The 72,089-nt window shown below is 40.5% G+C and overlaps 1 long non-coding RNA gene across 3 annotated transcripts; it reads right to left on the minus strand.

Moving 5' to 3' along the window:
• Positions 1-7,856: 7,856 nt before the first annotated feature.
• On the minus strand, positions 7,857-28,019 carry LOC123820768. 3 transcript variants are annotated; one of them, XR_006786017.1, is made up of 5 exons: positions 27,728-28,019; positions 15,374-15,429; positions 14,929-15,083; positions 14,336-14,481; positions 7,857-9,517 (listed from the first exon to the last, which is right to left on the minus strand). It is a non-coding gene; the product is annotated as an uncharacterized LOC123820768 (long non-coding RNA). The 3 variants fall into 3 exon arrangements; XR_006786018.1 differs by lacking the exon at positions 7,857-9,517 and adding an exon at positions 13,674-13,941 and having other exon boundaries at positions 14,929-15,063; XR_006786016.1 differs by lacking the exon at positions 7,857-9,517 and adding an exon at positions 13,674-13,941.
• Between the last annotated feature and the right edge of the window lie 44,070 nt (positions 28,020-72,089).

Raw genomic sequence — 72,089 nt, forward strand, 5'->3', positions numbered from 1 at the left:
CTGAGTTCTCAGCGTCTGGAAGAAAATCTCCTTATCTCTCGGTTGCCTTAGTTCCCTTGCTCCACCTAAGCCTGAAACAATGACAGGGTGGTACAGCTCCGTCCTGAGAAGTGCGGATTTCCCGGGGTGATCAGGCCTAAGAAAGAACATGTAAATTACTGTGAAACCTTCTTTGTTTAGAATGCTCTCAGTTGAATGAGAAGGGTCTTAGGAGGAAGTTATTTTGTTCCTCAGTCTTACAGCTCTTTGACCCCCAACTCAATAGACCGGCAGAGTTCTTTGTTTTCTATGATTCCTTACTTCCCCTAATGAGTACTATACTTTACCTGAATTATTATGCAGCATGAGCCCAATAAAAGCAGGTATGGACTGTAAATCGGCACGCTCCTCACTAGAAGGGGTGGCCATTTCGTCCCTACTTCTCCACAGAAACTAGTTTGTCTCTGTGCATGTTTTTTCTCGCGTGTTTATCGTCGAGCCATCCACAGCGTTCCGTGGTCACTGCTGGCCGGTGACCCACGCGCAACAAAAACACAGGAGAAGAAAGTTTGATTTATGTTCATCTTTATTCATGTTTTATTAAACTACTTAATTGAGGTATGATGTGTAAAAAGCTATACATATTAAATACATATGACCCAGTGGGTTTGGAAAGAAGTATACACCTGTAAAACCATCACCACCCCACAAGGACATAAACATGTCATTTCCTCCCCGAGTTCCCTCCCAAGGCCCTCACTATTTGTGTCTACAAACACTATTAGTATTTGGGTTAAGAACACTTAACCCAAGAGCAGACATTAGGTATACAACATGTATTATTAACAACAGGCACTAATCTATATAGCAGGTCTCTAGAATTTCTTCAAACTGTTGAGATTTGCTACTTCTGTGTCTAATGTTTTGAGAGTTTTATTATGAAATGATGTTGAATTTTGTCAAGGGCTTTTTTTGCATATTTTGAGATAATTGTGATTTTTATCTTTTATTATACTAATGTGCTGTATCACATTCATTGATTTGCAGATGTTGGTCCAACCTTGCACCCTGAAAACAATCCCAGTTTGTTGTGGTGTGTGATCCTTTTAATACATTGTAGAGTTTGGTTTGCTAGTATTTTATTGAGGACTTTTACATCTAAATTCATCAGCAATATCAGTCTGTAATTTTCTTTTTTGTTGTGTCCTTGTCTGGCTGGGGTATCAGGGTGATTGATGCTGGCTTCCTATGACTTTGGGAAGGTTCTGTTCTTTTCAGTTTTGGGGGGAGAGTTTGAGAAGGATTGGTGTTAGTTCTTGTTTGGTAGAAAGCCCTGGCTGGGTAGCTCAGTTGGTTAGAGCATCATTCCAATATGCCAAGGTTGCAGATATGATCCTTGGTCAGGACACATACAAGAGTCAATTAATGAATGCATAAATAAATGGAACACTAATTGATGTTTCTCTCTCTCTAAAAATCAATCAATAAAAAATTTAATGTTTGGTAGAATACACCAGTGAAATCATCTGCTTCTTAATTTTTTCTTTGTTGGGAGATTTTTGATTACTGACTCAATCTCTTCGGTTATTTAGATTTTCTGTTTCCTCACTACTCAGTCCTGGTAGGTTGTATATGTCTAGTAATCTATTTCTTTTAGATTATTGAGTTTGTTGGCATATAGCTGTTGCTAGTGGTCTCTTATAACCCTTTGTATTTTTGTGGTATCAGTTGTAATGCATCCTTTTTCATTTGTAATTTTGAGTCTTCCCTTTTTCTTGGTTAGTGAGCTAAAGGTTTGTCAGCTTTATTTCCATTTTCAGAAAACCAACTTTAGTTTCATTATTATTTTGTTATTTTTCTGGTTTCTATTTTATTTATTTCTGTTCTAATCTTTAATATTTCTTTCATTCTGCTAATGTTGGGCTCAGTTTGTTCTTTTTCTAGTTCTTTGAGTTGTAAAGTCAAGTTGTTTATGTGAGATCTTTCTTTCTACTTATGCAGGCATTTGATACTCACCTTTGAATTCTCTGTACCAATTCTCTTGTAACAGAGTTGATGTTGTTACTACATGAATAAATAGACTTAATTCCAAAATGATCTGTATCTGATATAAAACTGTAAGAAAGTTTAAGAGTATGCAGTTAAATAATGGAATGACAATAATTAGACATCCTTACAGCTGGTAGGTGTGCAGGGCAGAGGGTGTGTGATCTGTCACATGGGAGCATGGCCAAGTAGTGTTAAAGCTATTCCTTCAGCAGATGTGTATTGGACTTCAGGTGCTATGCTAAGTACTAAGTACAAAGTACTAGGAGCCTTCTCCCTGGAGGACTCACAATTTAGTGTGCTTGTTTAAAATAGTGGAGGAGGATGTCAGTAAGGGCATTTACTCCCGGCATCAGGACCTGAGTCTGGGAACCCCATAGCCTCCCACAACCCCTGGCAGGGGAAGCAGGAGAAGAGAGCCTGAGGTCTCTGCCTCTTGTTCCACCTCCTCTATCCTCGGTAGCATAGGTGACTCTCGCAGCATCTAGAAGGTTCTAGGGTTGACCTTGGAGGCTAGGCCTGGGTAATTAAGACAAGCTTAGCTGCTGTGTAGGAACCTGATGGACATCGGTACAGCCTAAAGTGAGCACAGACCCCATCTCAAGGGAGACAGTGGAGACTTAGAGCAGTCGGAGCCACTCAGCTCTGTGGCTTGGCACACTCTGTCTTCATGACAGTCAGGCATCCTGCTATGGAGATATGTCCATGCAACCTTCATGCCTCCTTGCTTAAAACCATTAATGTGTGCTCCTTTTGAAATATTCAACATGTTGGTTTTGATTAAACAGAAGAAAGATTAAGGTGAGCTACTATTTAAAGCTCCAGCCTGTATTCTTATTAAGGGAAGGGACTGAAAGTGCTTAAAAATCACATGGGGCCAAGAATATGTTGTAGTTCAAAATACGATGTATTGTTGCAATTCAGGTGGAATCCACCATAGGTTCTGTGAGGCAGGCATCTGTTGGGATCTGGACAGGAGCCTGGCCACTTAAATCACTGCCAAGAGATAGTGATGCACCCTGAATGTCCTGGAAGCAAGCTGTGGTGGGGACAGCTGAGCCAGCCACCCTTCTCTCAAGCTCTTTGAAACTGTCCTTCAGACTGTTCCCAGCCAGTGGCCAAAGTAGCTGATGATTAGCCTTCAAAGTGGAGATGTTCCATTTGACACCCTTTTTCCATCTGGCAACATCCTTATCTTTAAACCTCCCTTCTTGTGCATAAGACACATTCCAGGTCAGAAAGGCACAGTCCTCACTGTGGTCCTCTGCGGGACAGAAGCGTTCCAGAGCCCACACCACACGAGGCACAGGCATGAAGGAGATAGAAAACTGAATAGAAAGAGAAGTGGGTTTTTGGGTCAGATTCTCCATGTCCTTGTTGTGTGACTCCCCTGAGCAACTATTTTCCTTGGCATCAGAGGATGAAATTTGCTCTGCCTACCTTGCAGGGTCATGGTGGGAGTTTAGTTCAACACCACTGTTTCGAGAGCTGGGGTCCGAGTCACACCTCTGCTTGGGCTTTATATCTGCCACCTACTCTAAGTGTCCCTGTAAGAAAATGACTCACCTTCAGAAGTGCCTTAGTTTCTTCATTTATAAAGTAGGCATAATAGTATCTACTTATATAATGGTGTTATCAAGCTTAATTTTGTAATTTATGAGAAGAGAACAGTGTCCAGCCTAAGGCAGAACCTCGAGAAATGGTAACTGTTTGACAAGTTATTTCCAGGATAGTACATTTGACCCTTGAATGGCACCGGGGCTGGGGATGCTTACCTCCCTCAAAATCAAAAATCTTTATGTGATTTTTGACTCCCCCCAAACTTAGGTTGTCCCTTGGTATCTGGTTCCAGGGCATTGGTTTCAGGATCCCCTTCAGATACCAAAATCCATGAATGCCTAAGTTCCCTATCTATACAAAGCATAGAGCAATGCAGACTGTCCACCTTCCATATCTGCAGACTCCCAAAGGCAATAAAAAATAGAACAGTTATTTATTGAAAAAAATTCATAAGTTCAAACCCACATTCTTCAAGAGTCAGCTGTGTTACCATTACTTGGATGACTGCCTTCATTACCATGTCAAGGCCGTGGTGGGGAACACCCTTTGGAGCCTGCGGAGCCCCTGTGGTGTGGGGTTGTTACCAAGTAATGTCCAGGTTATTCTAACGAAGGCTGGTAATTACCCAGGGCTTTCTGTGGAACAACCACCTGGAACTCTTTGTGTTGCAAATCATAGGGACAACTATTTTCTTTCTATGAAGTGGCATGCGAGTGCAGAAGTAGAATCCATTTTGAGGTAAACTGATGAGGGCTCTCTCCTGGTTTCTGCTGTGATGGGTCAGTGTTGATTTGTATTTGAAGCTGCACACACTGGCTTAGGCTCCTGAAGGCCCACTGCAGGTGCATTTAGACACGGCTTTCTGGGCCTTTAATGGCCTAGTAAAAAATCTCTGGCTCCTTCCACAAGGGACACCTCCCCACCTTTCCCTTCTGGTTTCAGCTTTCCCCACCATTGGCTTAGCTTTATTCTCCTTGACCAAGGTGGTGACGAGTTAGCACAGCCATTCCCTCACCTCAGCCACTGTTCCCTAAGTGCCTGCAGCCCCGGCCATGCCAGCCTCCCATCCTATGTCTGGTGCCCATCTGGGAGGAGCTGCCTTAGGGCCAGGGACAGTGAGTGGGGTGCAAGTCACAGCCTGCTCTCATGGAGGCATGGTGGGAGTCACCAGTGCTAGCTGCTGTGTTTGGCTTGGGGCATGTGTACAGAAAAATGTGACGTAGTTTCCATCCTTAGGGAACCCACAGCCTAGTGACAGGAATTCTCTCCTTCACCAGAATCTATGCAGGCTCCCCTCCACTTTCCAACAAGGCCTCCTCTTTGGGGTTTCTGTGTTCATCTCTACATTGTCAAGTTTTAGCAAGAATCCTGCTGTGTTGGTTTAGCTGGACTGCCCTATTCTCCACATGTGACCAACCTCCATATTTAATTGAGTTCCTTACCCCCAACATCCCCAGGTGATGTCTGACTCCCCAGCCTGCCTTCAGCAGCATCCTACTGGCCCACTTTACCCCAATTTCCCTCAATCCCGATGTTTCTTTAGTGATTTTCCATCCACCGACCCCACTTGCTCCTCCCTGTAAGTTCCCACTTGCCCACGTTGTGCTCGGAAGTGGGGCTTGGTTCTCTCCTGATGTCTCTTTTCTCCACTTTTACTCCTGAGTAAACTCTGTTTTTATCACTTTACTGTCTGGCTCCAGTTTTTCTTAGACACTAGATGATACAGACACTGGTGAACAGCTGGTTCAATCCAACATAGAATTCAAATAGGTGCGAAATATGAAGGTTTTCAAAAGAGAATAAAGTTGATTGGCAAAGAAGCAAATGGTGACATTTGGAGGAAGTCTGGAGCCAGAAACAGGAAAAGCAAATATTGGGGCAGGAAATAGGGGGTTCTGCTCAGAGGTATCTCAAGATGCAGCCAGAGAGGTGTAGAAAACTGATTGGGTCTCCATCATCAAGGCACAAGAGGGTTTCTGTGTGCATGCCAAGCACAGGAGAATAGGTTAGAGGGACATTTTTACCTGTTCAGACAGCAAGGGATAAAGAGGACCAGCCAGGGGGCTGTTGTACTACTTACAGGAAATCGTCCAGTCTGTGTGGATTGGTGGGGTTGCAGGAAATCAGAGAGGGACAGAGCAGAAGAGGAAAGGGTGGATGTGGGAGATGGAAAGACATCAGAGACTTGACCCATCACAGCAACCCAAGAAGACACTCACCCCAACTACTTTCGTCATAATAAAAATGCATCAGAATTCAATCTTCCTTAGTTAGAATTTCACCCTAGCACCTCTTGCTCCCATCTGCAGAAACATTGATAATTGACATTAGTTATCATGGCCAAGACTCAGAAAAAGCAAATAAGTTTCAATAAAATTTTAGTTTTATGTGTGTTCATCTGCTTTCTAATTTATTGAAATCTGGAGATCATGCAGGGTAGTCGAGTGAATGCTCTAAAGATTTCTAGTAGCTGAGCATGCATTCCATAGCCATTTCAGCAGGCAAAGGGTTTGCTAACTCACTTTTAAAATTATAACCACAAAATCATCACCCTACATAATGTAAATTGTTTTGGCATATAAATCAAATTCTTCCTTCGGACAATTCTTTGTCCTCTCTTCTATAAGTAAGACAGAATTCTAGTTTATTTATCTTTCCTTCTTTGGATAAACTAATTTTTTTCTTGTTACAAAAGAAAGAATTCTAGCCCTGGCTGGGACAGCTCAGTTGGTTGGAGCACTGTCCTGTAACTGAAAGACTGCGGCAGTGATTCTTGGTCAGGGTGCACATGGGAGGCAACCAATCAATGCTTTTCTTCCACATTGAAGTTTCTCTCTTTCTCTTTCTCCCTGCCATCCTCTCCAAAAGCAATGAAAAAGTGTCCTCACATGAGGATTAAAAAAAAAATTCTAAATCACTACCTTGGAACCGAAGAATAGACCTGAATCCACAGAGCAGAGTGAAGATTACAGAGTGAAGTTCAGCTGACCTCACACCACAAATTAAGCTGCAGTCTGCTTAACTCCCAGCAACAACAAATTAAGTGACTGTGCTTAAAGGGTGTTGGGATGGCACTGGGCAGGATGCAGACTCTATTAATGAAAAATGCTCAGTCCGTCGCTCCTGCCGCTGTCCAGTTCAAGGCAGCTGCCTCCTGCTGTCCCTACAATTCATCATGTTCCAGCTCCCACTGTAGTATCATCAGAGAGGTGCCCCAAGGTTGTGACAGTTTATATTTCTCTGGTCATTTGATAGTGGGTAGGATTAATGGTGATAAAGTCAAAGAAATTGCTATTAAGAAGTAACATTAAAATGTTCTCAAGTGAGACCTGTGTGTAGTCAGAGGTGAGCTGACTTTAAAGACACATCAAGTCAGGGTACATATTAATTTTCTTTTACTTTGAGGTCATTTTGGCTGGCATTTCCTATCCCCTAGGCCAGTAATGGTTTTACTCATGAAGTGACCCAATGCATAAGGAATAGGGAACTCGCAGAGGGGGAGCAGAGGTGAGCAAACCTCAGGAGTTGAAGGCTTCCATGAGCTGGTTACATATGCCATACTCTATAAATGCCTCATACACAGTGGAATCTGGCAGAAAGTTCTGGTCTCTCCCCCAGCAAATTCTTACTGGGAATAAGGGCAGAGAAGGGACCATACAGGTGCATAGGCATTAGTTCCTACCCGAGTGTGACTCAGTGCTAAACCATCCCACATGCCATGGAAAGGGAGGTATCACGCCTCCCTTGGACTCATAGAGCCATTCCTTGAGGAAGCCTGTTACCCATACCCGTTGCCTCCCCACAATGATGACAGGAACAGAATCTCCCCTTGAGTCGTCAGAATGTTGGATGAGCTCAGTGAAGCCCACATGACTGAAAAGTAGGGTGCCACACGTGGATAGTATCACAGGGGCATGGATTTGGTCCCAGTATCTCCACATTTACCATGTGAACCAGGATTGGTGGGACATCAGCAGGCACTGGCTGACTGCACTTGACCCACCTAGCTAATGGCACCAGCCCCACAGAACTGAGCCTGGTCTTCCACGGAGAAGGTGGTGCTAAGGTCCAGCTGAGCTGTGTCCTTTCTGGAACTTTATGTGAATTAGCATCTCCCTTCCCCAGCCATGCTGAGGGCTGAGAGCTGTCCTTCACTAGCTTATGTTTACCTTTCAGACAAGAAATTTGGTCTTTAACATAGGATCATAAGAAAGAAAATGAAAATGCAAAAGAAAAATAGATTTATTTGCACAAATAAATTTGTTCTCAAAACTAGAATCCAGGGTTTGCGGGTTTGTAGGCTGGGGCTCTGGAGCTTTGGCTTTCTTCTGCTTGACCTCTGTGCCCATTCAAATTCAATTGTTTTCTCCCTCAAACTTCAGGTGAAGCTAGCGATGTGTTGCCCTTAGTGGATGGGGTTTCATGGTCTGTCTTCCTACCACTTAATGGCAGAGGTTGATGGACCACTGTTTAAGTCTGTGGGAACATTATGATCAGACCACAGTTCTGGCTCAGTCTGTGCTGGCCTCTGGGGTGTGTTCTGTGCGGGCCCAGCTCCTGTCTCCTCCTGCACCAGGTCTGTCAGCTAGAAGCTCTGGTTTCTCTCAGAATCTTAGATTCCTCTCCCCTCCACTGTACTACAGCTTCCATAACTGGGTGGCTTTCAAAACAAAGTGGCAAGAGAAAAAGAGAGGGGAAAAATAAGCAGGATTTTTCCAAATTCTTTGGAGTACAAGAACCTGTTTTCCCAGGTTCTTGCCAGAGACAGGTTTTTCATCAGCATTTTAGGAGATTACACCCCAGTATGGCTGCAGCTTCAGGGTAGGAGCAGAACCAGGAAAGGAGAAGAGAAAAGGGTCCCTGGCACCCTGGCAGTCCCCCACTCTGGCTCCAACAAGCCCTTTGTCCAGTCCTCTGAGTCGTTCCCGTCCCACCCATGGAGCAGTACTGAGACTCACTGCCTTTAAGAAAAAGCTGGTATTAAGGAGGGAAAACCAGTCAGGTCACCACTGTGCTGGTCTCCTCGCTGATGCTTCCTTGCCAGAATCCACAGTTACCAGCCTTTTCTATTCTGTCCCGGGTTCATGGTTGTCATCAATGTGGGGATGGCTGGCCGTGGACCTGCCCCATCTAGGTGGCTCCAGAATGATGTGTTGTTTTTTTGTAGAAGGAGAACAGGAAGGAAGAAAGTTGGTCTGGACAGTAAGTAAACTTACTTTAGAAATAAGTGGACAGTGTTTTCTTTTCTCATAATCCTTTGAAGGGCTATGTTGGTTGTCATGACATACTTTCATTCTTTTCTCTGGATATTCTTCCTGAAGGTGGATGGAGTTGGCTGCACAGATACAGGGGCAAAAGGATGGGTGTGCTCTCCTGACTTCTGAGATGCATGGTGTTTGGACTGTCCTGCATTTCCGAGTCTCTCTTGCTTTGCAGTTCAGGTCTGGCCAGAGGTGGGAACAGTCATGAGTGGCTCCTCCCAGGCCTTCCTGATACCACCCACCCATCCATCCATCCTGCATGCTGTTGCTCTGTGCTTATTGCCAACTGAATGCAGAGGGTCAGCAGGCCTCCAGGACACTTGATGGGGCCACACGTTGGAGAAGCCCTGAGTCCCTGAGTATCTGTGTGGAAAGAACAAGTAGTGTGGCTCCCTGGCCAACATTGTGGGACACAAGGAGCAAGTACACTTCACTGGGTTCCGATGCCGAAATGTTCATAATGACAACTCAACATAAATACCCTAAAGGGCAGAGTCTTCAGTGAGCAATTAGAATCTCCCAGGCTTGACCACTGAGTGTCAGACTTTTGATGAGTCACTTTCTGTCTCTCATCTTTGTTTAACCCCCTAAAAATGGGGCATGTTGATTTCACCTACCAGCATTAAATTTTCCTCCTCACAGCCCTGCTGAAAGACAAACTGAAGCCATCTCTGGAAAGAGAGAGCATATGAAGACAAGGTATTATTATTACCATAATTTTGAGTACCACTCTGCCAAGTGCATAGAGAACAATTAGTAATCATCCCTTAACTTTGACAGAGTATCTGAGTATCACTTCTGAAGTTGTGATTTGCAAATAATTAGGAAGGACACATTCCCCCTGATTAAACTGCCTTTCCTCTGATCATTGCACGTCCTTGAGTAGGATCATTCATGGGCACTGAGCCTGCAACAGCCACCAGGTGCCAGCCAAGGTGCCAAGAAGTGAATCTGCTCCCAACAGGACCTTGACGCAGCCTTCTGCGAATGGCATACCAGTCCCATCTGCGTCACTTGTTAGATGTGGTTGGATGCAGCGAGAGGGTCACTGTGCCAGACTGCCTTCTGGTCACTTCTGAGATGGTTAAAATGTTTGGAGACTCCTTTAAGAAACCAGGTGATAAGGTGAAGAAGCCATTCACCTTAGTGATTACATTAGAAGTGACCCAGACACATCAGCTTTATTAAAGGCACTGGAACCTCCTGTGATTGGAGGAAGAGCCAAAAGCTGTGGAGGTTGGTGCTCTGGGTGGTGGCCCTCGGACCCACTGACCACCAGGTTCCCCAGGCAGTTCCTTACGCCCAGCCCAACCCTAGCCACCCCTCCTGGGACAGAATCTCTGGGACAAGGCAAAAAAAATCTGGGTCCTCTGCTCCTTTTTTTTTTTTTACATTTTTGAATATACTTATAGATTCACATTGTTTGTATGAAATAATACAGAAAGGGTTATACTCTCTTAGTTTCTCTTAGTTTCCCTCAATAATAACATAAAAATCTCACAACCAGGATATCAACATTGTCATGAACCAATGATGTTAGGCAGATTTCCTGGTTCTCTTGTTGCTCGTTTGTGCATGAATATTTAGTTCTGTGCACTTTCATCATGTGCATTCACTGTGCAGTCTGGATAGAGAGCAGCTTCACTGATTCTCCAGCACCCAGGACAGTGCCAGGCACATGTAAGAACTCCAGAAGTCTGTTGAGTCAACTGTTCAATTCCCCCTGAAGAGGCCTATAGTACTTTGGTGCAAATGAGACAAGTGATAGAGAAACACTTGTCAAAATATCTGAGACACTGCAAACATTAAATCAGGCCCAGAGCTTTGAAAGTGAGATGCAGTAAGCAGGGTAGAATATGGTTATTCTCCCCTGAGAGTGTCTGCACGTGGACTGTGAAACACATACAGGTGTGCCTGAATATCTTTTTAAAGATACTCAGATCATTTTAGGTGTTCACCCACCCACAGCTCTAAGTGGCCTTCTGTTGTTGAGTAGCTCTGAAGCATAGGGACAGTTGCTAGAAGTGTTCTCACAGTACAGGGACATGATAGACACTCTATAGGATTTAGTCTCTGGTTGCCGCCTTCTGGGCTACCTGTGAGAGGCACTTGCAATCACACTGGCTTCATGTTGCTTTGTGCAAAGGATGAAACATCAGGATCCAAGGTTCCAGAGGTCCGATGCCATGGAGCCGGGGCACATCTGGGTGGCTGGTGTGTAGCCAGTTACACAGAAGCACACTACTCGTGGGCCTAGGAGAGATGTTCCTGGGGGGTTGTGCCCATAGACTTGGTAATAAAATCTAAGAGGGTGGGAAATGGGGGCCACAAAAGGTGGAGAATGAAGGAAGAAGACCACTAGCCGCTCCAAAGCGAGACAAGCAGTTATGGTCCAGCTATGGGGCTGCTAGTCTAACCAGAGGCAGAATGAGAGCACACCTACCACGGAGGAAACAGAGTGAGTCTGAGCACGGTCTGAGCATGTGACGAGAGTTGGAATTTCTGCTCTTGCAACAGGGAAAGGCAATTAGAAACCCTAAGGAAACACTCCATAATAAATGCACGGCCCAATCTGGTTCGGGAAAAACAAGGGTTGGTTTGAATACTTGGTAAAGTGTAAGAAAGAAACACTCCTGAGTTTGGAACTAGGACCTCTCCTGTGAGTAGAAAAAGTCCAACCCAGAAGCAGGTCAGGCACTCGGTCCCCTGATACAGGGGTATGGGTGTCATGAGCTTCAGGAGGTTGGCCAGCCAGGGGACTTCCCACCTGGGGGGTCATGTGACCAGGTGCCACAACCCATGCCGGGACCTTGCAGGGGTCCTCCAGGCAGTGGCTCAAATGGGATGACTGAGGATGGCTGTGGAACTCACAGGGCCAGGGAGGCAGAGCCTTGTATCTGGGGTCCTGTGTGGCTGCTCACAAACCTGCTTACCTTCACAAGCAGGTACACGGGAAACAAATGATTGTTTGTGCCACTCTTCATTTTGAGAAGTGTCTGTTACAGTGATTAGCTATGCTAATTCAGGTTAATTGGTTTTCAACTTTCTGAACTCTATATGCAAAGCACCAGAGAGTGTAAGGACTATCAACCCTAACAAGGTGAATTGTCTGTCATCGGCAGTGGAGAGGTTGGGGAGAGGAGGGTGACCGTGTGGCCACCTTCACATGCATGGTGGGGCATCAAGGGAACCTCCCTCATTTGGGGAAAGTGCTACAAATCGATGGTTGTTGTAGATATACCTGCAAATATGCTAGACTCTGATGTGACTGTACTGGGAGCTGGGGTGATCCACCTCCCTACCTGTCAGCAGGAAAAGCACTGAAGCTGGTCAAAGTGTGTTAGGTTAATCAAAAGGTATGGAGGTGACCCCTGGAGATATGACCTCAGAGCCAACTGAAGGGGTTCCTCTGAGAAGCAGGACTAGAGGTGGGGAGGTGGGCGAGTGGGCTCCTCACCTCCTCTCTTCTTGCTCCCTTCTCCTTGCCTCCCCTCCTTCATCCCTTTTTCCCATCATCCACCTCTCTCCTTCTTTCCATCTCTCTCCCTGTCTAATCAGCCCTCTGCACTATTTTGTATGTTAAACATGTGCATTTATTACTTTCCCCAGGGGAAAAGGTCAGGCTCCACTCTCCACTTTTGACCTTTCTAGAGAGAGATATTTAACCCTCAATTTCTGCATCTGTCCATTGGGATAATAACTAATTACAACCTAGACTATTTGAGGTTTAAATGAAGTCAATTCATGGATAGTCCATACCATGACACTGGACACATGGTAAATGTTAGCAAGTATCCTGTCTTTCTTGCTACTGTCACTAATGTGTCAGCCTGCCTTTGCTACAGTGATGCTGCCCATGCCTTGTGCTGTGTTGGAAATGTGGTCCTACATCTGAGTCTACAGCACTGACCTGTCCTAGTAAATTTGCATGAAAGGAGATAGACAGGGAGTCTGCTAGGGCTGCCTCAACACTCATGGGCACGTCCCCAAGGAGGGAACCAGGCTGCATCCCCTCCCATCAGCCAGTGGCAGGATTGGGGCTGTTTTCTCTCTTCTCATCTAAGATGCATTTCACATGACAGAAAGGAAAAAAAAGAAAATTATCCATAAAGGAGAGGTTGGGACATGAAGATTCTACAGAGCTCAGCATTTCCTTAAGAGCTCTTAATGATCCTATGAAATGTGGGTTTGATGACTTTCTGTCCCTTTCTCCTTTTTTATTTTGCAACTGTCATGCTGCTCATCATCTGACACAGTGGCCTGCCAGTCTGGGGGAGGGGCAACTGGTGTGCTGTGGTTGAGCTGGAGTGGCTATGCCAGGAAGAAGTTTAAGGAAACCCAAGCAAACTGTTGATAATGTTTCAGAAGCAGGAGATCTTGACATTGGCTAAATCTGGGGAGTGAGAAGGACACATTCCCTGGGACCACTAACAGGTGCAGGGATGCCAGGTACGGCAGTGATGGGCGTTGAGCCCAGCCCCTCACAACAAATGGGTGTGTAAATGGATGTGACTGTGAATGTGTGAATGTCGGTGTGTATAAATGATTGTTAATGAATGTGTATGAATGTGAGTGTGTTTGTCTATGTGCATGCCCTGGGGAGGGACTTTTTTCATTGTAACCTCAAGACCTTAAATTTAGACCTTTGGCCCTACCTTCAGATGAAGTTAAAGACACTGACAGCCTTGAGCAACAATGCCATCTGCTTCTAATGTGTGTCCTACAGTGGACACACACCAACACAGCACTAGGAGTTATTACTTTAGAAGGTAAATTCTACAATTTTCTTTTGATAGAAAAATTATATGGAATTAGTTGTTTGGGGTTAAAATGTTTATTAATGTAAACGTTGAAAATAAACCACCATTTTGAGTGCTGTTTGGCCCTTTTTTCATGGGCAACGCTGGCACCGCTGGCAGGTGGGGTCACCATGCAGGGTCCCCATCTGTCAGCTGCAGGTGGCTGTGCATCAGGTGGGCCTGCTCAGCTGTCCTCAGATGTGTGAGAAGGTAGCAGCGGGCCTGATATGCAACTCTCTGCACCTGCACACAATGGTGACTCCCCACACTGGCATCATTTGGTTTTCTTAATGTACCTGTAAGGTAGAAAGAAGAGAACCCAGGCTTGTCTAGGACTGCTCTACAGGCCTCAGTTCCCAGGCTCTTCTCATTGCTGCGTGTCCAGAGGCCTCATGAAAGTAGGAGTTCAGGTAGCGTGAGCACAACTCACCCCAGTTCTGTTTGTAAGGCCCGGCCTGCTTTTTCTTTTTCTTTTATGGATATTTTTATCACAGTAAAATACTTGCAATGAAGCTTGCCATTTTAACTATTTTTCAATGCACAGTTCAGCAGTGTTAAGCACATTTATGTTGTTGTGTGGCCGACACCACCATGATCTCCATCACTGCTTCCATATTCTCCAGCTGACACTTTATCCCCACTAAACAACTCCTTGTGCCCCTGCCCCATCCCTCGTGATTTCCCTCTTACCTGTCTCTATGACACTGAAGACTCTAGGGACCTCCTATGAGTGGAATCACACAGTATTTGTCTTTTTGTGATGGGCTCATTTCACTGAGCATAGTGTCTTCAAGGCCCATCAAGGTGGTAGCGTGTATCACAATGTCCTTCCTTTTCTAAAAAAAGTGGAATTTATTGGGGTGACATTGGTTAATATAATTTATTGGGGTGACATTGGTTAATATAATTATACAGGTTTCAGGTGTACAATTCTGTAATACATCCTCTGTATACTGTATTGTGTGTCCATCACCCCAAGTCATGTCTCCTTCCATCACCATTTATCTCCCCTTTACCCTCTTCTACCTTCCCCCAACCTCTTTCCCCTGGTAATCACCATGCTGTAGTCTGCATCTGTGAGAGTTTTTTCTTTGCTTAATTCCTTCACTGTTCACTTAGCCCCCCAACCGCTCTCCCTTCTGACATCTGTCAGTCTGTTTTCTGTATCTATAAGTGTATATCTATATCATTTATAGTTTTGTTCTTTAGATTCCACATAAAAGTGAAATCATATGGTTACTTGTCTTCCTCTGCCTGGCTTATTTTACTTATACAATACTCACCAGGTTCATCCATGCTGCCACAAAGGGTAAGATTTCCTTCTCTTTATGGCTGAGTAGTATTCCACTGTGTAAATGTATCACTGCTGTTTCATCGCTCATCTAATAATGGGCACTTGGGCTGCTTCCAAATCTTGGCTATTGTACAATAAATAATGCTGCAGTGAACATAGGGGAGCATATATCCTTTCAAATGAGTGTTTTATACCTTATTAGCATCTTTATTTGTAAGAGTTGTTTTTTGACTCCCTCAGACAAATGTATACACAGAAAAATCAAGCCCTCGTTCGTTAGTGCGGGTTTGATCCAGTAGGATCAGCATGTTTGCCATTCTCTATAAAATTTTTCTTAGTTACTATCACATTTTTATTATTTGATTTAGAAACTGTCCCCCTTCTACCTCTACCCTGAGCTACTGCAAAGATACAGAATGGAAAGCAAGACATACCCAGAAGGAAGTGGGAACACAGACGAGGTTCAGGTCCTCTTGTTTCACTCTTCCGGCTGTGGAGACAAAAGCCATGTTGCTGGATTTTCACTGTCCTCACTGTATTCTTCCTGTCATGTACACATTTGCTCAACTCCAACAGAAAATGAACACACTACCCCAATTGACGGCTGTCTTTAATTCTGTGTCCCCACTCTTGGTGAAAAAGTAGGTGAACTTAACATCTCACATCACAAGAATGGGACATTACAAAGCCTAAGGAAGTGAGTACTAATTACAGAAAGAACAATGCCAGTACTTGCTATTATTATGTGCCTGGGAACATTTAAAGAACTGTGTACAAATGAACTCTTTATATCCTAAAGATAAGTTACAACTATTTTATCCATTTTACAGGTGAGCAAACTGAGGCACAGAGAGGTAAAGTACAGTGATGGGATAGTCACACAGCTAACAAGTGGCAGAACTAGAATATGACCCCAGGTGGTCTAGCTTCCCAGCCTTAACTACTTCTCTATACTGCCTTGTGATACTGCCTTTTACAGGGAAAAGCTAGAATTCAACTTTTATGTTTAGTAAAAATATATAATCATTTGTAGACCCCAGAGGGTTGTTAGAGTGGGTTTATTTGTTTATCTGGGGGACTGTACCTCTCAGGAAAACATGATTTTTTAAAAAGTCTTAAGAAAAACACTGTCTTATTAAAATTTAAGTCTTAATCACTGGGTATGATGCATCTTGTGAGGTTTTGATATCAGTACTATGAAATCCACAGTTAATTCCTGTGCTTAAAATCCTCCACGAGCTTGGTGCTAAGGTAGCAGAGTGTATGAAGACCATATCAGGCCAATGAGAAGGCTTTCTGGAGCCAAAACACTGGCACCACAACCACTCCTGAAAGACAAAGTGTGGTTGGCCTTTGTCTCCTGAGCACCATCCCCCTCCCCCGCCGCCCCCCCTCATTGTCCCCCCCACCACACCCTCCCCCCCAATCTAGAAGAGGTCAGCATTCAGGCAAGCCTCTCCTCTGGGCTTTGTTCTTACAAACAAGAGCAGGGCAGTAAAACCTGTTGAGCAGCCACAGGGGCTGACAACTCCTGAGCCTTCCCTAAGCACAGAGACACCCTAATCTGAGTCAAGTCAGCACCTGCGGGAACCAGCTGCTAACTGCAGGCACCTTTATATTCTCTCTAGGGTCAAGCCTGCAATGATCTGGATTTGTTAACCTGAGATTGCCTGAAAAACCCACAGACTTCAGAGCTTGCCTAAGGGTCCCTGAGACTAAACACACACACACACACACACACACACACACACACACACACACACACACACATACGATGATTAAAATTCTGTTGAGATCTCACCCTGTGTTTCCTCCTCCTAGCTGAGCAGAGTAAACAAAGCAAGGGCAACTCCCAAAGGTGACTGAAGAAGCCCAAGAACCCCTGTCTAAGGAAAGTGCAGGAACATTCAGCTGACCTCAGACCAGCCCCCACTTCCTCCCAGCCCCGTATTGTATCCCCTACTGCTTCTACCTCCCCACATCCATCACACCACACAAAACATCCAGAAGACATCTCAAGAACATACCCATTCACCTCACAGCATGGAACAAAACTTATTAATACCATCTTTTATTCCTCTTGAGCCCACTTCTGAGAGCTATAAAATTATTATGAACATTAATTTGCCATCCTGGGTGCAAGGTAGGTACTGTGCCGATTTTACAGAAACATAGCCACTGAATTTCAAAGCTGTGTTTTATTATAGTACCCAATGGCAATTTATCAGCAGAGCCCTCCTCCTTTCATCTCTGACACTGACTTCACCAATTCCTGCTGTTGAAAGATAAACTAAGCAATATTTAAAATGTTAAGTGTTTATTTAAGCAAAAACTGGTTTGAATTGGGCAGCATCTGATCTAGCCGACAGAAAGAAGCTCCAAGGAACTGCCCCAAATCAAAGACTTTTATAAACTTTTTAAGAGATGGAGGGGTATATCAGCAGATTACTGACCTAGTAGGTGATTCTTGATTGACTGGCTTAAGATTCCATTTCTGGGAGAGCCAAACTGTAATTAAGACTTAGTTTGGTGAGCTGGGCTTAGCATAAATGACTCCATTTTGGGCCTTTTGTCTAATATTTAACACTCCCTACATCATATCAGACAAAAAGCTTGGTTTGCTTACAATGTACAGCAACTTAAGTCAGTCTTCCAAAACTGGCCAGCAGGTGCGCACTGGGTGATCAGAAAGGAAAGACCATAGCGGGGTGGAAATAGAGCCTAGGTGCACCCAAATAACAGAAAACCGAGGTCTCTGGCTTCAGTGACTTTTCAGTGCCTACTCAGTGCCTTTTCTTTTCCTTTTTAAATTTTATTTCTTGATTTTAAAGGGAGAGAAAAGGGGAGTGAGAGAAACACTGGTTTGTTGCACCACTCATTCACACATTCACTGGTTGATTCCTGTACGTGCCCTGACTGGGGATCAAACCTGAAACCTTGGTGCATTGGGACGATGCTCCAACCAACTGGGCTACTTGGCCAGGACTTCAGAGCATTTTCACAAAACCTTAACATCTAGAAGTCAGGGGGCTGACCACAAATACCTTCATGGTGGTGGCTTTACAGGGAACATGAGGGACATATCCAGCCCACCATCTACCACCTCCTCCCCCAGAGTTAACAGAAGAGGGGAGAGTCTGAAATAACCTCAAAATAGCAAATCACACTAGCATCTGTCCAACTGATGCCAAGGAATCCACATTTTACATAGGCCTGTTTGAAAGAATATGGAAAGGGTGCAAAAACTTAGAAACATGAGAAAGTCTTCATCTGCAATAGGAAGGACTTACAAAGATGTACAACACTTCCTGAGTGCAACAGACAAGAAACAGGCATCACTACTGAGCTTGTCTTCTTAAAAAAGGTGGGAGGGGCCTATGAGTAGACTAGGGGCAGAGCAGGGACCAAGCTGAGGTTAGTCAGAACACAAACAACACAAATTGGTCAGGTTACAGACAGTCAGGAACTAATGTGGAGCTCAGTTCCCAAGCAGCTTCCTGGAAACAGTCCCCTGCCAGTCCAAGGCAAAACAGTTAAAAACCAGAGCAGCAGCTACCATTTATTATGCACTGTCAAGAATATTTATAAATGTTATTAAAGGCATATCTCATAACAGACCCTTGATCTCAAAACCCATTATCCATACTTAGAGATGAAGTCAATGCTTTAAGAAAAAACTTCATACTTGAAAATGGACAGGAGAGATTACTGGATGTCCATTCAATGAAGCCTGTAGGTACTGTTTTATCTGACTCTATGGGGGTGTGCGCTTTTGCCTTTGAGACAGCATAGAGACCTCTGCCCAGGACCCCAAGGGCACTAGATGGCTAAAAGGAATGCGGGATCCCCAAATATCACTATCCCTTCACTCCCTACTCAAAAACACATAAGTAGCTGATTTTATTTTCCTTCTGCCTGCTTCAACTGCTGACCGGTATGCACAGTAGACGAAGGTTTGTCGGCCATCTTGCTCCTACAACTCAGGAGCCAATGACCAAACAACAGAGCTGGAAGAGGACATCACCCAAGCTTGAAATGGAAAATTCTGCAAGCCTGCCTTTTCCAAAATACCCTCCTTTTCAGGCAAGCCCAGTTTGTCCCCAGCTTATAAAAACAGCCAAGCAGAGCCAGACCCTGAGCCATTTCAGAGGACTGTCCTTTTCTCTGTGCTTGAGCATAAGCTTAATAAAATCTGCCTAGAAACTTCTATGGGGTTTCCTCTCAATTTCTATCTTGGGGAACCAAAGAACCCCAATGCCACTAACACCTTGACTAAGTCATTTTACAACTCCAGAAATAGACTTGAACTTGAAAAAAAATATTAACAATGCAAACAATTCTTTGCCAAATTCATTTATTAGTAGATTTTTTCATGGAGTCTTCAGGGTTTTCTATGTACAGTATCATGTCATATGCAAAAAATGACAATTTTACTTCCTCTTTTCCAATTTGCATGCCTTTTGCTTCTTATCTAATTGCTGTGACTAGGACTTCTAGTACTATGTTGAATAAGAGTGGTGAAAGCAAACAACCCTGTCTTGTTTCTGATCTCAAGGCAAATGCTTTTAGTTTTTGCCCATTGAGTATGATGTTGGCTATAGGTTTTTCATATATGGTCTTTGTTATATTGAGGTATGATCTCTCTGTTCCCACTTTGCTGAGAGTTGTTATCATAAATGGGTGCTAGATTTGATCTAATGCTTTTTCTGCACCTACTGATATGACCATGTAATTTTTATCTTTCATTTTGTTTATGTGATGTATCACATTTATTCATTTGCAGATATTGTATCAACCTTCAATCCCTGGAATACATTGTACTTGGTTAAGATGTATGATATTTTTAATATATTGCTGGATCTGGTCTGCTAACATTTTGTTGAAGATTTTAGCATCTATGTTATCAGGGATATTGGTCTATAATTTTCTTTCTTTGTAGTGTCTTTATCTGGTTTTGGGAAAAGGATAATGCTGACTTTGTAAAAAGAGCTTGAAAGTCTTTCCTTCATTTGAATTTTATGGAATAGTTTGAAGAGGATAGATGTTCTTCTTTGAAAGTCTGGGAATATTTGCCTGTGAAGCCATCTGGTATAGGACTTTTGTTTGCTGGGAGTTTTTTATTACTGCTTCAATTTCATTATTTGTTATTGCTCAAGTTTTCCGATTATTCCTGACTCAGTGTTGGTCTGTTATATGTTTCGAGAAATTTGTCTGTTTTTCCCAGGTTTTCCAATTTATTGGTATCTAATTGTTCATAGTATCTTTTTTACAATCTTTTATATTTCTGTAATGCTGCCAAAGTAGCAGGATATGAAATTAATATCCAGAAATCTGTGGTACTTTTATACATAGACAATGAACTCTCAGAAAGAGAAATTAAGAAAACAATCTCATTTACTATTGCAACAACAAAAAATAAGGTACCTAGGAATAAGCTTAACCAAGGAGGCATGAGACCTGTACTTGGAAAACTATAGGACATTGAATAAAAAAAGAGAGGGAGACGCAAACAAGTGGAAGTATATACTGTGTTCTTGAACTGGAAGAATTAACATCATGAAAATGTCCATACTACCCAAAGCAATCTATAGATTCAATGCAATTCCTATCAAAATTCCAATGACATATTTCACAGATCTAGAACAAATATTCTAAAAATTTATATGGAACCAAAAAGACCTCAAATAGCCTCAGCACTCTTGAGAAAGAAGAACAAAGTTGGAGGAATCACAATACCAGATACCAATCTATACTACAAAACTATTGTAATCAAAACAGCCTGGTACTGACACAAGAATGAGCATATAGATCAATGTAACAGAACAGACAGCTCAAAAATAAGCCCATGCCTTTTTGGTCAATTAATATTTGACGAAGGTGAGCATATAATGGAGTAAAAACAGTCTCTTCAATAAATGGTGTTAGGGAAATTGGACAAGTACATTAATAAAACTGCAACTAGACCACCAACTTATACCATACAAAGAATTAAACTCAAAATGGATAGAAGATGTAAATGTTAAGTCATGAAACCATAAAAATCTAGAAGAAAACATAGGCAGTAAAATCTCAGACATATTGCATAGCAATATTTTTGCTGATATGTCTCCTAGGGCACAGGAAACACAGGAAAAATAAACAAATGGGACTACATCAAGCTAGAAGCTTCTGCACAGCAAAAGAAACCATAAACAAAATAAAAAGGAAACTCACCATATGGGAAAACATACTTGCCAATGATACCTCTGATATGGGGTTAATCTCCAAAATGTAAAAGAAGTTATACAACTCAACACCAGGAAGACAAACAATCCAATAAAAAATGGGGAAAGGACCTGAATAGACACTTCTCCAAAGAGGACATACAGATGGCCAATAGCCATACGAAAAAATGCTCAACATCACTACTCATCAGAGAGATTAAAATTAAAACTACAATGGGTTATCACCTCACACCTGCCAGAATGGCTACCATCAGTAAATCAACAAATGATAGTGCTGGCGGGAATGTGCAGAAAAGAGAACCCCAGTACATTGTTGGTGGGAATGCAGATTGGTGTGACCACTGTGGAAAACAGTATGGAGTTTCCTCAAAATATTAAAAATGGCACTGTCTTTTAACCCAGGGATCCACTTCTGGATATATTTCCTAAGAATCCCGAAACACCAACCAGAAAGAATCTATATACCCCTATGTTCATAGCAGTGTTACTTACAATAGCCAAGATCTGAAAACAGCTCGAATGCTTATCAGTAAATGAGTGGATAAAAAAGCTGTGATACATTTACACAATGGAGCACTGTGCAGCTGTGAAAAAGAAGGAACTCTTACTCTTTGCAATAGCATGGATGGACCTGGAGATTACTATGCTAAGTGAAATAAGCCAGAGAAAGACAAGCACCATGTGATTTCACTTATATATGGAATCTAATGAACAAAATAAACTAATATACAAAATAGAACCAGAGAGTTAGATACATGGAACAGGCTAAGAAATGTCAGTGGGGAGAGGATGGGGGAAATAGATAAAAGAAGATGAAGGGATTAGCTAAAGAACACAAAGCACTGTCCAGAAAGTAGCCAGCCATGTTAATATGAAAAATAGACATTTATTGAAAATCCAAGATACAAGAAACATTGTACATAGGACAATGACACCTCAGTCCCCTTCAAACCTCAGTCCCCTTCAAAGTAAGACTTTGGAACCTCACACAGTTCTCCCAGTGTCTCTTTCACTGTTCAAAACACTCTGCAAAATCCTTTGTCAGAATGGCCATCAGCTGCCCCATCATATTTTCCAGTATCTCATCAACAGTCTGAAATCTTTCCTTTCAAAGGTGATTTTAATTTTGGGAAAAGCCAGAAGTTGCAGGGCACCAAATCTGGGCTGCTGGGGGCCTGAGTTACTTGAGTGATTTGATGTTTGCCAAAAAAACTCTGCATGAGATATGACACATGATTGGGCATGTTGCTGTGATGAGGCTGTCAATCACCAGTTGTTCATGGCTGCAGCCATTTTCATTGTATTGCATCTCTCAACTTATGTAGAACATCGAAGTAGTACTCCTTATTAGTTATTTGGCTTGGAGGTGCGTACTCATGATGGTCAATACCATCACAACCAAAAAAACAAAGTTAACGTGGTCTTGATCTTGCTGTGATTTTTCCATGCCTTCTTCAGGCATGGAGAATGAGGCAACTTCCGTTGGAACGACTGGGCCTTCACTTCCAGATCATAGCCATAGACCCATAATTCATCTTTGGTTATGACCTTCTTGAGGAAATCTGGCTCATTGATAGTGGTGTGAATCAAGTCATTAGCAACTCTAGCACATTGTTCCTTTTGCTCTGATGGCAGAAGCTGTGGAACGAATTTTGCCATGACATGTTTCAGGCAAAGACCCTCCGTGAAAATCTCAGACCAAGTTTTTGAATCCCCAGATCAGCTTCTAGTTCTTGTACTGTCAGTTGCCAATCTTGGTTGACTGCAGCCTGTACACATGCAACATTCTCAGGTGTTCTGCTTGTTGCAGGCCTTCCAGACTGTAGATCACTTTCAACAGATTCTCGACTATCTTTGAAGTGTTTGTGCCACACTTTTATTTGTACTGCATTCATTGCATTGTCCCCGGAGGCCTTCTGAATCATCCAAATACTTTCTGTGGAAGAATGTTCAAGCTTAACACAAAATTTAATGCAGATTCGTTGCTCTAGTTGCCCAGTCATTTTGAATGCCATGGTCACACAGTACACTTGCTCACTCAGTAGCATCTACCATCCCCACTGACTAGTACAATGAAGTCATCATTGTTCATGCATGCACATCCCAGTCCACTCTCCCTGGCTGCCAGGTTATGTGATGTTGCCCAAACCATTCTCAACAATGGATGGACCTTTTCTGGACAGACCCCATATATATATAGGCCATGGACACAGATAATAGTGTGGTGAAGGCCAGGGAAATAGGAGGTGTGAGGTTGGGTAGATGTGGGCAAAGGGCAAGAAAATGGGGGATATCTCTAATGGTATCAATAAAAAACTAAAAAAAATACAAATAATTCTTGTCCATAGCAATGCAAATTAATTGTGTTTTGTGAGATCTTGTTGGGAACTGCCCTGACTGGTATCAGAAGCTGAAACCCCCACCTAGGCTAAGGCTAAGGGAATGCCCTTGGAACTGTAAGCCAGCAAGGAGACAAAAGCTTATCTTCCTGGCAGGAATGCTGCTTCTGCTGCTTTATTCATGACTGAACCCCAAAAAGCTTGGTCGGTTAGCCAAAGATGGGTAAGATTCCCCACAGGGGGAACGACCTAAGCCAGGCATGATCACTTTGGGAGGCCCCCCAAAAGAAGGACTTGAGGGGCTGCAGCAAAAGGGGGCGATGGACCCTCGCTCCTCGGCTTTGACATAGCCTGAGTTCTCAGCATCTGGGAAAAAACCTCCTTGTCTCCCAGTTGCCTTAGTTCTCTTGCTCCACCTAAGCCTGAAACAATGACAGGGTGGTGCAGCTCGGTACTGAGAAGTGCGGATTCCCCGGGGTGATCAGGCCTAAGAAAGAACATGTAAATTACTGTGAAACCTTCTTTGTTTAGAATGCTCTCAGTTGAATGAGAAGGGTCTTAGGAGGAAGTTATTTTGTTCCTCAGTCTTACAGCTCTTTGACCCCCAACTCAATAGACCGGCAGAGTTCTTTGTTTTCTATGGTTCCTTACTTCCCCCTAAAGAGTACTGTACTTTACCTGAATTATTATGCAAAATGAGCCCAATAAAAGCAGGTATGGACGGTAAATCAGCGTGCTCCCCAATAGGGGGGGTGGCCATTTCGTCCCTACTTGCCCACAGAAACTAGTCTGTCTCTGTGCATGTGTGTTTTTTCTCGCGTGTTTATCGTCGAGCCATCCACAGTGTTCCGTGGTCACTGCTGGCCGGTGACCCACGCGCAACAAGATCTATTTAATTACTACCCTAGAGACAGATCTTGTAGATGTTACCATTTTTGACTGCATTTCCTGTGAACTGGTATAGTATCTTTTCCAGTTCCCTCATTGATTTAATGAGTTAAATAAAGTCTTTGTTATATGTGTAAATATATATATGTATAAAATAATGATTCTACCTTTCTGAAAAACCATCTCTTAACAATATTAATAACTCCCCTATGAATAACTTTGAATAAGCAACTTCAGAGAGTTCCATTTGCTGAATATCATTTCACTTCAAATGTCTTAGATTCCAGCAGCTAATTAACAATGAATTCATTTGGCAAAGGAAGCCCATAGTGAAACTTGCTTTGTAGAAGATAATGCACCACTTGGAGGTCAATAGAGGGTGTAACTGGGTGCAGGCAGAGAAGCCCCAAGTCCCACCCCACAAAATCCTAGCTTTGGGGCTGGGAAAAGCAGCAGCACAGGGATTGAGAGTTATTTTGCATATCAATAACAGCAAGCTAGCTTCAAAGCCTGTGAGAAGCTAGGGAGAGGGGCAGGACTTTGACAGCCGATGTGTGATGTAGCTGGGAGGCAAGGTCCCCTGGGTTACAGCGTCTGTGTGAGAGCTTGGAGATGGCTGGCTCCAAGCTACGGGCCAAGCCTGCCTGGTGTAACCTTGGCAGCAAAGAAAGGCAGAGAATACAGGAATGCCAGCAGGTGTAGCCAACAGTAGAAGGAGTCGGAAATGGGGTCATGGAAGAGGTTCCAGGCTGGGATTTAAACAAAAAGGCAGCCTGTCATGTGGTTTTGAACTAAGAACTGGAGATCTGAGGGACACAGCTGATGGTGATGGGAGCTGTGGGAGACTTGCTTAGCTGAGCATGGACTACTGGAAGGAACTGGGAGAAGTGAGCTGTGAAATTCTGTTTTTTCCTTCTGGAGGGCGGTACTTCTGACTGGCTTGCTCTGAGACTGGCCTGACAGGGAAAAGGGGTTGGGCGGGAGGGCAAGACTGTGTGCTTGTGGGTGTATCTTCGTTTCTAAAGGGAGTGAGATTTAACAGTAGAATTCCACCATTTTTCTAAACCTGTATAACTTTTAATTAAATAGTTCCTTTCCTTTTTACCAAACTCTGGCATTGAGAGCCACAATTCCTACCAATGGTGGGCACAGAAGAACCAGAGTACAAAAAGACTTCAGAGTGGGATGCGTTTCTGTTACAAGGGGGCAAGATAAGGGCAACTGCTATCATTTGGTCTTGTGGAGAGCCCAAACTGGCCAGCTGGTAAGTCAAAGTGAAGGGTCAGCTCTAAGAACATTCCAAAGATGGCATCAACAGCATCTTACAATAATCTTACACAAGTGAGTAAAACAAATCCAAGTCACAAGGTGCTACAGGAAAAATAGACTTCAATGGAGCAAAGGATACCCCCTGTAAAGAGCAACTAAGTACGCAACAATTTAGTACAGGAATATGCTCAACAAGTGTGTGGACCTGAATTAGTTATCCCACAGGAAAACTACCCAGGGCCAGAATCTTCTCCTTCCTTTAGTCACATTTCTGGTGACCATATACCAACTACCTGACACTGCTGGGCACTCAAAACAAAAAAACCTGGTAAGTAAATGAAATGAATACATCTGTATTAAAAAGCAGAAAATACAAAATTCAAGTAGTGTTGGCATCTCAGGAAAGAATGTTGGTAGGGAAAGTGGGTGCCACTGAGATTGGGTGAGGTGCCCCCTAAAGGCCAAAGGAGATCTCCCAGGATCACATAGCTACTTCATGGAATAATGTGGCTGGAATCCAGTGTTTTGGAGGCTCTAGCCTGAGGTGGGGGCTTGCAGATTTTTATTTAAACTAATCATAATTATGAAACAAAGGTCAGGGAGATGTGCACAACCAAATATTAATGTAAATAAGTTAATAGAAAACCCAAGATATGGGGGGCTTTTTTAATTGTATTGATTTCATTTACCATCCATTAGCCATTCACTTGATTCAGACATTTTGAAATCTTGGCTTATTGTCCCAATTTTGCAGCTGAAACACTGAATCCCAAAAGTAGAGCCAGATTACACATTTTACATTAACTCTGAATTCTCATAGAAAATCCTATTGCTAACCAGGCTTGGAACAAGTTACACCAGGACAGCGCAGCCATGGTACTGGCGGAAGTGAGGCAGGAGAAAGCATAGGAAGAACTCTGAGACTGCAATACTGTCACTGGCCAGCATTTAACACCCTGGTTGCCAGGAAACACCTTTTACCAATTAGGCAGAATAAATAGTAAACGGAGGCAGGAAGGAGGAAGGAGAGCCTTGAGGCTGTTTTTCATCCCAAGGCCTGAATGTGGGAGAGGGTCCCCAGTGCTTACAGAAAGAGCCCATAAATAACCTTGGAAAGTGTCACAATTTTAATTAACTGCCTCCTGTCACGTATTTGTTTTACAACAGGATGACCAAGTGGAGTCTGGAGCAAGATAAGGATTCGGGCTGACAGATCCCCACACATCCCTAAGCTTGGGTAGTCACATTCCCCCAGGAAAGCTGGTGCCACATTTACCCGTTAATCAATATGTGACTTTTTCCCCTCCTATCCCACCAACTACCTAAGTCCTGGGAAGAAAGGACTCTCTCTCTCTCTCTCTCTGGGGCTCAGGGTGCTCTTGGCTCTCGGGCCACAGAGCCTCTGGCCACCAGGCTTCAGGCTTGCCACCCTGGTCTTCAGCCGCTCTTGCTTTTCTCACCCTGCTTTGCCCTGAAACTGTGTCTTTCACCCCCTACTCTACCCAGTCCTGTTCTCTTCCATGGGAACAGGCCACTAATAAACTGATTACATACTACTAGATTTGCTGATATGTAATTCTTTACATGCGTCAGCAAGAAGAACCAGGTCTCTTCCGTCAACAGAAGGATGCCTGAAGAGGAGTCACTCAGTTTTAGTCCTGGAAGATCCTTGACCATTCCTTCTACAGAACATGCTGAGCCAGTTTGCCTCACAGTGGTCCTTCCCACTTAACCAGGGTGTTTGGGGGGATCAAACATCATCTATGCAAAATAACTTTGTAAATTAATGCATTATCAATAAAAGGAACTATCATTAGAAAACGATACCATTTTCTAAGCAGAAAAGAAATGCAAAAAAGCCAATAAAGCCAAAGAAACTCCACCTAAGGAAAGAGATACTTCACTTGGGATCCAAAGGTTCCCCTTGGACTTTGTCTTTCCTTCCTTCTTGGCGGGTGCGCGCCAAACGAAAACCTTCTTGGAGTGAAATTTCAAGGCAATTTACAAACCAACTTTCCATCGGCTTTCTACGAATGTGAGAATACCTTCTAGGCAACTCAGAACTCACCAGTTTCCATGTGTTAAGGAAACCCGAGGCAAGCCCCTTCCAGTCCCACTCAATGTCAGAGACCAACAAGCTTCACTTTGCAAACCTGTTGTGCGAGACAGTAGTCTTTAGAAAGCGCGCTCCCAGTAGATCCCACAGCACAACGGCCTTTAAGGAGCAGGGAAGTAAATCCGGAGAAAATGCACGCCTTCTCCCTCTCACGCAGCTCAAGCCCTTCTAGATAGTAGGGCGCCCTGGCAGAGCCCAACACGAGCCTATCACACAGCCCAGAGCTGCCCACCACGAGGCTGCAAGCTTCAGGTCCGTTCCGCCGACCTTCCAGCAGCAGCACGTACATGGTTCCGCGCCGGCGTCCCGCGTGGTTTTTCGCAGGTTTTCACAAACGCGCCCAGTTTCTGTGAGTCTGCGCTTGACGTTAGTGTTAGTATTTGAAAGTCTACAACTTATGAACAGAAGAATGATGAGGCAAAGACATGAAAGCGCTTGATCTGAAAGTCTTTAGACAATAGATCTGCAATTTTTCCGTAATTTCCAGCTGAACAAAGAAATAGCCTGTCGCGACTGCAAACCAATGATGAATGAGCTCTTCCTGCAGTTTATGAGAGCCCTCTAAACAGAATTCCTTACATTGTTGATTTCACAGGAAACACTTCTAAATCAACTGTAATGTTCTGCACGCCATGGTTGAAAGAGCTTGAGTTTCTTCATCTTCTGCGCCAAAGATGAAAAGAAATGAACGCGTTTCACACATGCCACCTTCGCTGGTATTAAATCGAAGATAACAGCACAAGAAGAGCTTCATCGCACAACTTATGAATGCCTTCGAATTATATCCGTGGAGGCCTTCTGAAATGAAATGAGCGATTCAAACAGCAGTGTCCACTACGAGTAAAATGCCATTCTGAATTCAACTTGATGATTCATACAGCATGGCAATGAGGCAGCCCTATATAAATTTATATCCATGGTGAAATGAATAAGTCTTCTAACAGAAACAGCTCTTTTCCTTCCATACACAGCAACACTTGCTCCTTGAAACGTGTTCCTTCCTTCCATCCAGCCAGTCACACTGCCCATGCCCTGCAAACTTCACCAACAAAGATGAGACTGATGTCTGCTGAGTGCTGCCCTGGTTACCAGGAACACAACGGCAGGCCACACAGGCAAACACCTGTCGTTTTGAAGCTCGCGTGGAAGTCCAGGTTTCTGTCTCCGTTGCCAAGGCCAGGGCATCTTCCAGTGGAAATGATTCTATTCCTTCAGTACCTCAAAGGTGGACGATGCAGTTAAAAGATTATTCTCCACAAAAGGTAAAGTTTGACTCTCTCACAGGTTAAAAGTAAACATGCTAATTATTTCATTCAATTCGTTAATGAGGAAGTTGGTGCGGTGTTACAACCAGTTTAAAAGAGAAGTCAGAATAGTCAAAAGAAATGTTGAAACGAATGTGCCAATGGAGACGAAGCAAACTTGTTCTATGGTGGAAGAGGGAAGTGAGTTGAATCTCTGCCAGTATTGCTGTGGGTTAGCTATGATTTACAGACCTGCAAAATAACTTATAAAGTGACACTCAAAACCTGAAAGGGATCCTCTACAGAAGACAGTGCACAGTTTTCCACTGAAGCACAAATTTTTCCCTACACTGCCAACATCAAGGCTTCTGTTTCTCTCTCTCCAAAGCTACAGGGAGCTGTCACAAAGTTTCTCAGACTCAGCACTTTTGAGCCAAGTAATTCTTTACTGTAGGGACTGCAGCATCCCTGGCCTTTACCCACTAGATGCCAGTAGGAACTTCAAATCCTGCACTGGTGATGACCAATGGTATCTTCAGACATTGCCTAATGTCCCCTAGGAGGCAAAGCCATCCCAGGTTGAGAACCGCTGTGTTAGCGGTAGAGGTTCACATAAATACCATACCAACCCCAACCCCATAAACTGTAGAATACACAAGCAATCCTAGAACAATTATTTTCTGTTCTCCGTCTGCAAAATTTTCTATTTAAACACCAATTTTTATGAGAAATTTTTATTTTTGTATTGTTGTTTAAGCACAGTTGTCTCCATTTTCACCCCACCATGCCTCCCTGCCCCACTCATCCCCACCTCCCATCCTTCAGCCTACTTTCTTCTGCTTTGTCCTCTTGTCTTTTTATAGGTTCTTCGATGGGCCTTCCCCTATTTTCCCCCATTATCCTCCCCCCCCTCTGGTTACTGTCAGTTTGTTCTTTATTTCAATGTTTCTGCTTATATTTTGTTTGCACGTTTGTTTTGTTGATTAGGATCCACTTACAGGTGAGGTCATGTGGTATTTGTCTTTCGCCACCTGGCTTATTTCACTTAGCTTAACGTTCTCCAGTTCCATCCATGATATTGTGAAGGGTGGGAGCACCTTCTTTCTTTCTGCTGTGTAGTATTCCATTGTGTAAATGTACCAGTTTTTTATCCACTCACTTACTGGTGGGCATTTAGGTTGCTTCCAGCACTTGGCTATTGTAGATTGTGCTGCTATGAACATTGGGGTGCATAGGTTCTTTTGAATTTAAATACCAATTCTTTTATACAGTTGTACTTCTCTAGCAACAGTTAGGGTTATAGTATCCAATATTTGTACTAGAAATCTGAATCCTTTGTATGTCCTTCTTGGAGAAGTATCTGTTCAAGTCCTTTACCCAGTTTTTAATTGGATGGTTTGTCTAGAGTGGATTCATATGAGTTCTTTATGTATTTCAGAGATTGAACCCTTGTTCAAGGTATCATTGGAAAATTTGTTTTCCCATATAGTTGGTTCTCTTTTTATTTTAATGCTCTTTTCTTCAGCCATGCAGAAGCTTTTTAATTTGATGAGATCCCATTTGTTTATTCTTTCCTTTATGTCCCTTGCTCTAGGGGGATATATCAGTGAAAATATTGCTTAGTGGAATATCTGAGATTTTCCTGCCTATGTTCTCTTGAAGGACTTTCATGGCATCACAACTTATATTTAAGTCTTTTATCCACCTTGAATTTATTTTTGTATGTGGTGTAAGTTGGTGGGCAAATTTCATTTTTTGCATATAGCCATCCAGGTTTCCCAACACCATTTGTTGAAGAGGCTTTTTTAACTCCATTTTATGCCCATGCCCCCTTTGTCAAATACTAATTGACCATAAAAACTTGGGTTCATTTCTGGGCTCTCTATTCTGTTCCATTGATCTCTGTGTCTGTTCTTATGCCAGTACCAGGCTGTTTTGAGTACAGTGGCCTTGTAATACAGTTTGATGTCAGGTATTGAGATCCCTCCTACTTTGCTCTTCTTTCTCAAAATTGCTGCAGCTATTTGGGGTCATTCATGGTTCCATGTAAATTTTTTATGTGTTTGTTCTATGTCTGTGAGATATGCCATTGGTACTTTAATAGGTATTGCATTGAATCTATAACTTGCTTTGGGTGGTATGGACATTTTGATGATGTTAATTCTTCTAATCCATAAACACTGTATATGTTTCCATTTGTTTGTGCCTTCCTTGATTTCTTTCTTCAGTGTTGTGTAGTTTTCTGAGTACAGGCCTTTTACTTCCTTGGTTAGGTTTATTCCTAGGTATTTTATTTTTCTTGTTGCTATATCAAATGGAATTTTCCCCCTGATTTCTGCTTCTGCTGTTTCATTGTCGGTATACAAAAATGCCTTTGATTTTAGAATATTGACTTTGTAGCCCACTGTTTTGCCAAAACCATTTATCAGGTTAAGTAGTTTTTTTTGTGGAGTATTTAGGATTTTCTATGTACACTATCATGTCATCTGCAAACAGTGACAATTTTGCTTCCTCCTTTCCAATTTGGATGCCTTTTATTTCTTTTCCTTGTCTGATTGCTGTGACTAGGACTTCCAGTACTATGTTGAATAGAAGTGGTGAAAGTGGACAACCTTGTCTTGTTCCTGATCTTAGTGGAAAAGCTTTTAGTTTTTGCCCATTGAGTATGATGTTGGCTGTAGGTCTCTCGTATATGGCCTTTATTAGGTTGAGGAATGCTCCCTCTATTCCCACTTTGCTGAATGTTTTAGTCAAAAATGGGTGCTGTACATTATTAAATGGTTTTTCCACATCTATTGATGTGATCATGTGATTTTTGTCTTTGTTTTTATTTATGTGATATATTATGTTTATTGATTTGCAAATATTGTACTATCCTTGCATCCCTGGAATGAATCTCACATGATCATGGTGTATGATCTTCTTAATGTATTGTTGGATGCAGTTTGTCAATATTTTTTTGAGGATTTAGCATCTATGTTCATCAGTGATATTGGCCTAAAGTTTTATTTCTTTGTTGTGTCTTTATCTGGTTTTGGGATTAGGATGATGTTGGCTTCATAAAAAGAGTTTGGCAGTCTTCCATCTTCTTGGATTTTTTGGAGTAGTCTGTGAAGGATAGGGGTTAGCTCTGCCTTAAATGCTTTGTAGAATTCTCCTGTGAAAACTGGTGGTCCAGGGCTTTTGTGTATTGGGAGTTTTTTGATTACTGCTTCAATTTCATCTGCTGCTATTGGTCTGTTCAGGCTTTCTGCTTCTTCTTCATTGAGTTTTGGAAGACTATATTTTTCTAGAAATTTGTCCTTTTCACCTAGGTTCCATGTTTACATATTTGAGGAACTTCCATACTCTATTTCATAGTGACTGCACCAATTTACAATCCCACCTATAGTGCATGGGGTTTCCCTTTTCTCTACATCCTTGCCAACACTTATTATTTCTTAAGTTATTAATAATAGCCAATCTGACAAATGTGAGGTGATGTTTCATGGCGGTTTTAATTTGCATTTCTCTATGACTTGTGACATTGAGCATCTTTTCGTTGTCTATTGGCCATCTGATTTCCTCTTTGGAGAAGTCTCTATTCAGGTCCTCTGCCCATATTTTAATTAGGTTTTTTGTTTTTATCAGTATTGAGTTACATGAGTTCTTTATAAATTTTGGGTATTACTAACTCCTTATTGGATGCATCATTGGCAAATATCATCCTCCATTCATTAGGTTGTCTTTTCCTTTTGTTTATTTTTTCTTTTGCTGGACACAGGCTTTTTAGGTGGATGTAAACCCATTTGTTTATTTTTTTCTTTTGTTTCCCTTGCCTGGGGGGATATATCAGAAAAATATTACTAAGAGAAGTGTCAGAGAGGTTATTGCCTATGTTTTATTCTAGTTTTATGGTTTAGGGTGTTATATTTAAGCCTTTATTGCATTTTGAGTTCATTCGTTTATATGGCATAAGATGGTCTAGTTTAATTTTTTTGCCTGTACCTATCCAATTTTCCTATCATTATTTACTGAATAAAATGTCTTTACCCATTGTATGTTCTTGCTTCCTTTGTTATGATTGATCTGGGCTCTCTATTCTGTTCCATTGATCTATGTATCTGTTTTTATGCCAGTACCATTCTGTTTTTGATTACTTTAGCCTTGTAGTATAGATATCAGATAGTGTGATACCTCCATCTTTGTTCCTTCTTTTGTTTAAATATATTTTATTGATTATGTTACTACAGTTGTTCCATTTTCCCTCCTTCATTTCCCTCCACCCTGCACCCCCCTCCCACCCACATTCCCCCATTTTAGTTCATGTCCATGTGTCATACTTATTAGTTCTTTAGCTTCTACATTTCCCATACTATTCTTACCCTCCCCCTGTCTATTTTCTACCTACCATCTATGCTACTTATTCTCTGTACCTTTTCCCCCTCTCTCCTCCTCCCACTCCCCTGTTGCTCACCCTCCATGTGATCTCCATTTCTGTGGTTCTGTTCCTGTTCTAGTTGTTTGCTTAGTTTGTTTTTATTTTTGTTTTAGGTGTGGTTGTTAATAATTGCTAGTTTGCTGTCATTTTACTGTACATGTTTTTTATCTTCTTTTTCTTAGATAAGTCCCTTTAACATTTTATATAATAAGGGCTTCATAATGAGGAACCCCTTTAACTTTACCTTATCTGAGAAGCACTTTATCTGCCCTTCCATTCTAAATGAAGCTTTGCTGGATAGAGCAGTCTTGGATGTATGTCCTTGCCTTTCATGACTTGGAATATTTCTTTCCAGCCCCTTCTTGCCTGTAAGGTCTCTTTTGAGAAATCAGCTGACAGTCTTATGGGCACTCTGGTAGGTAACTGTCTCCTTTTCTTTTGCTGCTTTTAAGATTCTCTCCTTATCTTTCATCTTGGCTAATGTAATTATGATGTGCATTGGTGTGTTCCTCCTTGGGTCTGACTTCTTTGGGACTCTCTGAGTTTCCTGGACTTCCTGTAAGTCTGTTTCCTTTGCCAGAATAGGGAAGTTCTCCTTTATTGTTGTTCAAATAACTTTTCCACTTGTTGCTCTTTCTCTTCTCTTTCTGGTATCCCTATAATTTGGATGTTGGAACGTTGAAATATTCCTCTTAAATATTTTGAAATAGTTTGAGAAAGATAGGTGTTAGTTCTTCTTTAAATGTTTGATAAAATTTACTTTTGAAGCCACCAGGTTCAAGGCTTTTGTTTCTTGGGAGTTTTTTGATTACTGCTTTGATTTCACTGGTTTTAATAAGTCTGTTTAGATTTTCTACTACTTTGTGATTCAGTCTTGGATGATTATATTTTTCTAAGAATTTATTCATTTCTTCCAGATTGTCTAATTTGTTGGCAAATAGTGGTTTACAATATTGTTTTATAATCCTTTGTATTTCTGTGGCATCAGTTGTTATTTCTCCCTTTTTCATTTCTGAATTTATTTATTTGGGTCCTCTGGTTTTCTTGATGAGGCTGGTTAAAGGTTTGTCACCCTTGTCTATCTTTTCAAAGAACCAGCTCCTGGTTTCATTGATTTTTTTCCATTGATTTTTTGTGCACTTTTTTTTTTTGTTTATTTCTGCTCTGATCTTTATTATTACCTTCTTCCTGCTCATGTTGGATTTGTTTGTTATTCCTTTTCTTGCTTTTTTAGTTGTAGGGTTGGATTTTTTTATTGAGATTTTTCTTGTTTCCTGTAGAAGGCCTGTCTGTATTGTTGTGGATTTCCCTCTTAAGACTATTTTTCCTGAGTGCCATGGGTTTTGGATTGTTGTGTTTTATTTTCATTTGTTTCAAGGTACCTTTTGATTTCTTCCTTTTCTCATTGTTAACCCATTCATTGATTAGTAACATATGTATTTAAACTCCATGTGTTTGTGTGATTTTGCTGCTTTGGGATAAAATGCTCTAAAGCATTCAATTAAATCTATCTAGTCAAATGTGCCATTTAAGGCCACTGTTACCTTGTTGATTTTCTCTTTGGAAGATTTATCCACTGATGTCAATGAAGTGTTAAATGCCCTTACTATGTCTTTATTACTGTTGATCTCTCCCTTTATGTCCATTGAGAATTGCTCTATATATTTAGGTACTCCTGTGTTGGCAGCATAAATATTTACAAAGGTTATAGCTTCTTGTTAAATTGATCTGTTTATCATTATGGAGTATCCTTGTTTGTTCCTTTGTTACAGTCTTTTTAAAAATACTATTTTCTCTGACATAAAGATTACTACCTCAGGTTTTTGGGGTTTTTTTTTTCATTCTCATCTGCATGAACTGTCTTTTCAGTCTGCATGGATCTTTTGATTTGAAGTGGTTTTTTTGTAGTCAGTATATATTTGGGTCTTGTTTTCTTATCCATTTAGCTACCCTATGCATTTTGATTGTAGCATTTACATTTAAAGTGCTTATTGATAGGCACATAGTTATTGCCCTTTTATTATTCATATTTATGTTCCTCTTTCGTCTTCTTAAAGAATTTCCTTTAACATTTCTTGTAATATTGGTATAGTGGTGATAACCTTTCTTAGCTTTTCTTGTCTGGAAAGCTCTTTATTTTTCCTTCAATTACAAATGATAGCTTTGGTGGGTAGAGTAGTCTTGCTTGTTTATCCTTGCTTTTCATCACTTTGAATATTTTGTGCCAACCCCTCCTGGCATGAAAAGTTTCTGTTGAGAAATCAGCTGATGGTCTTATGGAGCTCCCTTGTAGTTCTCTTACTACTTTTCTCTTAAGTGCTTTTAAGATTCTCTCTTTGTCTTTAACCTTTGTCAGTTTAATTGTGATGTGTCTTGGTGTGGGCCTCTTTGGGTTCATCTATTTGGCACTCTCTGTCCTTCCTGAATTTGTGGGTCTATTTTGTTCAGCAGGTCAGGGACGTTTTCAGGCATACTTCTCCAAATAAGTTCTCAATGTTTTGCTGTTTTTCATCTCCTTCTGGTATCTCTTTGATGCGGATGATGTTATGCTTGATATTCTGCCTGGGATCTTAAACAATCTTCATTGTTAATTTTTTTTCTGCTCTGATTTGGTGTTTTCTGCTACCTTGTCTTCCAAATTCCTGATTCAAACCTCTGCTTCATTTAATCTACTGTAGATTCCTTCTAACATATTCTTCATTTCAATTATTGCATTTTTCATTCTGACTGGTTCTGTTATATGGTTTATTATGTCCTTTTTCATGCTGTTAAAGTTGTCACTAAGTTCCTTGAGCACCATTATAACCATTGTTTTGAACATTGTATCTGGTAGTTTGCTTGCCTCCGTTTTAATTCTTTTTCTGGAGATTTCTCCTGCTCTTTAATTTTGGATATGTTTCATTGTCTCCTCACTTTGGCTGCCTCTGTGTATTTTTGTCTATGTAGTAGGTAGATCTGCTGTGACTCCCAGGCTTGGTAAGGTGGCTTAACGCATTTTTTGTCCTGTGGGGTCTACTGGCTTAGTCTTCCTGATCCCTGAGCCAGGTGCTATAGAAGTGTTCTTTTTCTTTTTAGGAGTGTTTTTTGTGCCCTTCTGTTGTAGCTGAGACTTGATTGCTATTGGCCCATCTGTGTGTGGGCATGACCCTCAGGCAGGCTGTCAGCTGTCAGGATAGGCCATGACCACAGATTATGAGCTGCTCTTTGGGGGCTGATCTCATGAAGCCAAATTTGCCCCAGCAGTGTCTGGTGCCTGTTGAGATCTCCCTTAGGGTGTCCCACTTGTGGAACTAATCAGGTCATGCTTCGACATGCCAGAGCATGTGAAGTCAGCCTCCGGCTGTGTTGGTTATGGGGCCTCTCGAGAGGGACTCCATTTTAAGTCAATGTCAGATGATTGACCAGCTCTGGGCTACCCATTAGGAGCTTCAAAGCCATCCACAGTTTTGGCTGCCTGTGCTGGGTCTGTGTACCTGTGAGAGGAGCCAAGCTGCTTACTGAGGCCAGCTGCTACCAGCACTGGGGCCTGAGGCAGGTTAGCAAAAGGACCAAGGCGCCTCATTTGTTAGCTGTCAGCTACTGAAAAAGCCTCAGGTGGTATTCAAGTTTCAAGACCAGGTTTGTAGGGAGTCACCTGAGTGGAGTGAGTGGTGTTCACCATATAAGAGAGATTCAAACTTGATGCCAGTGCTGAGTCTAAGATCTCTCAGCAAATGTCTCAGGGTACACCTCGGCCAGCTACCACCTGCCTGGGGCCTGTGGATTTTTGCAGTGGGTGGGGACTCAGAGAGTTAGTTCCATTTGAGGCTCCAGCAATTAAGGTTTGGCTATGTGGAGGGAGGGCTTAGCACATGAAAGGTGGCGCCTGCTGGTCTTACAGGAAGATGGCCTGTGCCCTAAAGCTGTTACCAGACTGCTTCTCAGCTGGCAGCTGGCCCTGCCCCAGCACAGTCTGGGACCTTTCATCAGTCAGGCGACCTCCAGGTTCTTGATTCATGCAGGAAAAAATTTAAGACACACATCTAGGTGAAAGTGAGAGTAACTTTTATTCAGGTAAGGAAAAAAGAAAGACCCTAGGGCAAAGTGGCAATGTGAAAGAAGCAAAAAAGTATGCATCTAAGGGGACCAGGCCAACTCAAGAGTGAGTTTGCACAAGTGGTCAGTGAGTTTTTTAGGGTTTTATGTGTTTCCAAAGGTGAGAAGATTGTCCTCAACCTTTGTGGTGCCAAGTTCTGACTCTGCCTTCTGTTTGGGAGGTGGTCTTGTGATTCATTAGTTGGTCATTGTTAATTGCTCAGCTGTTCCAGCTGTTGTTCAGCCATTTGTCTTAATTTCCTCCATCTGCTTTTAGGAATCTTTGGTTGGGGGGGATTAGGGCTTGTGATGTATTAGCTGGTTGTTAATTGCTCAGCTATTCTGGCCATTTGTTCAAGCATTTGTCTCAGTTTCCTTGTTCCATTTGCCAGGGAATTTTCCTAGTGTTTTATGTGCCTCATAGCCACACAACTCACTTTCTCCCTGCATTTCACTGGCACCCCCTGGGCTTGCCTAGGATTCCTTGAGAGATTTTTAAAGAAAGACTGCAATGTGGGCCCAGGCTGGTTGCTGCTGGCAAAGTTTATAGTAGTAAGTTGGGTGGGGTGGGGTTTCTGGGAGTTGTCAGGGTGGGCCTTGTGTAATTCCCCAAACTAATGGCATCTCTTGGGGAGAGGTGCTCAACCCAGGAAAGGTGGCATTCATGAGCCCTGCAGGAGAGACACTCAGCACAGGGACCTCGGCAACTGTCCCCAAAGTTATACAACTCAGCCTCTCCCTGTATGACTCTGGCACCCTCTGAGCTACTGTCCCTTTAGTAGAGCCCAGGGTGAGTGCCTGCTAGTAAGAGTTTTTCTCCTGGCCCTTTAAGTGGATGCCTGGGTTTCCAGCAGCCTTCTCTCTCCTCAAGGCAGGAGTAGTCCCTGGTGATGTTTAAAAGCCAGATGTCACGTGGGCTTCTGTTCCTGGCACTGGTGCTCTTGGTCGTGGAACCAAGGATGGGGCTGAGATCCCTCACTCCTCAGGGGCAAACTCTGCAGCTGAGGTATCCCTCTGGATTTTCACCTACCACATGCAGGGGCAGGGCCAGCCTGTTTTGCATCTCCACCACTCCTACCAGTCTTGATGGAGCTTCTTCTGTATATGCTTAGTTATAAGACTTCTGTTCTGCTAATCTTCAAATGTTTGTCCAGGTTGACTGTTTTATAATTTAGTTGTAATTTTACATGGTCATGGGAGGAGGTGAATGTGGCTTACACCTACTCCATCATCTTGGACTGAATTCTTCAACCTTACTTTTAGGGGTGTCCAACCTGTGGCCCATGGGCCACATGCAGCCAGGATGGCTATGAATGCAGCCCAACACAAAATTGTAAATTTACTTAAATCTTAGGAGATTTTTTTTGTGATTATGTGTCACAAGGTATTTAATGTGTGGCCCAAAACAACTCTTCTTCCAGTGGGTCCGGAGATGCCAAAAGCATCTCCGCAAGTTTAATTAAACTGATTTAGTAGTAATCCCACCCAGAACTGTGGGGGAAGGAGAGTTGGACTTTCATTACTCTAAGACAGAGTCAGCTTCCTCAAAAGGCCATGTACTATAGAAAAGAGTGGAATAAAAATTAGGGTTGAAGAAAGAAATGATACTAGGAAGTGGAAAATAGTACATGGCCCCTTGTGGGCTGAAAGTTCCAACTCTCTAATCACAAGCTTAGTTCCCCTGGCAACCAGCTCCCTCATCCTTAGAGGCTTTCCAAAAGTCATCTCATTATCATCAACGTAGGTGTGGTTGAAAGGAGCTTGTGATGAATAATACACAACACTCCTTTCACCTTTGTGCTCTAGAGCCACTAGGAGCTGGGAACAAAAACTAAATAGTGTAACAAATGATGCTCCTTAGCACTTATCACTTAGGGAATTATAGGGTTTTAGAAGCTGTGTGCCAGGAAGAATCATGAAGAAAGGTCAAAACATATTTCTTATATATTTAAAGGCCAAAATACAATACCACAAGTACATAGGAGAATTCAGAATTTACGGCGTGGTGAAGAGTTCTTAAACATGACACCTAAAACATGGTTCATAAAGAAAAATTGAAAGGTGGAACTCTATGAAAATTAAAAACTTTTGCTCTGTGAAGGACCCTGTTAATAATGAAAAGGATGAAAAGGCCAATTACAGAGTAGGAGAAAATATTTGCAAACTACAGTGAAGAACTAGCTCAAAATGGCCCTATCCTATTTAATGAGATATTGAGTTGCTATTCAGAGTTAACACACCAAGGCAGTAAGTCATGTGGCCAAGGAAGAAGAAAAAAAAGTGCAGAAGAAAGAAAAGTGGCCTGTAGCTGCATCTGGAGCCAGAGCCTTTTGCTCTCACCCTGAAGGACATGATTGAAACTTGCACATCAGAATTCTTTCAATGTAAAGGGTTTGTTGTCCAGGAAGATTTGATGTTGAACTCCCTTACCATAAATGGCCAAAGTCCAAGATTCTTCAATTAAAACTTGTCCCATCAGTACTTCCACCCCAAATTCTGGATCAGAGAGACATATTTGAGCCTTGCCTCCTTTTGCTTGTGCGGGAACTCAGCAATAAATAAACTGCTTTTTTAAAATTATTTTTTAAAAATTTTCTTTATTTTTTTAAATTGTTCAAGTATAGTTTTCTGTCTTTCCCCCCACCCCAGCTCCCCAGCACCCCCTACCTCCCTCCCATTTCCATTGCCCTTGTTATTGTCCATGTGTCCTTTATAATTGTTCCTGCAAACCCTTCACCATTCTCCCCGAAATTCCCTCCCCTCTCCCTGCTAGTCACTGCCAGCTTGTGCTCAGTTTCAGTCTCATCTCTAACAGGAACCTAATCAACAAAACAAACAAGCAAAATATAACCAAAGACACTGAAATAAACTGCTTTTCTTATCTCAAAGCCAATGTCATGGTACTGGCTTCTAAATGCATTGGGAAAGGAACCCTTGTTTGGACTCAGTCTCTTATTTGTAACAGAAGGACTCATATTTAGAATATATATAAAGTATGCTAAAAAATGTTAAACTTTTTTTTTAATTTAAAAAAGACTGCTCAAAACTTAATGCAAAGAAACCCCTCCAAAACCAAACAATTGAATTACAAAATGGGCAAAAGGCAAAAGACATGAAAAGTCATTTAGGTGAAGAGGATATGTTAAAGTCAAATAAGCACATAAAAATATATTCAACATTGCTAGCCATTAGGGACATGCAAATTAAGACCACATTGAGGTATCACTTCACACCTATTAAAACAACTAAAATAAAAATGGGTGAAAATACCAAATGCTGCCAAGGATGTGGAGAAAGTGGATCCCTCTTACACTGCTGGTGGAAATGTCAAATGGTACGTATCACTTTGGAAGGTACCTTGGTAAACTACTTCAGTTAAAAATTAGGCACAAAACTACAATATGACCCAGGAAAATGGAAACTTATTTCTACACAATATCCTTTTTGTAAATGTTTATAAAAGCTTTATTTGTAATTATAAAAACTGGAAATGGCTAAAATATCCTTCCATGGGTAAATGGTTAAACAAATTGCACTACATCCAATCCATGGAACTTGACTCAGCAGTAAAAAGAGAATGAACTGTTGATACACACAGACACATGGATGGACCTCAGAGCACTGTACTAAGTGAAATGAAAAGCAATCTCAAAAGGTCACGTACCTTATGGTTCTGATTATATAACACTGTCAAATAACATTGTAGAGATGGAGAACAGTTTAATGGTCACCCATGTTTAGGAATGGTGGAAGAGAGAGAAGAGGGAAGTGTAGGTGTGTGTAAGTGCCTGGCAATTAGCTTTTTAAATTTTAATGTAAATGACTGGCATTAAGCTTTTTGTTGCTGAGGCATCCACTTCAAGTCTGGAATGAACACACAGCCAGCTACACAACTAGATGAGGAGCCAGGCTTCCTCACCCATGAAGTTCCCCTTTTAGAAAGCCCTGGGTGACCTAAATAATGGACCATCTGAGTGACCCTGCTTTTTCCTTCATTGCATTAATTCCAAAAAGAGTGAACCTGAGTAAACCTTGGCACCACACCTGGGTGTGTCTTGTACTCTTCAAGACTAGTGAATAATAAACATTGTCTTTTCAAAGTTTCCTGATGGCTGTTGCTCATGTGTGCCCTATAATCATAACAAGAACCAAAGGGCCAGTTTAGTCACAACACTGGCTGTGAAGGCATCTGTGGGTTCACCACAAATACTACAAGCCCCAGTGAGTGTCCCCAGGCATTTTCAGCTGACAGCATCACTATCCTGAGCTTGAGACCAACACAAGACAGTGTGACTGTAAAGAGGGTCTTCGTGGTGTTAGAACACTTCTGTCTCTTGATTATAGTAGTGGTTACATGAATTTATACCTGCATAGGTGTCTACACTGTACCAATGTTAATTTCCTGGTTTGATACTGTACTGTAGTTGGGTAAGATGTAAGATGTTTGTAACTTCCTGTTAAAGTGTTAAAAACATACAGCTATATTGTATGTAAATTATGCTGCAATAAAGTTAATTTTTTAAGTGATTTGTTAAATATTTGGCAAAATGCAGTGTAACAGCCTGAGTTCATACTTTGGAGCCAGAAAGAATTGTCATACCCTTTTATTTTCTTGTTTAATGTCAAAGGATGTCTTAACCTCTGAGTATGCATTTTATCATTTGTAAAATAAATATAATACTACCCATATCACAAAGTTGTTGTGAGGGGAAATAATATAGAATGTGTAGTTCAAGTAAGTATTCCACAGATTTTACTTTTCTTTTTCCTTTCCCTTACCTCATTATGAGATTTCTCATATAAAAGAATTAAAAAATTATTTAAAATATTCATTGTCACATTTCTCTATACTAGTAGTCAGAAATATAGTTACAACATGCAGACTCTCCCAGCCCTTGTCTTTGATGATTGCCCAGCAAATTCACCCAACATAGGAATTATAGGTAACTGTGGTTTACCAGCATGCAGTGCTAAAAGGTACCACCAGGTGGCAGGCCACCCTCTTAATTGAAGGATCAATTTGGTCACAAAGGTAATGGTAACCAGCTATTTTTACATTATGAAGTCTTTCTCTGTTCCCTGCTATGAGGAATTTCTGGAACACCCACGTTTCTCCAGATTGTCTGGCCCTGAGGTTTTGGATGTGATCCAATAATGTACTCAGTTAAACTTGGTTCGAGAGTTTATCAAACATTTATCAAGCTCATATGAGAGATAACTGTGTAAAGGGCTGGGACCAGAGCCATGTTAAGTGCCAAGATGTATGGCCCATTTGCTTTTAGGCTGAGTGTGTGTGTGTACTGCAAGGTTATCCAATCCACTTGTGTAAATTTATACAAGATGCTACAATACAAGGCATTGCAAACACTATTTGTTCTTTGGTACCTAACTTATTTGACCTGGGGAAAGCTAATATAAACAAACAAATGAACAAACAAACAGATAAATCCAAGTGCATGAAAGTGGTTTGGTTGGATTTCAAGCCAACTCTTTCATTCTCAAGACATCTGGAGTCATAGGGTAGCCAACCTGTCTGTTTTCCTGAGACTTTCCTAGTTTTAGATCTAAAGATCCCGTATCTCATGAAAACTTTCAGTCCTGTGATGACCCTTCTAAGATAGACACCTAGCACCTATGACACTACTGTCCACACAGCTACCCACTCAAGACAGGCAGAGTAAGGAGAGGCGAGTGAGGAGGTGAAGGAAAATGAGAGAAACAGGAAAATGATTAACACTTTTTAGGGCTCTTAGTCCTGAAAGGCGCACTCACTGCCAAGCCCATGAGCTTTCCTTTCTTCCCAGACTGATGCTTTCCTGTCATCCCTTCCAGGGGACCTCATCCCTGCTCCTTTCCCTTGGAATTTCTTCTTGTGCCCCACACTCAGGAGGACTCAAAAGATGTACCAGGAGCTGTTGGTTTCTCAGTTTCTGCAGAAAGAAGGACGTGGCCTTTCACAGCCTGTTCTGAGCTCTGTCCAAAAAAGAGTCCTTCCCTGCTGCTGTGCATCTTTCCTTCCTCCTGCCCCATCCTAGCAGACTGCACTCCACCAGGGTTAGGCCACCAGTTCTGCCTGGGCTCTAGTTCTTTACCATTTGCACCACCTTCTTAAAACACTCCTCATCACAAGAGGTAAGTGCAGAGCAGCTGGGCATAAGCCTTAAACAGAGGGGTGGGAGGTAAACATAGGGTCTAAGCAGTTCAAATATTGTCCTAACCTCAAATACTGAGGGACAGCTGTGGGGTCTGAGGCTGCCAAGAACTGAGGTTAAGGTGATATTCAAACTGCTTGTTTGACTGGTTTTAAGCACTTATACTGTTCTCAGGGATGCTACTCAAAGGGAACAGTGGTGGGTGGAAAATAAAAATAATGTGAGGTGCAGCATCCCAAGGTCACCTTATCATGTTCCCGCTTCACCGTGACCGTGGTGTTGCCCCTCTGCCAGACACTTGTCATCCCTCACCACGTTTAATCCCTCTACGGATTATCTAGGACAGTTGTTCATTATGCCCATTTGAGGACTAAGGATGGTTAACAAGCACAGGCTCACCACCTAGGTTTGAGCGGAGCTTTAAGGACCCAAGCTCTCCAACCCTCGCCACCCCCAGGAAGACAAGTTCTGTTCATTCCAAAGCTTAGATAACAAATACACTCAGATGTCTTCCTAATGTAACTATAGGGTTTGGGGCACTTAAACATTTCTATACTTCATTCTAAATCTTCTGGTGTTGAAAATGCATAGTCACCTATAAAAGCAGTTACATTTCCAGTTGATTTACACGAATTACCAAAACTAAACAAATAAAAAAAAGGAAATCTCAGACCCTGATGGTTACACTCCCGAAGTCTACCAATTTTTTCAAACAACTGTATACAAACTTTCAGGAAGCAGAGGAGGAAGGGAAACTTCCTGACTCATCCTTTGAAGTCAGTTTTAACCTGCTGCCGACAGAATTGCTAGTGGCTAAGCATAGAGAACTGCAGAGTGAGGGAACCCCGAGGGCTGTGGGGTGGGCGGGGGGGGGTGGTCCTCACAGACCTCCTGGGTGCTCCCTTTCAGAGTGACTTTGACAGTGACAGGGAGCCTGCAGGGCTTGACTTCCTGTCCCCTTCAGGCAGTGGGACTCAATTTCACTCTGGCAGCAGAGACACGAAAGGATGCACTTGAAGTCCAGGCTTGATTCCACTTATGAAAGCCCTGACCCAGGCAGGTCAAACCCTGGCCCTTAATCACACATTCACAGTCACTAAGAATCTGAGGACACCCAACCCCATCTGTGACCTCCTCTCATCCCTGGCTCAGTGCAGAGGCCTTGGGGAATCCTGCTGCTCTGACAGCCCCAGACTGCCCCCCTGCTGGGGCTGTGGTGGTGTGGGGCGAGGTGGGTGGGGGGTGGGGGGCAGGGGGCGGGTTCTAAAGCCAGAAGTTCTTAGCAGAGTGATTAGAAACTAATTGGCACCATGAAGTGCACTTGGACTTGGGCATCATACCAGCCTGTGTTCTACTCAGTACGGAGAAGTTACTGAAAATGAAGGTTTAGCTTCAGGTAAGGTACTTTATCGTTTAAGTGGGTAAACCCAGGACCCCACCTCCCAGCAAGGTGTTCCAAGTACCTTGTCTTTGTTTCCATTGCCAGTAGGCCCAGGCTCTGTTCCTGTGTGCCAAGGGCTCAGGGGCCCCCCTGTATCTTCCCTCCTGGACACTCAGTGTGACTTTTCTTTACTCTGCAGAATCCCAGGGGCAGGCATAGGCTGAGTGCCCTACCCAGGGGCCCCTCACCAAGATTCTGATCTGGCTGCAGAGTCAGCCATGGAAAACCTGCTTCTGAAATCACTGCATGGCAGTGGCCAGAATGTGCCATCTCAGGAGCTCCACAGTGTCCTTCCAGAGGGTAGGAGGCCCAGAGTGTGCCATCCCCACCATCATCCTTATGAAGGGGCTCTGTGAGGGGCAGGACCTCCAGGGTGAGGGCTCCCTCCTGCTAAACCCACTTTCAGAACCTAAACAGGAAGTGACTCTGGGCTGGACCAAGCTCTGGCCAAGTGGGCCTTGGCATGCCTTGGGGATGGACGAGGACCAAGCTGTCCCTGCTCTTCAGTATAGTGCTCAGCTGTTTCTTCAGTGACATAGAAGCAGATATTTGTCTAGTTTCCCTGACTATTGATGCCTGATAATCTGGAGGCTGGGGTGTAGGCTGGTCCAACAGGTGTTTAAAATTAAAAAAATGCACCCTGGCTAGGTAGCTCACATGGTTGGAGCATCATCCCGGTGCACCAGGGTTCCAGGTTCAGTCCTGGGTCAGGGCACATGCAGAAGTCAGCCAGTGAGTGCACGGAGAGGCAGAACAGTGGCTGATGCTCTTCTCTCTCTTCCTTTCTCTCCCTCTCAAATAAAAAAGAAGCACAGATGTTGAAAAAAATAAAAGTAAAGATAAAACAATGCTGCATTTACTCAGTTTGGAAGACATATTTTAACAGACATTCATAGTTTTCTAAACGTCTGTGTTTGCCAGGAAGAAAGTGAATTCAAAAGGGGCTTGGTACCATGTTTTCACTCTTGTTGAATAGTAATGTTGAGAAGTTTTTGAGTTTATATAGCTTTTAAGGGGAAATTCTTTAGCATTCTTTAGGAAGTTTTATAGAAACTAATAAAAATTAATTGTAACAGGAGTAAATGTAAAATCAGTCTAGGTAAATTTTAAACCTTTGCTGTCTCAGTGGCGCTCTGGCAGGGAGCCAGGGTGGGACCACTCTCCTGCCGCCGCCACCTAAGCTACTCCAGCCACCTAGCACTGGGTTGTCTGTCCTTCATGCTCCCAAGTGTGTGACACAAAACCTGCTCAGGAAGCCAGGGAGGTCATCCAGGGACTTGAAGGTGACTCCTGGGGAACACGCAGGGCTGCTGGCCTGAGATGACCACCCCAGGAAGCCAGGGGAGCAAGTGTGCTGGGCGATAGTCCACCAGTACCTCAGAACATGACTTCATGTGGAGATGGGTCTCTGCAGATATCACTGAGGACCTCGACATGAGATCACCCTAGATTATCTGGTGGCCCCAAATCCTTGAGAGTGCTATTAGAAGAGACAAGGGGAGGAAGGCAAATGCAGGTGGGGTGGCCCTTGAAGATGGAGGAAGAGTTTAAGGTGACACAGCCACAAGCCCAGGGACACCTGTAGCACCAGAAGCCAGAGAAGGCAGGGAGGTTTTCTCTAGAGCTTCTGGAGGAAGGACGGCCTGCTGACACCTAAACCTGGGACTTCTGTCCCCAGAACTGAGAGGGGTTCTTTTAAGCTGCCATTGTGTGGTCATTTGTCCCCTGAGACCCAGAAACAAGCGGTGTTTGTCCTACAAATGCAGATGATTCCAGTTTACAAGCAAAGCCTCTGTGTGGTCAACTGTGAGTGGGGTTTTAGTCACTGGAGGGTAGATGGTAGTTGTCCTGGTTTCAGCAGACCAAGCACCAGGCTACAGTGCTCAGCAAGAAGGGCTGTCTGACTTTCAAACCAGGATAAAACACCCAACTCCATCATTAAAGGGGACTTTCTCAGCTTGGTAAGACCCTATGATACTATGATAGATGAATTTCTAAGTGTGAACTGAACTGACTCCTTCTGAAACAACCCACCCTTGAACTCAAAACTTAATTCTGTGAAGAAATTTATACATCTATCTATCTATCTATCTATCTATCTATCTATCTATCTATCCATCGATCTAGGAATTTTGAAAATGGTCATTCTCTTTGAGCTAGTAATGCCCTTCTAGTATTAAAAGAACTGGTAACAGATCTTAGATATATTTACCTTAGTAGTAATAAGAAGAATAAAATTAAAAATATCTAAATATCTAGCAAGGGAGAAAGTTGGAAACACTATGACACTCCAAAAGTGAACCAATCACCATTTCAAAAGTGGTTATTATTTTTACTATGAGCCAGGCACTATACTAAAAAATTTATGTGCATGATTTTAGTCCTCTATGAGATGAGTACTATTATTATCCCATCCATTACAGATGAGGAAGCAGAGGCAAATTAACTTGCCCAAAAGTAAACATTTACTAAATGATAGCCAAAAATCAGATCAGTTTTTTGATGCTCTTAAAAACGTTGCCTTAAAAAACACTGAGAAAAATCCTTATAATTTAATAAGAAAAAAATAGTCAAGATATAAACTTATATATTTAACATGATCTGAACTATATAAAAATGTGCATTTTTTAAAAAAATGAAAAGGAAATAAATGTGTTTTTGCATGATAGACTTATGAATGTTTTATTCTTTTTAATTTCTTATTTTCTAAGTTGTCAACAATTAACTAATATTTTTGTAATCAATATAAGGCAGTCATATATTAGCTAACAAAATAAAAGATAAAATGGAATTTTAGGAAGAATTTGTCTCCTGTGATAGGGCTAGCACTTTCTTTTCTCACTAATGAAACCTTCAAATTATAATCCACTATTTTAATAATATTGATACTAGGCTAAAATATAGTATTTAAGACTGAAAATATTTAGCTTAGATGTTAGAATATGTAATTTCTATATTACCTCAAATGATTGAGATTTTACTTTAGGGTTTATACCCTTAAGAAGGAAATATGAAGAACTAAATTACAAACTACGTATGCATCACAGTTATCTCATTAGACACTGAAGCATGTTTACCTTAAGCAGTGTAAGACCTGCCCTGGTGGCTGGATCAGTTGGAACACGTTCATCACCTGCTGTTCCATCTCTCGCTGTGTTCACTTGCTTAATGAGAGCAAGGACCAGCAGCGCTTCTCTCCTCTTATTTTCTCATCTTCTAACATCTGAGCGGTGTCTTTATGAAACCCGGAGACTTACCAGGATCTGGTCAATTTCCTCAAATTCAAATAAAATTCAATGTAAATACAATTTTAGAAATTTCTCAAAATAATAAAAGATCAATATTTTCATCCTTTTTATTACTTTGATTTGTAATCCCAGCTGACATATATACAGGGAAACACTGGCTATTTCTAAGCAACTCCTCGTGATAGTCAAGGGCATTAATTGTCAGCCTGACTAGCACTGGTTTTATTATCCCCTTGAACTTGCTGCAGACATTGTTCTAATTCATGGCAAGAGATCAATAGATCTCTTTCTTTAAGGAACAATTTTCTCATATCGTGGAATGTGTTGTTAAACTGCCTGGAGATAGTTCGCACACACATGTTCAGCACTAATGCCTGCTGAGCAGTGTCTTCCAAGTGTTACTGCCGGACGCGCCTGAGAAAGAACGGGTCAAGAGTACTGGTTGTTGCTGCAGCTGTGTAGTATTATTCCAGCCAATGAATGTGTTCACCACACTGTACTGCAGGTAATACACTCTGTAAAGTCACAGGTATAGAAGATATCTTTTAAGAGTGCTAGTTATTTGTTATACCAGGTTACTATATGAAAATAAAAGATATCATTGAGCAACTGTGTAAAATACAGAGCTAGAAACACACTGGGGTAAAGGAAACAAATCAAGTAAATAAGCAAATAAATACACCATCTCTATTAAGAAGATGCTTGCTGAGAGGAAGGAGAGACAAAGCATAATAGAATAAAATATTTAATTCCAAAATATTTGGAATTTAAAGTATTTGAATAAATCTGTCTAGAAACAGATAAGGTATCTGTGGTTTAATTTAGAAGAAGGGAGGTGGTATGGGCCTTCAAGAAGTTGACCACATGAAAAAGAAATGGCATCAATGAAAGTACAGTCCTGGAAACTACATAGCCACTCTGAGAGACAGTGAGCAAATTAATTTAGTTAATAAAGGACTCCGTTGCTGAGATAAGCAACAATAAAAACTACCTTAATCAGACTGAATAATGAAGAAGGCAAAAATATTTGTATACTTATTATTAAATATCTAAGAGTCTTCCTGGTAAAAGAAGAGATAAAATACTCAAAAGTGAAACACAGCTTTGTATTATTTTTAACAGTAACTCTATAATGTCTATGGTAAATCTTGCTATAATGTGAATATTAAGTAATTACTACATTTACAATGAAAGGGTTACTATAAATGAGAGGGTTACTATAAACCACTTAAACAACCAGTGTAAGTAAGCTTATTGATTTCTTTATGGCAAATGGCCAAATTTATCCCTAGGAAAACTGGAAATTTTCTGGCCTCAGATGACACAACTCTGCTCCATTGACCTCTGTCCTACGATTGAGAAATGTACATTTTCGGGGGCAGGAGTTTCCACTATGAACTGAAAAAGAAATAAAAAATAAAAGTATACTGTGTTTCCAAAGTGCCATTTTTAAAATTACCAGGTGCTATCTCATTGTGGATTTAATTTGCAACTCTCTGATTGCTAGTCATGCTGAGCATCTTTTCACATGTCTGTGGGCCCTCTGTATGTCCTCCTTGGAGAAGTGTCTCTTCAGGTCTTTTGTCCATTTTTTAAATTGTATTGGTTGTCTTTCTGATGTTGAGTAGTGTGAGTTCTTTATGGAGATCAAACCCTTGTCTGATGTATCATTGACAAATATGCTCTCCTATACAGCTAGTTCCCTTTTCATTTTGATGATGGTTTCTTTAGCTGTGCAGAAACTTTGTAGTTTGATGTAGTCCCATTTGTTTATTTTTTTCTTCTGTTTCCTTTGCCAAAGGAGATATATCAGCAAAAATATTGCTATCAGAGATATCTGAAATTTTACTGCCTATGCTTTTCTCTAGGATTTTTATGGTATCATGATTTATATTTAAGTCCTTTATCCATTTTCAGTTCATAAGACATAGAAACATGGAACGGACTGACAGCTGTAAGAGGGGGTGGGGAAAGTGGGGACTGGTTGAAAGAAGGTGAAGGGATTAGACAAATAACATACAATATATGCATGACCCATGGACATGGGCAATGTTGTGGGGATTGTCTGAGGGAGTGGAGGGTGCTGGGTGGGAGGGAATGAAGGGGAAATATTGGGACAACTGCAATAGCATAAACAATAAAATATTTTTTTAAAGTTCAGATTACAAAAGAAAGCGACAGAGATGAGGTAAAATTCACGGGACTAAGCAACTGATGATGTATGGAGGGAAAAAGAGACATGAAAGAGAACATTTGAAAAGATAGCTGTATTAAAAGAAAGAGATTAGGGATGGTGACTTTTTCTTTAGTATAAAAATAAGAAAAAATCAATCATTAACTGAAATATGCTGATAGGCTAGGGTGTAGAAATTAACTGCAGAGATTATAAACTTGAAAAAAAGGAATATTTGATGGAGTAAGGTTTTGGGGTAGTAGGCAGGATGAAAAAGAATCAAAGACACAAACAGAAAAGAGTTAGCCCTGAGAGAATGGGAATATTTTTTCCTAAAACAGAAATTGTATATTTACTATATTGAATGATTTTATATAATGATATATATCTTTAAGTAATACTATATATAAGTGAATATTCTTTTCATATGGCAAAAATTTTGATGTCCTCTTAATGTGTTTCTTATTCTTAGTCAGAAATTTAAAAGATATTACACAGGTACTCAAGAAAATTTATGTAAATCACAGAAAGCAGTTAATGTTACTGAAATATTAAGTTACAAAATATCAAGACCACACATATTTGAAAATTTAAAAAGGCAATTTTCCAAAATTTCAACTATCCACACTTCTATTGACCTTCATTAGCACACATTAGAAGCACTGCCATAAAATGGTAGTATAACACAGAAGCATTTAAAGCTACCATTTGCTTTTGATAGATAAGATAATTATAAATTGCTTGATACTTTTATTCTCTTCCTTAACATTATTTTAAAAATACCTTTGGGCCCTGGCCTAGAGGCTCAGCTGGTTGTAAGATCCTCCATACACCAACAAGTTGCAGGTTTGACCCACACTCAGGGTGTGAATGGGAGGCAACCAGTCAATCTCTCTCTCTCTCTTTCTTTATCTCTGTATCTCTTTCTCTTCCCCATCCTCTCTCTCTAAAATCAATAAATATATCCTTGAGTGATGATAAAAAATACCTTTGGATTTTTTAAAGAAGACAAATTAATTCAAATTTGGATACTTAAATTCCTTGACAGTAGTCACTTCAAAATGCTACTGGCAAAGTAATAGTATTAGTGCATTTTCATCTTAGAAGTCAAATTTAAAATAGCTATACTTTACTGTTTTCAAGGTACTGAAGTTCCATGAAAAGTATAATTGGCGCACTTCAAGAATGTAAGCTTTAAGAAAAATGACTATATCCAGAGAACTGTAAAAATGTAACACATAAGTAAGACTTACGTAATAAAAGTATTTTCAAAGAAGTAAGAGAAGTACCTGTGAAATACATATAAGCTTCAAAGTCAGTGAATTCCCTGTCTTCCTATACACTTTATCATTACTTAAACTTCTGAAATGCTTGGATAATTTTAAAAATTTTTTAAAAATTTTAATCATTGTTCAAGTATAGTTTTCTCCCTTTTACTCCCATTCCAGCCCACCCACCCAACCCTCCCCACTTCCCTCTCATTTCCACCCTCCCCTAGTTTTTGTCCATGTGTCTTTTAAGTTTGTTCTTGTAAACCCTTCCCATTTTCCCCTGAAATTCCCTCTTCTCTTCCCTCTGGTCACTGTCAGCCTGTCCTCTATTTCAGTGTCTTTGGTTATATTTTGCTTGTTTCTTTGTTTTGCTGTTTAGGTTCCTGTTAAAGGTGAAATCATATGGTATTTGTCTTTCACTGCCTGGCTTATTTCGCTTAGCATAATGCTTTCTAGCTCCATCCAAACTGTTGCAAAGGGTAGGAGCTCCTTCTTTCTTTCTGCTGCATAGAATTCCATTGTGTAAATGTCCCATAGTTTTTTGATCCATTCATTTACTGATGGACATCTAGGTTGCTTCCAGCACTTAGCTATTGTAAATTGTGCTGCTATGAACATCGGGGTGCAAAGGTTCTTTAGTATTGGTGTTTTAGTGTTCTTAGGATATAGTCCCAGCAGTGGAATTGCTGGGTCAAAAGGCAGATCCATTTTTAGTTTTCTGAAGAAGTTCCATACTGCTTTCCATAGTGGTTGTACCAGTCTGCAGTCCCACCAACAGTGCACTAGGGTCCCCTTTTCTCCACAACCTCTCCAACACTTGTTGTTTGTTGCTTTGTTTATGATGGCCATTCTGACTGGTGTAAAGTGGTATCTCATTGTGGTTTTAATTTGCATCTCTCTGATAACTAGCAATATTGAACATCATTTCATGTGTCTTTGGATCCTCTGTATGTCCTCCTTGGAGAAGTGTCTGTTCAAGTCCTTTGCCCATTTTTTAATTGGGTTGCTTGTCTTCTTAGAGTGGAGTCATGTAAGTTCTTTATATATTTTGGAGATTAAACCCTTGTGTGAGGTATCATTGGCAAATATGTTTTCCCATACAGTTGGTTCTCTTTTAATTTTGATACTGTTTTCTTTAGCTGTGCAGAAGATGTTTATTTTGATGAGATCCCATTTGTTTATTCTTTCCTTTATGTCCCTTGCTCTAGGGGACATGTCAGTAAAGAAGTTTCTGCATGAAATACCTGAGATTTTCCTACCTACGTTCTCCTCTAGGATTTTAATGGTGTCACGGTTAATATTTAAGTGTTTTATCCATCTTGAATTTATTTTTGTATAAGGTGTAAGTTGGTGCTCAAGTTTCATTTTTTTTTTTTTTGCACGTAGCTGTCCAGTTCTCCCAACACCATTTGTTGAAGAGGCTATTTTTACTCCATTTTATGTTGCTGCCTCCTTTGTCAAATATTAATTGACCATACAGACTTGAATTTATTTCTGGGTTCTCTGTTCTGTTCCATTGGTCCATGTGCCTGTTTTTATGCCAGTACCAGGCTGCTTTGATTACAGTGGCCTTGTAGTATAGTTTAGTGTTAGGTATTGTGATCCCTCCTACTTTACTCTTTCTCAAAATTGCAGCAGCTATTTGGGGTCATTTGTGGTTCTATATACATTTTTGAAGTGTTTGTCCTATGTTTGAGAAATAAGCCACTGGTACTTTAACAGGTATTGCATTGAATGTGTAAATTGCTTTGGATAGTATGGACATTTTGATGATATTAATTCTTCCAATCCATGAACATGGTATATGTTTCCATTTGTTTGTGTCTTCCTTGATTTCTTTCCTCAGTGTTATGTAGTTTTCTGAATACAGGTCTTTTACCTCTTTGGTTAGGTTTATTCCCAGGTATTTTATTTTTCTTTTTGCTATTTCAAATGGGATTTTTTTCTTGATTCCTGCTTCTGCTGTTTCATTGTTGTTGTACAGAAATGCCTTTGATTTCTGGATATTGACTTTGTATCCTGCTGTTTTGCCAAATTCATTTATTAGGTCAAGCAGTTTTTTGGTGGAATCTATAGGATTTTCTATGTATACCATCATGTCTTCTGCAAACAGTGACAGTTTTGTTTCCTCCTTTCCGATTTGGATGCCTTTTATTTCTTTTTCTTGTCTGATTGCTGTGGCTAAAACTTCCAGTACTATATTGAATAGAAGTGGTGAAAGTGGACAGCCTTGTCTTGTTCCCGATGTTAGTGGGAAAGCTTTTAGTTTTTGCCCATTGAGTATGATGTTGGCTGTAGGTCTCTCGTATATGGTCTTTATTATGTTGAGGAATGCCCCCTGTATTCCCACTTTGCTGAGTGTTTTTATAATAAATGAGTGCTGCACCTTATCAAATGCTTTTTCCACATCTATTGACATGATCATGTGATTTTTGTCTTTTCTTTTGTCTATGTGATGTATTACATTTACTGATTTCTGAATATTGAACCATCCTTGCATCCCTGGGATGAATCCCACTTGGTCATGGTGTATGATCTTTTTAATGTATTGTTGGACGCGGTTTTCCAATATTTTGTTGAGGATTTTAGCATCTATGTTCATCAGTGATTTTGGCCTGAAGTTTTCTTTCTTTGTTGTGTCTTTATCTGGTTTTGGAATTAGGATGATGCTGGCCTCATTAAAAGAGTTTGGGAGTCTTCCATCTTCTTGGATTTTTTGGAGTAGTCTGTGAAGGACAGGGGCTATCTCTTCCTTAAATGCTTTGTAGAATTCTCCTGTGAAACCATCTGGTCCAGGACTTTTGTGTGTTGGGGGTTTTTGATTACTGCTTCAATTTCTTTTGCTGTTATTGGTTTGTTCAGGCTTTCTGCTTCTTTTTCATTGAGTTTTGGAAGATTATATTTTTTCTAGAAATTTGTCCATTTCACCTAGGTTTTCAAATTTCCTGGCATACAGTTCTTTGTAGTAATTTCTTATAATCCTTTGTATCTGTGTGGTATCTGTTGTAATCTTTCCTCTTTCATTTCTGATTGTGTTTATTTGGTCTTCTTTCTTTTTTTCTTGATGAAGAAAAAAAGGCTTAAAGGCTTGTCAATTTGATTTATCTTTTCAAAGAACTAGCTCTTGGATTCATTGATCCTTAGAATTGTGCTTTTAGTCTCTATGTCATTTAATTCTGCTCTGATCTTGGTTATTTCCTTCCTTCTGCTTGCTCTGGGCTGTCTTTGTTGTTGTTTCTCAAGTTCTTGTAGATGTAGGGTTAGGTTGTTTGTTTGAAATGTTTCTAACTTTTTTAGGTGGGCCTGTATCGCTATGAACTTCCCTCTCAGGACTGCCTTGGCTGTGTCCCATAAGTTTTGGGTTGTTGTGAGTTCATTTTCATTTGTTTCCAGAAACCTTTTGATTTCTTCCCTAATTTCATTCTTGACCCATTCATTGTTTAATAGCATGCTATTTAATCTCCATGATTTTGAGTGTTTTGGGTTTTTTTCCTTTGGGGTTGGTTTCTAGCTTCAGTCCCTTGTGATCTGAGAAAATGCTTGGTATGATTTCAATATTCTTGAAATTGTTGAGGCTTGTTTTGTGTCCTATCATGTGGTCTATCTTTGAAAATGTTCTGTGTACATTTGAAAAGAATGTGTATTTAGCCTCTTTGGGATGGAGGGCTCTGTATATATCACCAAAGTCCATTTCATCTAGGGTATTGTTCAATGCCACAATATCTTTTGACATTTTGTTTGGAAGGTCTGTCCATTTTGTCAATGGGGTGTTAAAATCCCCCACTATAATTGTGTTGCTGTCAATATCTTTCTTGAAGTCCTGTAAGATTTTCTTTATGTATTTGGGTGCTCCTCTGTTGGGTGCATATATATTTACAATATTTATGTCTTCTTGGTGGATTCTTCCCTTGAGTATTATGAAGTGACCTTCTGGGTCTCTCTTTGTGGACCTTTTTTGGAAGTCTATTTTGTCTGATTGCTACCCTGGCTTTTTTCCCCTGTCCATTTGCTTAGAAAATTTGTTTCCAACCCTTCACTTTCAGCTTATGCAGGTCTTTTATCCTGAGATGGGTCTCTTGTAGGCAGCATATGTGTGAGTCATGTTTTCTTATCCATTCAGCTATTCTATGTCTTTTGATTAGAGCATTTAATCCATTTACGTTTAAGGTTATTATTGATAAGTACTTATTCATTGCCTTTTATGTACGTGTGTTCCTCTCTCTCTCTCTCTCTCTTTTCCTTCCTTTCCTTAAAGCTTTCCCTTTAGCTTCTGTTGCAGAGCTGGTTTGGTGGAGATGTATTTTTTTAGACATCTTTCGTCTGGGAAGCTTCTTATTTGACCTTCTATCTTGATTGAGAGCCTTGCTGGGCAAAGTAGCCTTGGTTGCAGACCTCTGGTTCTCATTACTTGGAATATTTCTTGCCATTCTCTTCTGGCTTGGAGTGTTTCCATTGAGAAGTCAGCTGTTAGCCTTATTGGGGCTCCCTTGTATGTTACTTCCTGTTTCTCCCTTGCTGCCTTTAATATTCTCTCTTTGTCTTGAAATTTTGCCATTTTAATTATGATGTGTCTTGAGGTGGGCCTCTTTGGGTTCCTCTTGATTGGGACTCTCTGTGTTTCCTGGATTTGTGTGACTTTTTCTCTCATCAAATTAGGGAAGTTTTCCATCATTACTTTTTCAAGTAGGTTTTCTATCCCTTGCTCTTCTTCTTCTCCTGGTATCCCTATTATACGGATATTATTATGTTTCATATTGTCTTGCATTTCTCTTAATCCCTCTTCATTCTTTCTGAGCCTCTTTTCCTTTTCTTGCTCTTTCTGGGTGTTCTTTTCTACTTTGCCCTCTAACTGGCTAATCTGGTCTTCTCCTTCATCAATCCAGCTTTTCATTCCTTCTACTGTGTTCTTCAGTTCAGAAATTGTATTCTTCATTTCCTCTTGGCCCTTGTTGAGAGTTTCTATTTCCTTTTTCATGTTGATATAGTTTGCAGTGAGATCGTTGTGGCTTCCCTGTAATTTCTGGTAGCTCATTATGAGTTCATTGAGTTTCCTGATAATCATTGTTTTGAACTCAATATCTGATAGTTGAGTTGCCTCTATTTCACTTAGCATTCTTTCTGAGGCTTCCTCCTTTCCCTTCATTTGGGGATTGTTTCTTTGTCTCCTCATTGTTCATGAGACTCTTCTTGTTAGCCTCTGTTTCTTAAATTGATCTTTTCTGGTTCCCTGTGATTATGGTGTGAACTTCTGTGGTAGAATACCTGTCAGATTCAGTGGTGCAGTCCCCTTGTGTATCCTGGTGTTCACAGCTTCCCCCTACTCTTTTTTGTGATCAGTTGGAGGAGTAAGGCAAAATGGTTTAAGACAGCAAGACAGTACTCTATGATATTTACATGAGCAGCCAGTAGAGAAGAGATGGGATATCCTTTGGCTACTTATAGTGTTAACTGTGATCTTCCACCCCACTAGCCACATTTTAGAAAGGATGGAAAGAAGATAAGACTCTTATTGGGGATGAAAGGATTGTTAGTTGGATCTAGAAAGCAGTGAGGCTGTGGGAGGTCAGATTCTAAGGTAGAGTGGGAATAAAGATTAGTAAATAGGAGTAGTGTGTAAAAGAATAGAGAACCCCCACAATAATATAGTTCAGGAAATTGCAAAGTGGGCTGAGATCAGGTAGAGGTGTTGAGTAGTATTTACAATTGTATGAATTAGGTCTTATTTACAGTAATATTAAAGCAGCAATCATGTGGCAGAATCTATGAGATCTAGATAACAAGAATAAGGAGTATAGAACCTTGAGAGGTGTATGAATGGAACACAAATGAAGGACAGTAAATTATCAACACACCATTACTGAGATAACAGGGGGAACCTATCAAATGACAGTATAACCAGCCAAGCAAAGATTATAGAGAAAGAAAAAGAATACCAAAATACTATTAAAATAAAAAATGTCAGAAAAGTGAGAAAAAATTAATACAGATTTTCAGTAGCTTGCAGGCTCAAAAAAAAAAGGGAAAAAAAGCAGAAGATGGAATGTAGGAGAGACAAATTTGGAGTGGAAGGAATAATACTAGGATGAAAGGAAGAGAAACATAAGGAATTGAGAGATATAAAAATAATAAGAATTGAAAAATAAAAAGTCACTAAAAAACAAGATAAGATCAAACAATCAAACAACAGCCAAAAACAAAACAAAACAAAACAAAACAAAAAACCTCTTGTTGGTTTCTAACTGGCCAAACCAGTTTTTCTGGTGTTGCTGGCCTCAGCAGGCTGAGGGGCGTTTGGAATGCTTTTTACTCTTCCCAGTGAAAACTCAGTCAGTCTCTCGGGTACTGTCTCCAGGGCCAGCAGTGTGCTCTCCTCAGAGCGGATCCCATGTCCCCCTGCAGGACCCTGGATGTGGTTATGGGCACTCCCAAGCACGCTCTCCAGAGCTCCCTGCCGTGGTCTCCCAGGCTCCAGGGCCCCACAGAGCTCCTGCATCTTTTCTGGGTTCTCAATGCAAGCTCCAGGGATCACAAGGAAATGAGCCCTTCCCCCCAATTTTACTGTGGCGGGCTCTATGTTCTCGGGAAGCACCTGCATCTTTTCTGGATTCACGGTGCAACCTCCAGGGATCGAGAAGGGGCACACACTTCCACCAATTTCCCTGCTGTGGGTTCCGGGAACCCCCGAAGCGCTGTGTCCCTTCCGGGTTCACAGCGCGAGTCGAGAATCCTGGAGGGGCATGTGCTCCCCCGAGTTCACCACCACAGGCTCCAGAAACCCTCAAACACCCGTGCCCTTTCCTTGTTCAGGGCTGGGAGGTCTGGGTCTTCCACAGATCCACACTCCCACTGGGCTGGGGGCAGGGGCGCCCGTCCAGGCTGCCCCTGGTCGTGCAGGCTGGGGGCACTTACCCCTCCCAGGGCTATGCATGGGTGCCTGCAGCCCCTGCAGCTGTCTCCCAGTCCAACTCCCCTCTCTGTGCCTTCAAACAACAAGGCCTCCCCTGGTGTTGCTCAACCTCCGTTGTCCAGGGAGGGAGCAGGGACTCTACTCTCCCTGGTGCCCTGAAGCAGACTCAGGAGCACTGGGCCTGGGGGCTGCAATCCCCCTGGTCCCCACTCTGATCCCTGGGTCCCTGTTGTCCTGAAGCAGTCTCCTTACCATCTGGTTTTTCAATGTCCGCTATAATTTTTGATGTCTTGTTTTCATAAATGTTGCAATACCCTAGGTCCCTTGGTCTGTTCCTCTGCCGATCCATGAGTTTCTCTCCCTGCACAGAGGAAGGGGATCACGCTCCCTCCAACAAAGCCACCATTTTAGGACCACTGAAAGGCCTGGATTCTAAAACTTGCTTTCACTTAAAGTAAAGCAGAAATTATTTTACCTATTATGATTATTTATTAATTTAAAGATGAAATCTCATTTAATTCTAAAGCTCATTATAAACTGTTATTACTATAGCTAAAATCAAAGAGTGATTATCATTCAAGGAGTCAAGGAGTGTCTGTTCAGGTCCTCTGCCTGTGTGTGTGTGTGTGTGTGTGTGTGTGTGTGTGTGTGTGAGTTCTTTATGTATTTTGGATATTAACCCTTGTCAGAGCTGTTGTTTGCAAATATCTATCCTATTTGGTTGGTGCCCTTTTGTTTTGTTGGCAGTTTCTTTTGCTGTCAGAAGCTTTTTAGTTTGATATTGTCCCACTCACTTATTTTTGCTTTTACTTCCCTTGCCTTTGGAGTCAAATTCATAAATCTCTCTAACGCCAAGGTCTGTAAGTTTAGTACCTACGTTTTCTTCTATGTGATTGTTTCAGATTTTATAGACATACAAATGGCCAACAGATATGTAAAAATAATCTCAATTTCACTAGTGCTTAGGGGAATGCAAATCAAAACTGCAATGAGATCCCACCTCACACCTGTTAGAATGGCTGCTCTCAACAAGACAAGTAATAACAAGTGTTGAAAAGGTTGTAGAGAAAAGGAACTCTCATTCACTGCTGGTAGAAATGTAAACTGGTAAAGCCACAATGGAAAATAGTATGTAGGTTCCTAAAAAAATTAAGAATACAGTTACCATATGACCCAGCAACACCTCTTTTGGGTACCCACCTGAAAGTTTTATAAACATTTATTTGCAATGATATATACACCCCTATGTTCATTGCAGCATTATTCACAGTGGCCAAGACATGGAGACAACCTAAGTGTCCCTGAATGGATGATTGGATAAAGAAGATGTGGTACATATGTCCAATAAAATAATACTCAGCCATAAGATAAAATATTGTGACAGCATGGATGTGTCTTGAGAATGTCATGCTAAGCAAAATTAGCCAGAAAAAGTCAAGAACCATATGATTTCACTCACATGTAGGTATAAAACTGAAAGCAACAAATGAGCAAACAAGACAAACAAAATTTCATAGACACAGACAACAATATAGTGGTTACCAGTGGGGAAGGGGGGAGAAAGAGGGAGTAAAGGATAAAGGGTGTCAAATACAGGGGTGGGCAAAAGTAGATCTATAGTTGTTCATGTGGAAAAGACAAGCAAGTTATAATGATAATAATAAAAGAAAAAACTGCTTTGTGTACTCACAACTGTAAACCTACTTTTGCCCACACCTGTATATGGTAAGTTAACACTTTCAAGGGTCTTTGATTGCTCAGAACTAGATGCTCCTTAATCATAACTAGATGGAGAGTTTTCATTATATTTCATTAATCCATTATGCAGTGAAAGCATGTAAAAGAATGTTAACTAATTCCCAAATCCATGGGGAATAAAAGAAAAAATGAGAGCAAAGAAAAGTAATCAGTTGAGCAGAAGAGAGAAAATAGGAAAGAAGAAGCAAAAAAAAAAAAACCCAAGGAAAATAGAAAACACAATAAGATAGTAAGAATAAGTTCAATTACGGTGAATTAAAATGATATTTTTCAACAAAGTGTAAAACATATGACAATACTATATATAATGTATGGAGAGATACACACATGGCACAGACAGAGAAACCTGAACAGGATGCACACCAAATCTGCTACAGTGGTTACCTCTATAGCAGTAGGAAGGAGGATAGTTCGTGAGGGGCATTTCAGCTCTATCTACACTTTGTTTTCTTTTAAAAATTCTCTTAAGTAAATATAGCATGCTAACATTTCTGATGAAGGCTGTTATATTCATCTGTATTTTCTGAACTGTTTCATAATTTTAAAGAAATTAACAGAACAGCAATAGTCAAATACACGATATTCTCATTACTACACAAATGCAAAGTTTTGAACTGCCTTCTAATTACACAGATTTTAGAAAACATAGTTACATTTTAGAATGGTTAAATTAGTTTACAAATGAACGACTCTCTCCAAAGTTCTCAAAATAGTAAAAAATTTTAAGTCTTATAATCTATTCAAAGTCAAGACCAGTTAAAATCCAAATACCTGAAATATTTTTAGAATTGTTTTTAAACTAAGAAACTAACTGTCTTTGATAACACCAACATTGTAGAAGTGCTTCCAGCATAACTAGGCACTGGGAGGTGAAAATTCTAGCTTCAGAGAGCAACTTCCATGATGGTGAGTTGAAACAAGGAGACTGTCTATCACAGTAATAATGAAAAAAGCTTTGCTTTATTTTCCCATATATAAAACTGGGTTTTTGCACCAAAGAGAATCTAGAAATATTTTCTATTATGGGGATAGTACCTGTTAAGCCCTTTGCTAAATCAGGATTGTTCCTGAGACAGTGACTAGCAAATTTCACACATTCTAGGTGTATTGGTATATACAAGGATGTCATTAAACCTGATAAAAAGGCACAGTGACTTTTAAAATCAGAGAAACAGTTATGTGTATAATCCACACTCAGTTTATATTTATTTCTCTAAATAAAAGATAAAACAATTTATGTAAAATTATTTAAAGTGGAACCAGAATATTTTAACAAATTTTTTTATATACTGTGTGTGTGTGTGTATGCACTTTGGAATCTCTATATTAAACTAGGACTATCTCCTATGAGAACTATGTACTTTTAAAATATTTTTATTTTTAAATTACAGTTTATGTTCAATATTGTTTTGTTTTAGATTCAGGTGTGCAGACAGACAGTCATATACTTTACAAAGTGATCCTCCAATATTCCCAGTACCCACATGGCACCATAAATAGAGAACTATATACTTTTAAGGATCATGTTTAAACAATACACACTTGGCTCAATATAAGAATTAAAATGACAAATTTTTCCTTAAGTGTTATAATTTCAAATATATTTGTTTGTACAAGTGTAATGTGTGTATATAGTTCATAGATACATCATATAAATCCCATACTGTGTTTAAAAGGAAACCTTTCCTCAGAGAATTCTTCCTTAAATACAAGGCATTCACAAATGTGTGGCAGATCTGGACTAAACTTCATATTATCTTACATAACACTAAAATTGTTATTTTTGTGTTAAAATTGCCCAAATTTGTCCTAGCCTGGTGACTCAGTTGGTTGGAGCATCGTCCCATACATCGAAAGGTTTCGGGTTTGACCCCTGGTCAGGGCACACACCTAGGTTGTAGGTTTGATCTCTTGTGGGAGTGTGTACAGGAGGCCACTGATCGAAGTTTCTCTCTGACATCGATGCTTCTCTCTTTCTCTCTCTCTCTTACTTGGTCTCTCTCTAAAAGCAATAAAAAACATATCCCTGGGTGAGGACTAAAAATAAAAATAAAATAAAATTTATGCCTAAATTATTTCTATCCAGTTAATGATCACAATTATTACATGCCTACTAATATCAAAGGCATTTTTCATATGGGAATGTAAATAGTTTAGTATCCCTAAAAAATTAAAACTCTTGGGGTGATATATCACTTAAGTATCTTTTAATCTTATATTTTCTCTCCATCTCTTTCCCCTCTTTTAATACATATATTTGGGGAAACAACTCTTTTATGTTTGTTGTGTTTTTCCACAGTTAAAATTTGCTAACTGTATCATTCTGATGTCAGTGAACAGACTCCCCTTCCTCCCAAACCCTGCAAATTGGTAATTAGATTGAGAGACCTGATCATATTCAGGTTCATTTTTTGGGGGAAGACAACTTCATAGATGGATTGTATTGCTCTGTCAGGAAGCACACAAAGTCTCATTGTCTCTAACCCATCAATGTTCAAAGCCTTTTAGTTCATTATGGACTACAAAAAAAGCGATTTTTAAAAAGCTTTTAAAATAACATCTAGAACATTAAAATGAAGTGAGAATTTTCCATTCAACACTTACATATATCTTGATTCTACAAAGAAGGAAAAGAAATGTCTTCAAACAAAGTAGGAGGGGTCACAATAACTGATATCAAACTAGATTACAAGGCCACTGTAATCAAAACAGTCTGGTACTGGCAGAAGAATAAACACGTAGAGCAATGGAATAGAACAGAGAGCTCAGAAATAAACTCAAGTCTCCATGGGCAATTAATATTTGACAAAGGGGGCAGAAGCATAAAATGGAGTAAAAATAGCCTCTTCAACAAATGGTGTTGGGAGATCTGGACAGCTACATGCAAAAAAAAATGAAACTAAAGCACCAAACTTACACCATATACAAAAATAAACTCAAGATGGATAAAAGAAGTAGACTAATAAAAGTTACAAAATCTAGCCCATGGTCTCATATAAAATTTTTTGAGTGTTTTTAATATAGGTACTCAGTCTCTGTATACTTGACCATTTCTCAAGTAAATATGTACCATATAACATTGTGATTACAATAAGACTTTTTAAAAAAATTCCCAAGCTCTTAAAAGTTGATAAAAATGTGTGCTTTGTCATTAACATTAAAAGAAAATTTACAAAGTAATAGAAAGAACAAACTGAAATTAAGATTTTTCTATCCAAAAACCTATAAAGTCTTGGTATTTAAAAAGATATACTGAATGTCTATATGTTAAAATTGTATTTTTGTTTTGACATTAAATAAAATAAGATTTTAACTTGAGTCACATTATTTACACTTACAACATATTATACTTACAATATATTTTGCCTTACTACCCAAGAGCTTTCCATTGTGTTTAAGGGAAAAAAATCTAGAAATAAAACTCAAAGTGACAATGAGCTAAGACTTGTTAATTTAACACATCTTGTTCATTATTATTGAGCTACATAAGAGATAAATCAGATTAAAAATTTAGCATGTAAGCACTTATAAAGGCTTATTTCCTCATTTAACAAATTAGAAAATTAAGGCTAAAAGAGATTATATTTTTCTGGTATTGAGATAGAAGGAAAAGTGGTGACAACAATATATTTTGATGCAAAGAAAATGGAATAAGAGTCTTTAAAGTATATATATATATTTAAGATTTTATTTATTTTTAGAGAGGGAAGGGAAGGAGAGAGAAAGAGAGAGAGAGAGAGAGAGAATCGTCAATGTGCGGTTGCTGGGGGCTGTGGCCTGCAACCTAGGCATGTGCCCTGACTGGGAATCGAATCTGCGATGCCTGGTTTGCAGCCCGTGCTCAATCCACTAAGCTATGCCAGCCAGGGCTTAAAGTGTATTTTTTATTTATAACTTAATTGCATGATTTATGAAGATATCTTGAGGGAAGAAACATGCCCCTCTCTTCTTGGAATCAAAGGAGGTTTCAGCTAGGGCAATTGATGTGGTTGTAGTGCAGGGTCCAGCACAAATAACGCCCTCTTTTACTCTAAATCTTTTATTACAAAATCATAAGCATGTAATTCTGTAACATAATGATATCACACTCAAGCACACCATATGACATTTTAGGTGAAATGTTCAAGTTAAAACTATGAATTATTACACCCATATTATTACCCTACCAACCACATGCAAGCAGGTGTTACTTTTGCTGGACCCTGTATATTCAAGGTCAGGGATACCTTCAGAAACAAAGAAACAAACCCCTCTCATAGAAAAAAAGGAATAGACACACACACTCAAAATTTTGCAACCAGTTTTAGGAGGTTTGTGGACCATTAAAAGCACACAAGAAACACAGGTTATAATTTCTTTAAATGACAAATAGAAGGAGACTAGGAGGAGAAACATAGATAATCACTTATTTATTCAGTCTGTGGCTGACTTTACCATACATATCTCTGAAGAATCCCTTAAATATAATTTTTGTGTGTAGAGGATATTTCTCACAATGTTGTATTTTCAGTTGGAATTAAGTACTGCTATGTAATACTACATTTTAATTTCACGATTATCATACTTTGCTAGATAGCTTTTCAAATATATCATCTTTTAAAAATTACTGAGGACAAAATAAGATAAAAAGAAAAGGGGAAATTGTAAATATGGCCAATCACTATAAGCATTAAAAAATTCCAAAACATAAAACTTCATGTTTATGATATCAGAGAAAAATCCTATATGTGGACGTAGATAAAAATATAAATTGCTTTAAACAGGACAGCAAGACCATTTACCCACCCAAGTAACACTGTCAAAGGTTTGTTTTCAGGTCTCAGTTCTGAATCCTCTGCCCATTTCTCTAGTAGTTGAGCACTTTGCAGGTGTTCCTCATTATCACAGCTCTAAAACAAAACACAGCCACGGCTTTGAAACCATGAGGTAGAGATATTCAGAATAATTTTTCCCATGATTTTTCTTACCTCTAATTGTACAGAAAACCTTTTATAAACTCCAGATGAAATGTTATCCTAATGCTTTATATACTCACAGAATTAATTATTACCTTAAATGATCCAATCACTTCAAATTACATTAAAGCAGTACTCCCTTCTTATGCAAAAATACATCCCCAAGTTTGATTAAAATGTTAGAGGTTTCCTCCTACAACTGGGCTTACTTTCATGTAGAGTCGAATTCAAAAACTAACTTGGACACCTACTCAAACCTACTTAGGACACCTGACAAACTGGTTTCTAAGAACAGACACTGATAGAGGTCAGGCTTGCAGTTAACAGAGAATTCCGTATGGTTGTTCTGGTGAAGCTCCTTGTAGTAATAAATGTGTGCTGAGGTCTCCCAATAGAAGAGTCAGTTCATATTGAATACCAGGTACATAATGGAGTTCAACAGTATGAGGAAGCTGTGCACATGCTGAAACTGAAATTTCTGCTTTCTTTACTATTTTGTAGGCACCCCAGGGATGAGGGATCAATTTTACTGTTGATTTTGGTAACCTCAACAGATGAAGATGATACAGTGGTTAAATGAATGCACCAGCCACAATACTAGAACTGAATATAAAATGTGACTATAGGAAATATTAAAATGCATTGATATTCAAGGTGCTATGGAAAGCAGAGTACAACTTTTTTCTTTATTTTTATTATTGACACTATTACAGATGTCCCCATTCCTCCCTCACCCCCCTACACTTTGCCCACCTCCACCCGTCCCCCAACCCCATTCCCTCTGACCACCACCACACTGTTGTCTGTGTCTATGTGTTATGCACATATATTCTTTGGCTAGTCCTTTCACCATCTTTCATCCAGTCCCTCTCTCCCCAGTCCCCTCTTGACATCTGTCAGTCTGTTCCATGTGTCCATGCCTCTGTTTCTATTTTGTTCATCAATTTACAATTTTTAAAAAAATTTAAACCGATGCCTTTGTTTAACATTAAAAGCCTCAGTAATAATGACTTAACTCATCTTTATGATCTCTCTTGTTATTTCTCTAAATAAGTACTTTTATACCCTGGCTACACACTAGAATGAATTCTAGAGCTTTAAAAAATGCAAAACAAGCAAAAGAGCAACTGATGCCTGGACTCTATGCCAGAAATTCTGATCAGCTCGTCTGGTTCAATGCCTGGACATCTGCTTACTTATTAATGCTCCACAGGTAAAGACTAATGTACGGCCAGGAATATAAATTTACTTCATGCTATCAATTAGTTATAACTCCTTGCATTCCACAAATTCTCCCAGCACCTTCCTACCTCTATATGCTTCTGCATGATGTTCCCTTTGCTTCAGTTGTATGCTTCAATTGTATTTTTTTGTGAGACTTATAATATCTGGCTTCTAATTAGTTCTGGATTATTTTTCCTCTTCCTCACATACTAGATGTTAAATTTGCTGAAAGCAGGGATGATAATTCCTTACTTATGTTTTTTACAGTATTCAATATTTTTATTAGGGAAAATTAGAGTAACAAATACTTAAAGGTATGCCTCCCTCATTAAAATTGCAAACTCCATTAAAAAAGAGAAGGGTGGGGGCAGGGAGGCAGGTGAATCAAATGCCTCACTTGAGAAATATACCAAAAACATGCCCCAGAATAAGACAAGAATTATTATACTACCAACACAAACTGCTAATCTTGTTGTTTTGAAAGAGACAAATCTAAGTTTTTAGAAATAGTCAAGATGGCAGCATAGGTAAACACAGCTCACCTCCTCCCACAACCACATCAAAATAACAACAAAACTGTAAAACAAGCATCACTCAGAACCATCAGAACCATCAAAAATTGAGTTGAATGGAGGAATGACAACTACAGAATTAAAGAAACCACATCCATCCAGAATGGTAGGAAGGGTGGAGACACAAAATGGGCTGGTCCCATATCTATGTGTGATGGAGAAAAATTTGGGAGGGATATCTAGAAAGTGATGAACCCCAGCCCCACACCAGGTCCCCCATCCCAGGGTTCCAGTGCCAGGAAGGTAAGTCCTCATAACTTTGAGATGCAAAAACCAGTGGGGATTGAGTCAGTGGAAGAAACTTCTGAAGACCCAAGCAGTTCCTCTCAAAGAACCCACATGGGACTTACCCAGACTCACTCCCTCTGAGTTCTGGCACCAGGTAGCAGCTTGAATGGCACCAGTGGCATACAGGGAGGAACTGAAGTGCCTGGCATCAAGACAATCCCAGGACATCTTTTTCTCAGACAGAAATGTGGGCAAAGGCCATTGCTTCTTTTCTGGACCCTCCCCACACAGAGCCACAGAGCCAACAGGCAGGTGCCATAGACTCCATCAACCTGGCTAACAATGTTTCCCCACCATGGAGATACCCTGAGACTTCATTTCACCCAAATTATAGGCCCACCCAAGCTGTTAACAGTGTCTTTTCCATATGAATGGCTGGTCTTTGTGCATGCTTCACAATTTCCTAAACCTCTCAAATAAGCAACAGCTGGCCTCAGCAAACCCTCAGCCCCTATACCTCTTGCTAAGAGGCCCCAGACCCAGCACTAGCAGCAGCCAATCTAGATTCACAATTTGGCTTCACCTGGGAACCTCCAAGCCCAGCACAAGTAGCAGCCAGCTGAGATTGCTTTATAGCTCATGCAGGGTGGCCCTGGGCAGAACACAGGTGGGGGCTGACCTTGGCCTACACCACCCAAAAAAAACCTCAGAGCCTGTGCATGCAGTGGACATATCTAGACCACATCAGAGTACTGCTACCCTGCCCCTGCACAGCTGGTCATCTTCCTCAGATGGCAAAGGTTTGTGGTTGGTGGTCACAGCCAGTACTCGCAGCTGACTGGCCTGGGTAAATCTTTCCCATTTACCTGCCAACAGCAATAAAGGCTCAGATAGAAGAGAGTGTACTTAGCCCACATAAAGGGTGCACCTCAAGTACCCAGCTTTGGTGATAGGGGAGGGTGTGGTCCTGGAACCTGCAGGACACCCACTACATTAGGCAACACTACCAAGACAGGGAGTCATAGCAGCTTTACCTTACACATAGAAACAAACACAGGAAGTCTGCCAAAATGAGAACAAGAAACATACCCAAATTGAAAGAACAGATCAAAACTCCAGCAAGACAACTAAATGATGTAGGGATAAGTAATCAGATGCAGAGTTCTAAACACTTTATAAGGATGCTCAAGAAAATTAGTGAGGACTTCAATAGCATAAAAATATCCAGCCAGAAACAAAGGATACACTAATTAAAATAAAGAACAATTTACAGGGAAACAACAGTAGAGTAGATGAAGCTGAGAATCAAATCAATAATTTGGAACGTAAGGAAGGAGAAAACAATGAATCAGAACAACAAGAAAAATGAATCCAAAAAAAACAAGGATAGTGTAGGTAGACTCTGGGACAACTTCATTGTTCCAACATTCACATCATGAGGATGCCAGAAGAAGAGAAAGATCAAGAAATTGGAAATCTATTTGAAAAAATAATTAAAGAAAACTTCCCTTATTTGGTGAAGAAATAGACATGTAGGCCTAGGAAGCACAGAGTCCCAAACAATATGGATGCAAAGAGACATACACAAAAACACATCATAATTAAAATGAGAAAGGTTAAAGATAAAGAGGGAATCTTAAAAGCAGTAAGAGAAAAGCAGTTAGTTCCCTACAGGGGAGTTTCTATAAGACTATCAGCTGATTTATCTTAAGAAACTTTGCAGGCACAAAGGGATTGGCAAGAAATATTTAAAGTCATGAAAAGCAGGAATGTGCAGCCAAGATTGCTCTACCCAGCAAAAGTGTCATTTAGAATCAAAGGGCAGATAAAGAACTTCCCAGGCAAGAAAAAACTAAAGGAGTTCATCATCACCAAATCATTATTGTATGAAATGTTAAAGCGAATTATATAATAAAAATAAGATAAAAACTATGAACAATAAAATGGCAATAAATTAATATCTATCAACAATTGAATCTAAAAAATCAAATTAAGCAAATAAGAACAGAGACAGAATCATAAGCATTTTGATGGTTGCCAGATGGGAAGGTAGTGTGGAGGAATGAGTGAAGAGGTGAGGGAATGAAGAAGTACAAAAAGGTAGTTACAGAATAGCTATAGGGATGTAAAGTACAGTGTAGAAAATAGAGTAGCCAAATAACTTATACACATGACCCATGGACATGAACAATGGTGTGGTTATTGGAAGAGGGAATGAGGAGTTGCTGGGTGGAGGGAAGCAAAGGGGAAAAATCAAGACAACTGTAATAGCATAATTAATAAAATATAATCAAATTTTTAGAAATAAGAAATATGATTTAAGAAATTTTCTGGGTGGTACATGGGATTCATTAAAGATTATTAATTATAACCAGGTTTATTTAATCTTCCTCTAATAATTTGAAAGAGAAAAGAATATCACCGATCCTTCAAGTTAACCTCATTTTTATGGCATAATGCAATGTTAAGGAAATGGGAACACGCTACCAAAGGATTTCAGAGAATTATGTAAAAAGCAAAGGAGCTTTCAACATAGGCTAGTATAAGATAATATGCACAAAGAAAAATATTAATTAATATTACAATGTTAATTATTAATTTCAATTTTAATTTGATTATTCAATGTGAATTAATTTAAGTATTAATTAAATTTATTAACATTATGTGGAAAACAGACCCTTAACTATTTTTATGGCCCAATCAAGGGGTCTTGGGAACCACTATAAACTGTGCCTTGAAAACATAAGCTCAATGTACAGCTATGGCCTCAAAAGTGAGTCACTTCCTAGAGTGTAACTGGAAAATATTTTGAAGAAACTACCATCCTGCTAATGATTAATTATGCAGCTCCCATGTGCTAGCAACCATGACAGGCCTTGGAGATACACAAATAAGCCAGGCAAAAATGTATAAAGAAACAACAGTAATATACCACTACATCTGTAACACTCAGATACAACACTCAGACAACAATTCTTATTTTAAACTCAACCTGGGGTAAAACTGAGAGGTGCAAATGACTATCAGTGTTGTAGAGCTCTAAAACTAGGTCAAAGATGTGCTCTGACATTGCTGATATTTTCCCAAACATCAGAACCTTGTTTTAAAGTTTTTGAGAAAACAAAAGCATTGTTAATAGAAACACCACAGACAAAATAAAAATGTTAACATTTTAATTATTATTCAATTAAATTTATCATTATTTTATACAAAGTCAAACTAGGCATATCAAACATTTTTTAACAGTAAGTAGGAAACCACTTACAGGCTACATGTAAAGATAAAACAAAATTTACCTTGTACATAATAAAAATAAGTAACTTGCACTGACTCATCAATTAGCACATAATAAACACTCCACTACCAAACACACTTTATTCCCCATTATGGTTCTTAATATAATTTATACTGTATTACACTTATTACATCTTAATTTCTTGACTAGGCAAGTTTCTTAAGGACAAGGGATCACATCTTGTTCACCTTATTATGTATGGGAGACAAAAGCATGGAAGACAAAGCCTTAAACCTTCACAGTGAGAGCCAATTCCATTTTTATTTATTTAATTTTTTCAATTTTTAAATTTTATTGTTGTTCAAGTACAGTTGTCTGCCTTTCCCCTCACCACTCTCCCCCAACCCCAGCCATCCCAACTTCCTTGCCTGATTCCACCTCCCATAGGTTTTGTTCATGTGTCCTTTATAATTGTTCCTGAAAACCCTTTACCACTTTCCCCCTATTATCCTCTGCCACCTACTCTCTGGTTACTGTCAGTTTGTTCTTAATCTCAATGTCTCTGGTTATATTTTGTGTGCTTGTTTGTTTTGTTAATTAGGTTCCACTTAAAGGTGAGATAACACGGTATTTATCTTTCACCGCCTGGCTTATTTCACTTAGCATAATGCTCTCCAGTTTCATCTATGCTGTCACAAAGGATAGGAGCTCCTTCTTTCTTCCTGCTCTGTAGTATTCCATTGTGTAAATGTACCATAGTTTTTTGATCCATTCATTTACTGATGGGCACTTAGGTTGCTTCCAGCACTTGGCTGTTGTAAATTGTGCTGCTATGAACATTGGGGTGCATAGGTTCTTTTGGATTGCTATTTCAGGGTTCTTAGGATATAATCTCAGCAGAGGAATTGTCAGGTTAAAAGGCAGTTCGATTTTTAGTTTTCTGAGGAAATTCCATACTGTTTTCCATAGTGGCTGCGCCAGTCTGAATTCCCACCAACAGTGCACTAGGGTTCCCTTTTCTCCACATCCTCTCCAACACTTGTTTGTTGATTTATTTATGATGGCCATTTTGACCAGTGTGAGGTGCTATCTCATTGTGGTTTTAATTTGCTTCTTTCTGATGGCTAGCAATGCTGAACATCTTTTTATATGTCTCTGGACACTTTGTGTGTCCTCCTTGGAGAAGTGTCTGTTCAAGTCCTTTGTCCATTTTTTAATTGGGTTGCTTGTCTTCTTAGAGTGGAGTCGTGTGAGTTCTTTATATATCTTGGAGATCGAACCCTTGTCTGAGGTATTATTGGCAAATATATTTTCCCATGCTGTTGGTTCTCCTTTCATTTTCTTCCTCTTTTCTTTAGCTGTGCAGAAGATGTTTATTTTGATGAGATCCCATTTGTTTATTCTTTCCTTTA

Source organism: Phyllostomus hastatus, unplaced genomic scaffold (assembly GCF_019186645.2).
Source record: "Phyllostomus hastatus isolate PE091 unplaced genomic scaffold, TTU_PhHast_1.1 phas_contig_37, whole genome shotgun sequence".
NCBI lineage: Eukaryota > Metazoa > Chordata > Mammalia > Chiroptera > Phyllostomidae > Phyllostomus > Phyllostomus hastatus.